The sequence below is a fragment of the Lindgomyces ingoldianus genome, assembly GCF_010093535.1.
Source record: "Lindgomyces ingoldianus strain ATCC 200398 unplaced genomic scaffold BDR25scaffold_4, whole genome shotgun sequence".
NCBI classification, from domain to species: Eukaryota; Fungi; Ascomycota; class Dothideomycetes; order Pleosporales; family Lindgomycetaceae; genus Lindgomyces; species Lindgomyces ingoldianus.
Genome location: NW_022985165.1, coordinates 1,886,151 through 1,953,611, shown reverse-complemented (window position 1 = coordinate 1,953,611; position 67,461 = coordinate 1,886,151). Strand labels below are relative to the sequence as shown.

Below are 67,461 nucleotides of genomic sequence, written 5' to 3'. Positions count from 1 at the left end.
TTAAATATATAAAAAAGTTTTTTTTATAATAGTTAATAGTTTTTAGCACCTGTACATAAAATCTACTAGCTTAGCTAAGTAGATAGCTAATAAAGGCTTAAACATGTAGACATCTAGAGGCTGTAGAGTATAAGTTAAATAAAGTAGATAGATAGCTAGAAAGATTTTATTATTGCTATAGTACTTAATAAAATCTATAGTAACATGCAATCTATAGCTATCTAGAACTAATAGTTAATAAAAGAATTAAGGTTTTTATTTTATCTTTTTATTAAATACTTGTTTAAGCTATATAAAGCCTAGCTTATTACTTATTTACTTGCTAGAAAATAAAGTAAAAAAAGCTTTAACGTACTTCACAGGCAAGTTGCTCACACACCTAAGTTACTTACTTTTGCTAAGACCCTACTAAACTACTCTTCTTACACTAATGCATTCCCTACAACACTACTTAGACGCGCTAAAAGAATGTTAGATACAGCTTATGCTTTAAGCTTTTAAATAAAACATAAAACTCTTAAAAAAATGTGCTATAGCTATGTGTAAAGTCTTATAAAAGATAATAAATAACTATAGCACTAAATAACTTTTATAAGCTAATTTTATAGCTAAATTATAAAGGCTAGGCAATAAAAAAAAGTAGGTGATTATTAAGACTATACTTAAGCTATATGCGCAAGGAATTTCCCCTTAAATAGCATTTATAGCTAATATAGCTAATTCTTTGCGCACTAAGCGTAATCTAGGCTATGTTTACATAAACTAGCCTAGTATGTTTATAAAGCGTTATTTAAGGCTTAAAGTAATGTTTAAGTGTAAGTATAACTATAAAAGAGCTTTTTATAAGAGTCCTAGGGTAATTTAGAGCAAGTTTAGCTTTGTAGAGAATATTAAAGCTAAGTATAGCATCTAGGATAATAACACATATAACTTTAGCAAAATAGGGTTTATAATTAGCTAAATATCTCTTAACTATCCTTACGCTTAAAACTTTACTTTAAGCTTTAAATAACACTTTACAAATGTACTAGGCTAGTTTATGTAAACATAGCCTAGATTACGCTTAGCGTGCAAAGAATTAGCTATATTAGCTATAAATGCTATTTAAGGGGAAATTCCTTGCGCATATAGCTTAAGTATAGTCTTAACAATTACCTACTTCTTTTTATTACCTAGCCTTTATAATTTAGCTGTAGAATTAGCTTGTAAAGGTTATCTAGCGCTGTAGTTATTTATTATTTTTTATAAGACTTTGCACATAGCTATAGCACATTTCTTTAAAAGTTTTATGTTTTATTTAAAAGCTTAGAGCATAAGCTGTATCTAACATTCTTTTAGCGCGTTTAAGTAGTGTTGTGGGGAATGCATTAGTGTAAGAAGAGTAGTTTAGTAGGTGTCGCGTACAGCTATCCGTCTACATATATCCTTCTGCTGTGCTAGCTGGGAGGTTGACCTTTTAGCAAACGCAACAGTTATAAGCCTGGTTCGCGGCGTAGTGTAGATAGTTAGCGCACAAAAATTTTTGCATCCCTGCTCTCCCTACTCTACTAGTAGGATTGCATTATCCCTAAGCACTGCGTGTTTAATTCCCACGCTTAGCAAAGAGCATTTAGGCAGTGCGTCTATTACAGAGGCTACCTTACTAGATCTGTCTCTAAGTTCTGTTAATTAGGCTAGGGAGAGTGTGTTAAGGTTGTTTTACTATGTTTTACCTCTTTTGTTCCACAGTTTGAGCTGGGGGGTGTGTCGCGTACAGCTATCCGTCTACATATATCCTTCTGCTGTGCTAGCTGGGAGGTTGACCTTTTGGCAAACGCAACAGTAGGGTCTTAGCAAAAGTAAGCAACTTAGGTGTGTGAGCAACTTGCCTGTGAAGTACGTTATATTTATTAAAGTTAAAGTCTTATAACTAGATGTTTTATACATTACCTAAAACAGCCTAATAAATTTATCCTAGTGTAAGAGAAGTCTTATTAGCATATATATAAGCTATAGTTATAATCTACTTATAATTACTATCTTAGATTATCTACTTAATACTACCTTTTTTATATTACTATTTAGAGAATATTTTTTTAACTTTTAATAGTACACTAATTAAAAAGCTTTTTTTATTTATATTATAAATATAGTGTAATTTTATACTATAGTTATTAATTTTTTTTATAACAGCTTAAAATACAGCTTATATTTAAAAGCTAAGTTAGCTTTTTTATAACTAGAATCTATGCTAGATGTTTATTAAGATATAAGCTTAATGTCTTATTACTTAATAAAGTAATTAACTTAGTTTTTACTAGCCTATTTCTTAGCGATTTCTAAGGCAAAATTATGCATTATAAGCATTATAAATAGTTGTTTTTTTATGTAAAGCTTATTAAAGTATTTAAAACTTTTTTAAATATTATTAAAAAGTCGTTAGTTTTTGTGCTTCTTTACATAGATGTCCTACACCTCGCGGTAGCGCTTTAATAGTGTAGAGTAACAACAACTAAATTTTCTTGCTATTAACGTACTTTACAGGCAAGTTACTTACACACTTAAGTTACTTACTTTTACTAAGACTTTACTAAACTACTTTTCTTACACTAATGCATTTTTAATAACACTACTTAAATATGCTAAAAAAATGTTAAATATAGCTTTTACTTTAAGCTTTTAAATAAAATATAAAACTTTTAAAAAAATATACTGCAGCTATATATAAAGTGTTTTAAAAAATAATAAATAACTATAGTGCTAGATAACTTTTATAAGCTAATTCTATAGCTAACTTATAAAGGCTAAGTAATAATAAAAAGTAGGTAATTATTAAAACTATACTTAAGCTATATGTGTAAAAATTTATTTTTTAAATAGTATTTATAGCTAATATAGCTAATTCTTTATATACTAAGTATAATTTAGGCTATATTAGCATAAACTAGCTTAGTATGTTTATAAAGCATTATTTAAAGCTTAAAGTAAAGTTTTAAGTGTAAATATAGTTAATAAATATTTAGCCTATAATAAAGCTTATTTTACTAAAGTTATATATATTATTATCTTAAATGCTATACTTAGCTTTAATATTTTTTATAAAGCTAAACCTACTTTAAATTACTTTAAACCTTTTATAAAAAGCTTTTTCTATAGTTATATTATACTTAAATATTACTTTAAGGTTTAAATAACACTTTTTAAATATACTAGGCTAGTTTATGCTAATATAGCCTAGATTATGCTTAGTGTGTAAAGAATTAGCTATATTAGCTATAAATACTATTTAAAAGAAAAATCTTTATGCATATAGCTTAAGTATAGTCTTAATAATTATCTACTTTTTATTATTACCTAGCCTTTATAAGTTAGCTATAAAATTAGCTTATAAAAGTTATTTAGTGCTATAACGTACCTAACAGGTTAGCTGGCCACACAGGTTGGCTAGCCACTTTTGCCAAGCCCCCACCACACTCTACCTATCTATATAATGCCTTAACAACAACACTAGATTAAATCTTTTAAAGAATGTTAGATATAGCTTACTCTTTAAGCTTTTAAATAAAACTTAAAACTTTTTTTATAACATGCTATAGCTATTTATAATGTCTCTTATATAACACTAAGTAATTAACGCGCTAGACAGCTTTTATAAGTAAAATGCTAGCCTAAATTAAGAAATTTAACTAAGCTTAAAAAAAAGTAGTTGTTAAGTATATACTTAAGCTTATTACACATAGATTTCTTTTTAAGCTTATAGCTATAGCTAATATAGCTAATTTCTTATATGTAGAGTGTAATTTAGGCTAGGTTAGCTTAAACTAGCTTAGTATATAAGTTAAGCACTACTTTAAGTTTATAATAAAGTTTAATTATAAGTATAATTATAAAAAAGCGCTTTATAAAGATTTAAAAGTTATTTAAAGCTAGTTTTACCTAGTAGCTAACATAAAAGCTAAGTATAGTATTTAGAATAAAAACATGTATAACTTTAATAAGTTAAGCTTTATAATAGGCTAGATATTAACTAAAGTAGTTATTATAGCTTTAAAAAGATAAAAATAGCTAAAAGTAATATAGTAAAGTAATAAAAAGTAAATAATAATTATTTAAAGTATTAATGTAACAAAGCAAGCTATTTTACTTTTATTATTTTTAAGGGCTGCTATTACTTCTTTGCTTAGTATAAAAAAAGAATCTACTTTAAAACTAAGTTATTATAGTCTCTAAAAACAGCTAGATAATAAATAAGCTTAGGCTGCAGTAGTTAAAGCACTTTAATAAGCATATAAAAAAAAGTTATAAGTGCTTATTAGCTTTTTATTATTAATAGCTATAAAAGCTATAACTTACTTAATTTTTAGTAGTACTATAAAAAAATAAGATTATTATTATTTATATACTTTTACACTTATTACACCTTTTATAGCCTTTTAATGTAGGTTATTTTGCCTCTTTAAAGAAGGTGTATAAGTGCTAAGCTAAAAATCTTATGTGTAAATAAATTACTTATATTATAAAACTTAAGTTCTTACTATGCTTTATACACACTTATAACATAGTAATTACTTCTAGTAATATTTAAGAAGAGTTTTAAGGCGCTAGTTTAGTTTTATTTAACCTAAAATAAGTTAAAATAGCTTTTAACATTTAGTTATGTACTTTATTACTACTACTACTTATTAATAATAAGCTTTAGTAGTTATAAACTCTAAGTAATACTTTTAAATTTAAGTTATAATTAATACTTATAAAAGTAAAGATTTAAAGGCATTTAAATAGCTTACTAACATTTATAGTAAAGGCCTTTAAGAAAGTTTTAAAAAGGGCAGTAATTATTATGTATAAGCTAGTGTTAGTGTAAAAGAAGATTATAAAGCTTTAAGTAGTAAATAAAGCTACTACATAATATAAATTACATAAAAGAAAGTAAATTTAAGTAAAAAAAACTTTAATAGTTAAAAATAAAGCTTATCTAACTACTTTAAAAGAGTTTAAAGCGCGTAGTAATAAAAAAAAGCTAAAGACGCAGGTGTGTGCTAAAAAAGTAAGCTAAGTTAAAAGTAATATAAGTAGTGTAATTAAACTAGGCATAACTTGCGTATATTTAAGAAAGTAGTAAAAGTAGACTTTAAATAATATCTTATGTTATATTACTTTATACAGGGCTAAAGTAGGCTGTTTTGCGCCAGAATAGGGTGGTTTTAGTAGGGGCTTAGCAAAAGTGGCCAACCAACCTGTGTGGCCGGCCAACCTGTTAGGTACGTTAGTTATTTTTTATTTTTTAAAAAACTTTCTACATAGCTATAGCATTTTTTTTAAAAGTTTTATATTTTATTTAAAAGCTTAAAGTATAAGCTATATCTAACATTCTTTTTAGCATATTGTAAGGCCGAGATGGTGCTTACGTGCGACGGGTATATATACTATTCTGTACGCAATAATTAACTGTTGGTTGATTATTCGCACCTTTTTGGTTGTATTGGCGTAGTGGTACAGAGCTCCGTTCTTACACATATCTAAGTAGTGTTGTTAAGAATATATTAGTATAAAAAAGTAGTTTAGTAAGGTCTTAGTAAAAGTAAGTAACTTAGGTGTGTAAGCAACTTGCCTGTAAAGTATGTTACACTATAATTAGGTTTTTCTCTAAGCTTTAGCAATTTAAACAACGCCAGCGCGGCCTTAATTAGGTCTATATTAGTAGAGATAAGCCTAATTGAAAAGTTGATGGATTTTAGTTAAGTGTGCGTTACAAGGGGCCGTGCGTTAAGCGATGAAATACGGTATTGGCATTCTTGAGTTGATACCAATCATGACTATCTCGCCGGCGCACTTATTGCTGGCCATTTAATTAAATGTAGTGGATATGTAACCGGCTCGAATTTCGCGGGTTTCTACGAATACCCGCTTGATGATCTTTACAATATCACCTTTGGCATTGCAGAGGTGGAGAAAGATGGAACGTGCATGATTACAAAACATATTGTCGTGTGCGAAATTTGCTGGATTCTTGGCAATGCCAAGTAACCACTTTTCCCTCACAAATCTCATTAAGATTCAGGTAACTGCACATATCGCTCTATACACTCCACTAAATAGGAGAAGGACGTTGTATAGTAAGTAAGGCTTTTTAATAGACCTTATTAGCCTTATCTTACTAATTTTTAGAGTAGTTACTGCTAATTATACCCTAAATTACTTATCTTTGTTGTTAACACAAACAGATAGCTAGGAATGCTCTTACTACTTATTAATTAACTTATAACAAATAAAAGAGTAACAACTATAGTATTACTGCCTTTAAAGAGCGCGCTGTAAGTACTCTAGCACCAGCTCCACGCAGTAGGAGCGCTGCGCGCGGTGGGAGGGCTGGTAGAGTTGCTTGAGGTAGCGTACGCGCTGCTTTAACTCCAGCTCCTCCCAGAGCACCTGCTAAAGCTCCTAATAAACGCCCTGCGTTGCTAAATCTGTTTATTACAAAGAGAAGAGCTCCTGCAGGTAGTTTAAGGGCTTAATTAGAGAAGGCAGAGGTGTAAACTATGCACTACTAAAAGCTTATTAAATCGCGCAGGTTACTGCATAAGAAGGGCGTTGCTAGTAAAGATTATAATAATAATAAGAAAAAGGAGCTTAAGGAGCTAGCATATAACAAGCAGACGCCTCTAGTTATTTGTTGTCACAACACCTCCACTGTAGAACCTGCTAGAACGCGCGGTTATAATAGTTAGATCCTATTAAAGAAAATGTAGCAAGTTAAAGTTATAAAGAAGGACTTACAATAAGAATTAAAGCGCTATGCAAAAAAGACGCTAGATACCTTTAACACTGCAAAGTTTATAAAAAAAAAGGTAGTTAATGCGTATGTTAATTATAATTTTATGTTTAACTATGTTATCTAGCTCTTTGTATAAGTTTAGGTTAATAAGGCTACTGTTCTTACTTATTTAAAAGGTAATAATTATTAAACAGCCTTTACAGAGGTCTAGGAGCAGATTAAAGAGATAGTAGTTAACACAGTTCTTAAGAAATGCAGCGCTAAGAACGTTAAGTTTATAAGCTATAAAGTTATAGTTAAATCTATTAATAAAAGGGCTAAAAACTACTCCTATATAATTGCTAACTTTAGATCTGCCTGTATAAAAAAGGTAATTAGTATTACTAATAAAAAGTACTTTAACTTTTTAAAAAACACAGTCTAACTAACCTTTAAAGTAAAGACTAGATGTAAGGCCCTTACTAAACTTAGGCAGCTACAACAGACAAAGAAAAAGGGCAAAACTCCTAGTGTAACAGCTAAGGTTATTGCTGCTCTTAATAGTTCCCTAGCACTAGCTGCTCTAGTAGATAACAGCTAAAGGTTGCGCAGTATAGCGCTACACAACATAAATTTAATCTAGTAACTCTAAGGTTACTAAACACACAGCAAGTTTATAAACACTCTTATTTAAACATAGAGGTGCTAAAATTCTAGCTGCCTAAACATTAGTAACTTTTGCTATTATAACACAGCAGAACAGCTAGGCTCTTACTTTAAAATAAAGTAAACTAACCTTAATGTTTAGGCCTCTGCTTTAGAGAGGAGTAACACTAGTGTTTTAGTTATAGCGCTTCTAGAGCAGCAAAAGAACAATCTGTATAGTAAAGGCGCAATTAATTAAGAGGGCTTAACACCTAGTTATTAAACACTAGCCTAGCGTTACAGTGCGCAGGCGAACTCTATAGCTAATTATATAAAGGAAGCGCAGAAGATGTATTAAAATATTATAATAAAAGATAAGCTTAAGTGTATGCAGAAAAGAATTAAGAATAAAGAGCAGCGCTGTAATAAGAAGAAGAAAAGAGAGCAGCGTTGTTGTAAAAAGCTTAAGAAACTAGAGTTTAGTAGGAAACTAGCCGCAGATTAGCGCTAGCCTTACCTATACCTAAATTCTTATTATAACTAGGTATCTAGCTATCTGTCTCCTCTCACTCCTCTCGCTCCACCAGCTCCACCAGCTCCTGCAGCCCCTGCCGCTCCTGCAGCTCCTGCAGCTCTAACTCTAGCTCCAGCTCTCGCCAACCTTCCCCCGCCGTACAATCCTCTGCCCAGCGCCTTTCAAGCGAATGTTGCTGTGAACTAATTGCCTACCTAAGCCTTAAGCTCTATAAATCTGTTGCAGGATAAATATAATTTAGTAAAGGAGTTCTTTAATTAGATAATTAAGTAGTAGAAAACTAAAGCTTAGAGGCTAAAGTTTAAGCGCGTAAAGAAGACTGCAACTGCTAACTTCTAGAGTTTAGATAACTTTAAAGGCATAAAGGATCTAGCGTCTAAACTATACAAACTAGCAACAGCAGACTATTATCTACTAACGTACTTCATGGGCGAGTTGCTCACACACCCGAGTCGCTTACTTTTACCAAGACCCCACTAAACTACCCTTCCTACACTAATGCATTCCCCACAACACTACTTAGACGCGCTAAAAGAACGTTAGATACAGCTTACGCTCTAAGCTTTTAAATAAGACATAAAACTCTTAAAGAAATGTGCTGTAGCTATATGCAGAGTCTTGTAAAAGACAACAAATAACTACAGCACTAGACAACCTTTACAAGCTAATTCTACAGCTAAATTATAAAGGCTAGGCAATAAAAAGAAGCAGGTAATTATTAAGACTATACTTAAGCTATATGCGCAAGGAATTTCCCCTTAGATAGCATTTGTGGCTAATATAGCTAATTCTTTACACGCTAAGCGTAATCTAGGCCATGTTTGCATAAACTAGCCTAGTACGTTTGTGAAGCGTTATTTAGAGCTTAAAGTAACATTTAAGCGTAAGTACAACTATAAGAGAGCCCTCTGCAAGAGTCCTAGGGTAATTTAGGGCAGGTTTAGCCTTATAGAGAATATTAAAGCTAAGTATAGCATCTAGGATAATAACACGTACAACTTTAGCAAGATAGGGTTTATAATTAGCTAGATATCTCTTAACTATACTTGCGCTTAAAACTTTACTTTAAGCTTTAAATAACGCTTTATAAATGTACTAGGCTAGTTTATGTAAACATGGCCTAGATTATGCTTAGCGCGCAAAGAATTAGCTATATTAGCTATAAATGCTATCTAAGGGGAAATTCCTTGCGCATATAGCTTAAGTATAGTCTTAACAATCACCTGCTCCTTTTTATTGCCTAGCCTTTGTAATTTAGCTGTAGAATTAGCTTGTAAAAGTTGTCTAGTGCTATAGTTATTTATTGTCTTTTATAGGACTTTACACATAGCTATAGCATATTTCTTTAAAAGTTTTATGTCTTATTTAAAAGCTTAGAGTGTAAGCTGTATCTAACGTTCTTTTAGCGCGTCTAAGTAGTGTTGTGGGGAATGCATTAGTGTAGGAAGGGTGGTTTGGTGGGGTCTTGGCAAAAGTAAGCGACTCAGGTGTGTGAGCAACTCGCCCATGAAGTACGTTAGATAGAATTGCGCGCAGTTTTAGACACTATTTAGGTAGGTTTAAACTATAGCACTGTTAAAAGAAGGCTGCACTAGCAGCAGAAGCTCTAGTTAACCTACAGATTAGTAGAGGGGGATTTATAAAAGGTAACATTAATTAGTTTAGACACTAGGTCCTAGATTTGCACAGCAGATAGTATAGAATAATAAAGCAGCTTATTGCAGGCCTGCTGTATAATAATACTTTATGTTACTATATAATCTAGATTGCTACTGCGGCTGCTACCTGTTAACCTTACCCCTCTTGTACGCCCTTATCTAGGCATTTGCTCTATTAAATACTTTATCCTTAATGTATAGTCCTCCTCTACTAGCGTGCTAGAAGTGCTTAGTAGTAAATTAATTACAGTAACTCTTACTAATAGCAAATCTTAGGAAGTCTCTAAATATGTTAAACTTATGTTAGTAATAGTAGTAGTAGCGCTAAACTTAGGCCTTTAGCACTAAGAAAGTTAGCTTAATTAGATTATAGTTAGGCAAGTACAACAGCAGAAACTGTACTGTATAGCCTTCTCTTTAAATCGCGTTAGGTATCCTCTTATTGCAGTAAGCAAAGCAGTTATCTAAAATAATACACATTACGCGTCCCTTAAACTAATAATTAATAGCTAGCAGAAGCTAGTTTTTTATCTAATTAAGAAGACTTTCTGTATTAAAATAGCCCTACTAAAACGCTGTATAATTAAGGTATCTATAACAGAGGGAGTAAGCTAGTAGAATTAACTATGCTCGCCCACAATCTCTATCCCTAGCGTATTAATTATTGTCACTAATTAGACTGTACGCGCGGCGCCTTTAGCCTATTGTTTTGTTAAAATTTAACTTATTAATAAAAACTAACTAATCTGCTGTATAGTTTATTATAATACAACAATAGTTATTATAAAGGTCCTTACTCTGCTTAACTAACAGTAGTTTAATAGCCTTTTTATTCTAGCCCTCTTTCTTTAGCATCTTAGAGATATTTAATTAATTAATAAGCACCCTGCGCTCTGCGTACAACCACTACTTCATCTTATCCTAGTACATCTAGCCATGCGCGACAAGCTTATTAAATAAAGCCTCCTAGTCTGCTAGGGTAAGCCTAGGAGGACGCCCTAATTAACGCGTTCTTAGGTGCGTAATTGTACCATATTTCATAAGGCATTAATAGATGTTGTACACAGTAGAGCGGCTCACGCGCGAACAGATAATGACCTCTAGAATAGAGACGCTAAGCATAAGAAGATAATACACAATAGAACAACAATTAGCAGTCTTCTAGCTATGTTTTAAGTAGGACAAGGCTGGTAGCAAGGCCTCTAGATTAAGAATGCGCGCTTCTATAAGACGCGTCCCCTAAGGGGCCCGCAAGAGGACTGCAGCCAGATCTATAATCTATTACTCTGCAAAATTTGTAAGATAGGCCTTATCTATACATTTAAAAAGCTTCACTTACAATAAAACGCGTTGTAGTTGATTATATAGGGCGATATATGCAGTTACCTGAATCTCTATAAGATTTGTGAGGCAAAAGTGGTTACTTGGCATTGCCAAGAATCCAGCAAATTTCGCACACGACAATAGTGCTAAGAAGAGTTTTGTAACTGAGGATACGGTGGAGTGTCAGTTTATATATGAGTTGCAAGGTAATATTTATTTGAATAGCGATGTCAAGGCGATTCTGGATGATGTACAGGTTAAGCAGGAGTGCAAAGATAGGCTCGTTCTCCCAATTCCTCTATGTGCCTCCCCTAGGTGGTAGACTACCGATAATTTGAACAGAGTCCGAGTATGGGGCATCAAAGGTGCACCACCACCTCCAACAACGAAGCTCGCCATTTTCTACGCCGCGGGTTACCAGTCCGAGTTCGTCATTAATGCTACCGGATACGCCACGGCCGAGAAATTCGATCTCTACGAACATATGATGAAATTTGGGCTCAAGCGCAAAGGCATCCTCGACAAGTTCGACGTGCTTGAATTCCAACGGTAAGACTATCCTACCTTCCTCTTCCATCTTACTCAAGTAATTGACGACAGCATCGGCGTTCCTGAATCAACCCCCAAATCCGCAGCACTACCTACTTACGCATCTTCGCCGAAACTTTGGACCCGGCTATTAACCTCGGCCTCGCGTCTCTCCTCGGAGAATTTGCCATGCAGCATTTCTCTGGCTTCCACAGTACCATGGACCATCGTACAGTACTACCCAAACCCTACCTCTCATTCTATCCCGCACTGTGGCCGCAATCGAAACTCAAGACTAGCATCAACCTACTAGACTCGGCGAAGAGCGTGAATGCTGTGCACAGAACGACCATCCCTACAACTCCACCTCCAAAATTCGAAGCTCTGGCGAAGCGAGAGAGCTACGAAACCCGCGATCCCGTCGACTTATACAGGTTCGGCTCGACAGTTCCAGCCCGCCTAGGTGACATCGTGCTCGCGCGCTCGGGCTAAAGGCGGCAACGCCAACATCGGTTTCTTCATCCCCACTGCCCTACCCTCTTCCTATCCTAACCCGCCCTTATCCCCACTCTACGCTCAGTCATACGCCTGGTTATGCTCGCTGCTCACCATCCCAAAGCTCAAAGCTCTTATGGGGGACAGCTGGGATGGAACGTACTATGCCAAAAGTCTGGTTCGCCAAGCCACCAACACGAGCCCCACGCATTCTACCCAGCATTATTGCATTGCAATTGTATGTCAACTACATAGTAATTTAATGCAATTTTAAGACTTCTAGTATTACAATATTCTTAGTATTTAGTCTAGTACAAACACGCACGCTGTATAGCCTGTACGTGTTAAGACATACTATAAATAAGCTTTTTAATATATAAATTGTAACAAGGTAGGCACAGTCAACCACGTGGCCTTCTCTTGCTTATAGAGGTTTAGGCTAGACTAGAGACAACCGCTAGTGCTAGTGCTAGCCCTAGCATTATCTATATATATATTATACTATACGAGAATACTTAGCTTAAGTATTCTTGTACGTACCTTTAGGTACATGTTACGATATCCACTCACTAGTAACGTGCTAACCAGGACGCGAGGTTCGGTGCGCGGGTCCAGGGAGGGGTTATGGCGCGGATAGAAGATAGTTACGCGGCTAGGGTGTATAGTCCTAGGTCGTAACTAGAGGGCGGCGGAGATAGGTGGGCTGATCGTGGTTTGTCTCTTAGCGCCGTATAAGAAGCGTAGGGAAACAATCTCTTTAAGATAATAATTAGAGTGTATATATAGAGTAAGATATATAAGAGTAATAACATCTTTAAAAATAGTTATAGCTAATTAGTCTTATTATAAAGATAAAACTAAACTTTAATTACAACCTTCTAACTATAGTTAATATTAAGACTATATACTTGCTATAGTAACTGTTCTAACTGTAGTGACTGTTGTGTCTGCAGATTCCCTTCTGCGGTTACTGCGGTTGTTGCGGTCAGCTATGCCTAATTAGTATACCATGACCCGACTGTTCCGGCTAGGCTACGCTAAGCCTAGTACTGTGTAGCTAAGAAGGTTGTCTACTAATAGTAATTGTACACTTCTAGAGCTGTCTAGCACTTGCTTACAGCCCTATCCTAGGTTGTAACACATAGCCTTTTCTCTCTAGCAGCGTCCTTGCCGCTTTGTAACGTTTGCTGCAAGTATTAGAGATTTCCTTTATCTAGTAAACATCTTTATATAAACCTATTTATTATGTCTAGTTTTTTTATCTCTAACTATGCTTTTAGTTTCTTAAAAGCTTTATTATAAACACACTAACATGCTTTACAGGCAAGTTGCTTACACACCTAAGTTACTTACTTTTACTAAGACCTTACTAAACTACTTTTTTTACACTAATAGATTCCTAACAATATGTTACAATCCTTGCTCCGACGAGTTGGTATTTTCGGGAGCACGACGGCCTAAGGTAGTGTTAGCGGTAGGGGTAGAACTTAGCTGGATCGGGTGTACAGTCCGTCGAGCGGAGTATAGGGCATGCGGGATAAAGAAGGCAGGTTGTAGTTTAACCTAGTAGCTGTATAGGGAGCTAGTAAACCTAATCTGTAAGGATAGAAAAGGAGGTATATATAGTGCAAGATATACAAGGCAGCTTTGTCCTTTTTATAAAGGTTTTAATGCCTCTTAGTCTATTAGGTAGGTAAAGACTAAATAGTAATTATAACCTTCTAACTATAGTTGTAAACAGAACTATATACATAGGGTTTGCATGCGTTTGCATGTGTTGCAGGCGTTGCATGCGTTACCTGCAACAGCCTGCAATGCCTGCACTGCCTGCAATGCCTAAGTTCCTATTAGACAGTGCACTCTGCTAGGCTTTTGTCTAAAAGCTAAAGCTATTCCTTATCTATCTTATTATATAATTTGCTTAGTGTAGGGCTAAGTGTTTTCTATCTAATGTTGTTTAGGCTGTGTAGGACAGCTAGTTAGGTTATTACAGTCTAACTATTAGCTATAACACGCAGGCTTCCCTTCTAGTTAGCGTCCTTACTGTTACATTCTTTTTATTATAAGTGTTAGGTTTTTTTTTTAGCTAGTGCGTTCTCTTCTTTAAAGGCTAGTCCTATGTTAAACCTTTTTAACTATGCCTTATTAGGTTTCTTGTACTTCTGCTGTTGCCTGTTGCCTTTATACTGTTACTTATCTTAATCCTTTTTATTATATAAAAATGCGTCCCTGTAGTTTATACTAGTCTTATAGTTCCTCCTGCGTAATGTCCTTATTATTAGACAAGTGTGTAGAGTGTGTGTAAAAAAGTAGTTACTGTAACACTTTTATTTCTAATGCAGCCTAGAATTATCTAAAGCGTAAAAAGAAGAAGCTGCTTAGGAAGCTAAAAGTAGCTAAAAAAAAAAAAAAAAAAAAAAATTTAAAAATAAGCTAAGTCTCTAAGGCGTCTTTAGTCTTTTATAGCTTAGTAAAAACAGGCTTAAAAGCAGTTAAAGGTTTTAGTAAATTAAAAAGTAAAGTATTTAAAAGAAAACTTCTTATTACTAAATAAACTTAAAGTGCTTAAAGTAAAAGTAGCTAGTCTTTCTTCTTCTTAACCTATATTAAAAGGTTGCAAACTTTTTACATTATAGCTAGCTAATACTGCTGCAGTTTTAACTAATAATAGTGTTTTTTAGTTTAAAAAACTTTTTTTAAAATAGTTTTATTTAAAAGGGACTTTAAGTATTTATAAAAGGCCTAAGAAGTGTTTAATAGGCTTTTAATAAGTTCTTAAGTGTTTTTACTAGTAGGCTATCTTTTTTATTTTACTAAGTACTTATTTTCTTTATAGTTTAAAATTTTTTCTACTTTATATTTCTTTTCTTCTTCTTTTTATCTAGTAGTTATAAGTAGAATAGTTCTAAGCATAAGTTTAAGCTTAAAAATATAAAACTAAAGATGTATTTATATTTTCTTTAGTAGTTTAAGTTTACAAATGTTAGAGTATGTTTATATAACTTAGTATAGTCTTATGTGTTTCTTAGCTAGTTTTTTAGAAAGTTTTAGTATTTTAAGATTTTTTATATCTAAATATATGTAATTATTAGGGTGTATTTCTAGTGCTAGTTTTTTTTTTTAATTTACTGCCTTTTCTATAGCTTTCTAGGCTAACTGCGCTTTTTTAGTAAGTTTCTAATATAGTTCTAGAAGTCTAGTTGCATAGTTTATAGCTTCTAAAAAGTTAGTTAGTTACAAGCTATGCAGTTTATATTATAAAAGGTATTTAAAATTAGCTTTATATAAAGTTTCTTTAGTTATAGCTAATTTTGTAGTATTAATAGCAAATTACACTATTAGTAGCTATTTTGCCTAGTTAGTTTATTTATATAATACATACTTACATAGATACTTCTCTACTTCTGTGTTTACTCTTTCTATTTATCTATCTATTTATAGATAGTAGGTAGTAAAGAGCTTATAGTTAATTTTAAGATATTTAACTACAGCTATCTAGAATTTGCTAGTAAATAATTTATTATAGTCTAAGATAATAATCTTAGAGTAACTATAAATAGCTAAGATGTTTTTTTTTAATTTAAATATAAATTTTTTAGCTATAATACTTTTTTCTAATAGCTATAGGTAAATAAATTTAGTAGTTTTATTAATAACTTATATAATTATGTTGTATAGTCTTTCTGTGCTAGGTTCTTGTAATAGTAGTAGCCTAGTAATAAAGTCTATAGTTATTATAGTCTATAGTTAACTTAGCACTGTAATTAGTTAAAGTAGTCTATAGAGTTTATAGTGTTAGAGATTATTTTTATTATAAGTGTTACATTCTTATAAGACTTTAGTACATAAGTGTTTTAATTAAGGTACTTCTTAAAGTATAGCATTTTTAATTTTCTTCTGTAGTAATCTAATTTCTAGGTGTCTAAACATAGGGGCTTTATAATATTTTTTTATTAAGTTCTTTTATCTTTGTTTAACTATTATAAAGGAACATAGTAGTTTTTTTTAGTTTAGTCCTTTATAAACTAGTCTTTCTAAAGTTTTTTTAAAAATTATAAATTTCTTAAAAAAAATTTTATTTTCTTTAAAGTAATTAGCACATCTACTTAGGGCGTCTACCTACTAGTTGCTGCTCCTAGCTACATGTTTAATAATAAAATTAAATTAGGCAAGTTTTATAGCTTATTATACATGCATTAGTAAAAGTTTTTTAGTAGTAAAAAAAGTAATAAGGTTTATGTAGTTAGTAAAAATTATAAATTACTAGCTAAAGCTTTAAAGTTTAACTTCTTAGTTTTTATATACATTTACTATAGCTTTTAGTTCCTTGTTAGAGATAGTATATTTTTACTTTAATAGTGCAAATTTTGCTAAGTAGTAGGCTACTAAATGCTATTAATTATTTTTTTATTTTTAGAAGAGTGCTGCTCCTTCTGCTCTTAAAAAAGCATTAGTGTGCACCCTTATTTCTAGCCTAAAGTTATACATTCTAAGAATAGAGTAGCTTATTATTATTTATTTTAGCTTTTAAAAGGCTTTTTTTATTTCTGCTATTTATTAGAATTTCTAAGTTGCTCTTTCTTTTAAGGTGGCGTCTATAAGGGGGAGCGTAATTTTTAAGTAGTCTTTAATTATTCTTTATATGTAGCTAGTAAGGCCTAGAAATCCTTTAATTTTTGTTACTATTATTAGTGTTAGCTAATTAAGTACCTTATTTACTTTAGTAAGGTCTATCTTTATTTCTTCTTTATTAATAATAAATTCTAAGTATTTAGTTTTTTATATATTAAACTTGCATTTTTTTAGTTATAAGTAGAGTTTATACTATTAAAGTTAGTTAAGTATAAGTTTTACTTTAGATACATAGTCTACTTAGTCTTTTTTAGTGTATATTAGAACATTATTTAAATACATAAGTATAAATATATCTAGGTAGGGATTAAGTGTAGTATTAATAACTTATTAGAAGGTTGCTAGGGCGTTAGTTAGGCTAAATAGCATAATAAAAAGTTTATATAGTCCTTTTAAAGTTTAAAAGGCTGTTATTTACTTATGTCCTTTTTTAATCCTAATTTTATTAAATCTGTCTTAGACATTTAACTTAGTAAAGTGTTTAGTTTCTTTAAGTTAATTTATAATATTTTAGATAATTAGTAGAGGGTATTAGTCTTTTATAGTATTATTATTTAAAGTGCAGTAATTTTAGCATACTTTTACTTTACTATTTTTTTTTGTAAAGACTACTGCTAATGCTACTAGGCTATTGCTTTCCTTAATGTGTTCTTAGGCTAGCATTCTGTCTACATACTCCTATAAAGCGTCTTTTTAAGCTTTTATTAAAAGTTATAGTTTATAAGTTTTTAATTATAAGTTTAGCTTAAAGTTAATAGCATAATTTTAGAGCTAGTGTAGTAGCAGTTCTTCTAGATCTTCTAAAGTTTTAAACATATTTTTATAGTCTTAGTACTTTTCTAGCAGTCTAGTTACTTTATAAGCTATTTAGTAAATTCTAACTTAATTAAGGTCTTATTTTTTTTTAAATTCTTTAAAAAAGATTTTCTTTAGCTTTTTTTTTATTAGGCAGACAGCCTAAGCTTTTAGTTTTTAGTAAAGGAACTTTTTTTACCTTTTTTATTAGTAGGTTAGACAGGGGTCCTTTTAACATGCTAACTATGTTATTTCTGTGTAATCCTAGTTAGTTAGAGACATAGTTTGCTAGTTAATTATTAAGTTATACTTATAAAGCTAGTTATAGCTTAGTATTACCTAGTACTTATCTTTTAGTAGTAGTATGTTAAAGAATATCTAGTTATTAGGTCTTTTAGCTTTAGTAATAAGTTCTTTTATTTTACGTTAAATTTATTTTACTCTATATTCTATTAGTAAAGTATTAGCTAAGGATACTTTAAAAGGGTTTTTTTTTTTAGAAGGGTATGTTATTTTAGTTAACTTATCTAGAGTTAATTACTGTAAACATGCATCTGCTATCTATTAAGGCAAGTCCTATCTATTTCTAGCCTAGGTGTTAGAGAGTTAGTTTAGTTATTAAGCTCTAACTTAGTCTTTATCTAACTATAATAAAGATGTAAAGTTTATAAAGTGTTTTTTTATAGTCTATTTTATTATCTTCTTTAACAGCCTTAGCTATGTTTTTATATTTTATAATTCTATCTAATTACATTCTATATTTCTAATGTCCTTATATTATGCATTCTAGTGCAGTACACTAGGCGTCCTCTATCTTATAGTAGTATAGCATTTAATTATTTTATTAGTGTGCTCTTTATTAAAAGTAATAAAACATACATGCTAATTTATTGTTGCATTCTGTCTATAGTTCTTATTTGTAGCCTGTACTGTTTTAGCAGTAGGGGCACTGTAGCATTTCGCAGGTTAATGCTATGCTAGCTATTATGTTATTCTTAGGCGCGTTTTCTTGTGTTCTGTGTGGCCACTAGCTAGCCTTATGCTTAGTTAGCTAGTGTTTAATGCAATATTTATTACTACATAGGTACTAAGTGTAAGGGTATTTCTTAAGGTTATTTTATACTAGTATTAGCTAGACCTATGTCTACTTAGAGTATTCCTTAGTTCTAAGAATTTATAATAGGTAACTTTAGTAAGTACATTAGAACTTATTATGTTGCTTACTTTTATAAAGAATGCAGTATTTTTTATTTTATTAGGTCTCTAGGTCCTTACAAGTAACAGCTAATGCTAGAAGAGGTGTGTTAGTTTATTTCTAGCATAGATTAAGTGTTAGCAATAGTGTGTATTACTAGTTAAAGCCTTTCTCTTTGTTAAAAATTTTTTAAAACATCTTTTATTATTTCTTTATGTTTATAACTGCGTATTGTGTCTTAGCAATTTTTTTTAATATACTATAAGTTTTAATATTGTTGTTAATGTATACTTTATACATTAATTTTTTATAGTTCTATGTGTTATATGTATTACTGCACTTCTAGTAGTTACTATAAGTAAATTAATATTTTAGCTTCTAAGCAGAGATTTTTATTATTAGTTATTTTAAAAAGATTTTTTTTTTCCTTTTTTAACATTTACAACATAGGTTATAGCTTAGGTATAGCTTTACTATTTCTTATAAGTAGCTGCTTATTCTAGTGCTCTAAAAGCTTTATTATTATTTTATACTTTAACTTTTTAGTATTCTATAAGGCATCTTTTAGATTTATAGTTACCTTTGCATCTCTAGTAGAGGTGTTTATCTAGTTTATCTAGAATCTCTTGTCCTGTTAGACTCTGTTCTATATACATTACTTTTATAGTTAGTTTTTTTTTTTATTTTCTTAGTTACTAGAGTCTAAGCACTTTTACTTGTAGTGTTTTACTTTTTTATAGTTAAGGCACACTTTTTTTTAAGCTATTTTTATTATTTTTTAGTTAATAGTAGCTTCTTGCTTTAGCAGTACTTACTCTTTTTTTTAAGTAAGCTCTATGTATGTTTAGTATAACTAAAGTCTATAAGTTTACTATTAAACTTTTAGCTTTTTTTTTTCTAGAACACCTTAAGTTTTTAGAATGTTATGCTAAGGTGTTTTTCTTTAAGGCGTTTTTAATACTTTTTATTATATGTTATTACCTTTTTAATATATTTTTTAAATGCATTTAGCTTTCTGCTATATATAAATTTATCTTTAACTTTATTAGATAGTCTTTTATAAAATATCCTTCTAATAGCTAACTAGTCTGTTTATCTGCTAATAGCTAGCTGTTTGCAGAAATGTGCTGCGTAAAGTTAGACTGTACCTTTTTCTTATTATAAAGTGTTTATTTTATTAACTGCTTTTTCTTTTTAATTTAGTTACCTATAGATAGTAGTAAGAGCTTGCTTAAAAAAGTTAAAGTTTTAAAAAATTACTTATATTTTAACTAAAAGTGTTTCTTTTATAGTTTTATGCTTTATTTAATTATTAGTATGTAGTTAAAACTAAATAGCTAAAGATCTTTTAAAATATAGTTTTATTTAAAAAATTATTTCCTTATTAGTTTAAAAGGCTCTCTTATTATATTACATGTATAAGTAGCATTAAGTAAAGAATAGTTTAAGATCTTTTATAGTCCTATTAAAAAGCTTTAGTAGAGCTAAGCATAAAAACTTTTTTAACTTAATGCTTATTTTCTTTTTTACTATGTTCTAAAGTTTAGCTACCTCTATATAGAGTGCGTGTAGCTGTTATATCTAGAGTAATTAGGCATACTATTAGAGTTAAGCCTTTAGTATTTTAACTTTATATTAAAGATGTTACATCTATTAGTTTTATTCTTTTTTATTCCTAAATAGAGTTTTACTAGTGCTAGCAGCACTAGTTCCTGTTATACTAGTATTAAAAAAAGTAGTGTAAGAAGCTATACTTTATAGAGGGTAGTAATTACTGTTATAATTCTTACTTTAATAAGTTAGTATTTTTAGAAGCATAACAGCCTAAGGTAGTGTTAGCAGTAGGGGTAGAACTTAGCTAGATTAGGTGTACAGTCTGTTAAGCAGAGTATAGGGCAGGCGGGATAAAGAAGGCAGGTTGTGGTTTAACCTAGCAGCTATATAGGGAGCTAGTAAACCTAATCTGTAAGGATAAAAAAGAAGGTATATATAGTGTAAAATATACAAAGCAGCTTTATTCTCTTTATAAAAGTTTTAATGCCTCTTAGTTTATTAGGTAAGTAAAGACTAAATAGTAATTACAACTTTCTAACTATAGTTGTAAACAGAACTATATACATAGGGTTTGCATGCGTTTGCATGCGTTGCAGGCGTTGCATGCGTTACCTGCAACAGCCTGCAATGCCTGCACTGCCTGCAATGCCTAAGTTCCTATTAGACGGTGCACTCTGCTAGGCTTTTGTCCAAAAGCCGAAGCCATTCCTTATCTGTCCTGTCACGTGATTCGCTCAGCGCGGGGCTAAGCGTTTTCCATCCGACGTCGTTCGGGCTGTGTGGGACAGCCAGTTGGGTCATTACGGTCTGACTGTTGGCCGTAACACAATACTACTTAAATATGCTAAAAGAATGTTAGATATAGCTTACACTTTAAGCTTTTAAATAAAACATAAAACTTTTAAAGAAACATGCTGCAGCTATATATAAAGTCTTTTAAAAGATAATAAATAACTATAGCACTAGACAACTTTTACAAGCTAATTCTATAGCTAACTTATAAAGGCTAGGTGTAAAGCTATGTAAGGCACTAGAGACATAAGAAACTGCATTAAATGTATTGCTAGAGGAGTCCTTTGCAGGAGTCTATATATATGCGAAATAAGTAGGTGAGTTGTGGCAACAGACTGTGCTGAGATGCATACAACTATGGTGCCAACGCATGATCATCTTGTGACGACACATCCGACTATCGTGCGACTATGGTGACGACGCATCTAAGTGTCACCACTGCAAACACACCCCCCTAGCTTAAAATAAAGCAAATGTATAGGCAGAATAAAAGCTAAATAAAAGATAGACAGATTTGTAAGCAATTTATATAGTAAATAGTTAAAAGGATGTAAGAAGGTTAGTAGAGATGTTCTTTAAACCTAATTATTATATAAACTCTTTATGTTTTTATCTTAGTAGCAACTTAGTAAGACTGTCTGCAGGCATCTAAGCAGTAGGTTTCTAGTTAACATATAGTCTACTAGCAGAGATCTCTTGTTGTAACTAGCTCTAGTGTATGTTAACATGCTTAAGCTTAGTTTAAAGCTTTAATAAATCTTTTATAATAATTCTAATTATCTGCTAATTATTGCACTAGATAGTAAGAGTATTATTAATTAAAAGCTAAAGTTGTGTAAAAAACAGCTTCTACTACTCTATGTTAGTACTAGCTTGTAAGAGAGCTAGAAGCTTTGCCTCTATAGTTAATTTAGTAATAGTTTATTGCAAGGTAGCTTTCTAGTCTACTGCTAGACTAAAGAGCTTAAATAGATGTCTATAAGAGCTTTAATAAGTTACTAGATTATCTGCAAATGCAGCGTCTAATACACTATAGAACTAGAGTTCTGCATAATAAAGCTTATAAAATGCGCTGTTTTAAGAGTTTCTTAATGTTCCTATTAACGTACTTCACGGGCGAGTTGCTCACACACCCGAGTCGCTTACTTTTGCTAAGACCCCACCCTAACAAACTCTATTATAGCCTATAACAACCTGCTCTAGCACTATATAGTACAGTACAGCCTAGAATATTATTTAGATACTACTTCTACTTCTTACTTACATGTTTATATGTTATGCCTAGTCTAATTGCACTATCTGCAGCGCCTTTAGAATAGCTTACTTACTTTAGCTTACACCTGCTTCTTTGCCTTCTTTCTATTACTGTGCGCTCTAAACTCCTTTAAAGCTATTAAGCATAGGCTTTTTTAAATTATTAAGGTTTTTTCTACCTTAATTTACTTTCTTTTATATAATTTATGTTATGTAGTAGCTTTATTAGCTACTTAAAGCTTAGTAATTTTCTATTACACTAATACTAGCTTATGTATAATTATTACTACTTTTTTTAAGACTTTTTTAAATACTTTAACTATAAAAGTTAGTAAACTATTTATATACTTCTAAATTTTTATTTTTATAAGCATTAATTATAACTTAAGTTTTAAAGTATTACTTAGAGTTTACAACTGCTAGGGCTTATTATATATAAGTAGTAGTAGTAATAAAGTGCACAACTTTACATTAAGGCCTATTATAACTTATTATAGGTTAAAAAGAACTAATCTAGCGCTTTAAAACTCTCTTTAAATATTACTAAAAGTAATTATAGCATTATAAGCTACTTTAAAGCATAGTAAGAACTTTATTTTTATAATATAAGTAATTTAGTTATGTATAAAGTTTTTAGCTTAGCACTTATACGCTTTTTTTAAAAAAGTAAAATAACCTACATTAAGTAGCTATAAAAAGTGTAATAAGTAAAAAAGTATATAAATAGTAATAATTTTATTATCTTTATAGTATTACTAAAAATAAAGTAAGTTATAGCTTTTATAGCTATTAATAACTAGCAAATAGTAGCTGCTAATAGTACACTTTTTTATATACATATTAAAGTGCTTTAACTAGTCTAGACTAAGCTAATTAGTAGTCTAGCTATGCTTAAAAATTATAATAACTTAATTTTAAAGTAGATTTTTTTTATACTAGCTTAAAAAGTAGTTGCTACCTTAAAAAATAATAAAAAGTAAAATAGCTTACTTTTTAGCATTAATACTCTAAATAGCTATTATCTACTTCTAGTTACCTAGCTAGACTACTTTTAGCTATTCTTATTTTTTTAAACTTATAATAACTACTCTAGTAGATATTTAGCCTATTATAAACTTTATTTTATTAAAGTTGTACATGTTATTATTTTAAATGCTATACTTAGCTTTAATATTCTTTATAAAGTTAAACTAGCTTTAAATTACTATAAAACTTTTATAAAAAGCTTTTTTATAGTTATACTTACACTTAAACTTTACTTTAAGCTTTAGGTAACACTTAATAAATATATTAAGCTAGTTTATGCTAATATAGCTTATATTATGCTTAGCGTGTAAAGAATTAGCTATATTAGCTATAGCTGCTAGCTAAGAGGAAAATTCTTATATATCTAGCTTAAGTATGTGCTAAATAATTACCTACTTTTTATTATTATCTAGCTTTTATAAGTTAGCTATATAATTAGCTTAGAAAAGTTATTTAGTATATTAGTTACTTATTATCTTTTAAAAGACTTTATAGATAGCTGCAGCATGTTGCTTAAAAAGTATTACATTTTATTTAAAAGCTTAAAGTGTAAGCTGCATTTAACATTCCTTTAACATATCTAAGTAGTGTTGTTAGGAATGCATTAGTGTAAAAAAGGTAGTGTAGTAAAGTTTTAGCAAAAGTAAGTAACTTAGGTGTGTAAGCAACTTGCCTGTGAAGTACGTTACAAGATGTTTTGTATAGAGTAAGTAGCGCTAGCAATGTAGGGCTGCATCTAGGTGCTTTTAACTAGGATTAGTAAGGTAGCGTGCTAGTATTAAATGCGCATGCGCGATATCTAGTTATGTAAATAACACTATGTAGGCAAGTAAGCCTACTAGCTATTAATAGAGCTTAGTCCTTTAGTTGTTAGTAGTCTTAGTAAAGGGCTCTAGAGTTTTACATAGAAGTATGTTAAGTAGTTATTTCCTGCTCTACTTTAAATTAAATTTAGTAGTAATCTTATTCATAAAAAAGTCTTAGACTAAGTAGATAGGTTTAGTAGTTTTTATAACTTAAATACTTAGAAACTATTTTAGTTTGCTAAGCTTTTTAATGTTATATGTATGCTAAAGATTATATTTAAACTAATTAGTAGCCTTAGCATTGCTAGAGTAGTATAGTAGTATAATGTTATTAATATATACTAGTATAATAAGATTATTATTAATAAATAAGTAAAAAGCTTTAAAGGTGTTATAAAGTTCTAGCTAATTAAGCATTATTTTAAGCTCTAGGTACTAGAGGCAAGATAATTCTTTAAGTCTATACAGAGCTTATAGTATCTTAAGGTACTCTCTATAGTCTGCTTAAAAACTTTTAGGTGTGTAGCAGAACAGTTGTCTAAAAAGTTTAGCCTTAAAAAAAGCGTTAATAACATTATATTATTAAAGGGTTAGCTTAAATACAGCTATAAAAGCTATTAAAGCTCTAAAGATGCAAGTAGCTGCAGTAGTAGCATAAGTATCACTCTATTGTTCTTAAAGATCTTCTTATACACAGATTCTAGCCTTAAATTTAGATAAGTAGCTGTCTTTATTAAATTTATATATATATACTTATTAAAGTAGTAAGATTTTAGTAGAGGCAGCTTTTATTATAGATTTACTAGCGCGCTTAAAGCAGCTTTTAGACTAGTAGCTGTCTATTTCTGTGCGCATAGCTGCTTAAAATTTAGCTATATATAAGTGTTTTCTTAAATTATAATAGTGCTCTAGATGTAAAGGTAGCTAATTATAATAAAAGTGCACCTTAATAATAAAGCTAGCAAAAGTTATAAAGTAGGTACTGTACTGCTTTAAGCACGTAGTGCAGCTTTTACTAATAATGTTTAATTTATTAATGTTAAAAAATTATACCTTTAGTGTATTATTTTAGTTAGGATTTAGTATATATTGCAGATTATGTACAAAGGTAATTAGTAGCTTATGTATAGTAGTAGCAGGGTTATTATCTAACCTAGTATTAAATGCTTCTGTTGTTTTACATACAAGCTGCTAAAAGCTTTTATCCTTATTTAATTACAAAGGTGCTAAAGAAGACTTATAGCTATGTATGTTAAATTATAAAAGTGCTAGTAATTTAGAGCTTTGTATAAAGCTCTATAGTGTTAGAAGCTAAGCAGGTGTAGAGCTTTTATTATTCCTATAAGTCTACTTTTTAAGCTCTGCTAGTGCGTCTAGTAACTAAGAAAAAGTAAGCTAATGCTTAAAAAAAGGTTCTTTATATTATTATTAACTTCTAGTATGTTAAAGATTTATATGTATAAAAAATTAATATAATCTTTTTATTTAGTGCCTATGTAAATCTAATCTATGTTAAAGATAACATTACATGTTTAGATAACTTAATTATTTAGTAGTAGCTAGATTCTATAAATGTTAGTTAAGTTATATCTAACTAGGTAGCCTATTAAAGCTCTAGATTTAAGCTTGTCTGCGTGTTTAAGATGCTTGTTATGTATATATGCGCAGCATCTAATTAGAGCTAGATAAGTAATAAAGAGTTTCTGTTTATATACTAGCTTATATAGTATGCGCTAATAAAGTGCTCTAACTAGTGCTTAATTAAGTAAGTAGGCAGCAGATGTAAAAAGCTTATTAAATAGTAATTTTAGTAGATTACCTTAAAGCCTTAGAGCTTAAGTAATAGTAATAAGTTACTTACTAGTAATTTCTATAAGTCTATTCTGCTCCTTTATATGCTTAGCGCAGAATTCTACTTTAATGCTTAGATCTTTAAGTTTACTAAGGTCTTTATATCTACGCTTATTATTAGCTCTAATAGTAATAACTAGGAAGCTAAATTAACATTGTATAGTTACTATAAATTAAAGTATAGCTAGCACTAGTACAGTAGATAATTTATAGTAGAGTAGCTGCGTCTTATGCTATTTAGTATACTTATCTACTGCATAGAGTCTGTATAGGTCTCCATTGTAGCAGCGCTGGCTAGTAGGGCAGAGCTAGATAAGGTCTATGCCTATGTAATAAAATAAGCAAGTAAATACTAATTATAGTAGTTATTAACTAATCTACTTCTTAATTTTAGTTTTAATGTATACTTAATAGTTTTTAAGTGTTACAGCTTTATTATACTTATGCCTATGCTCTTATATTCTAATTCTCTGTATGCTTTACTTTAGATAGTTAACTGTCTCTATACCTATGTAACTAATAAGCTTATAAGCTTCCTTATAAGTAGTAATAATAAAGTGTTACTTTTTATATAATAAATAATAATAAATTTTTTTTAAGCTTAGTAGCTAAAGAAACTAGTTTAAAGAAGAAGCTTTAAAGCTAAAAGCTAAAAGTAAAAAGCTTTACTTACTTTATCTTTTTTATATTAATAAGCTAATGTCTGTCTTAGTAGGTAAGTTTATAAATAACATTTTCTAAAAATCTTTAGTATAACATGTTTTTACTAGAGTTAAAGTAGATGTTTAGAGATCTGCATTATATAAGACCTAGTACATTAGTAAAAAAGCTTTTAACATATACAATATATGTAAGCTTAATAGTAAAAAGTCCTACAAGTGTATTAACCTTTAGGTAGACGTCTTTCTAGCTAGTTATAAGTAAAGCTTTATAGCTAGCGTATATAATCTCTCTAGGCATTGCGTTGCGTTAATAGGTCTAGCTGTATTAAGTGTTATTATAGATGTGTGTGTTTAAGCTAGAATCTAGTATCTACTAATTAATAAAGCTTAGTACAGTAATAAAAGTGCTAAAGACCTACTATAAAGCATTTAACTATAAAGTTAAGCTAAAAAGCTTACTATTATTAAAATTAATAATTGGTAGAGCGCTCTACTATTTTTATTACTTTTTTTACTACTACTTATCTCTTTTTAAAGCAGCTAGCACTTTTAAGTTAATATTAAAGTCTTTTTAGGCCTAATTAACTTTTTACTAGATAGATTAATCTAGTTTCTATTCTTTTATAACGTACCTAACGGGTTGGCCGGCCACACAGGTTGGCCAGCCACTTTTGCTAAGCCCCTACTAAACTCTACCTATCTACATAATGCCTTAACAACAACACTAGATTAAATCTTCTAAAGAATGTTAAATACAGCTTGCTCTTTAGGCTTTTAAATAAAACTTAAAACTCTTCTTATAACACGCTGTAGCTATTTATAATGTCTCTTACATAACACTAAGTAATTAACGCGCTAGACAGCCTTTATAAGTAGAATACTAGCCTAAATTAAGGAATCTAACTAAGCTTTAAAAAAAAGGTAGTTATTAAGTACATACTTAAGCTTATTACACACAGATTTCTCTTTAGGCTTGCAGCTATAGCTAATATAGCTAATTTCTTACCTGTAGAGTGTAATCTAGGCTAGGTTAGCTTAAACTAGCCTAGTATATAGGTTAAGCACTGCTCTAAGTTTATAATAAAGTTTAATTATAAGTATAATTATAAAAAATGCTTTATAAGGATCTAAAAGTTATCTAAGGCTAGTTTTGCCTAGTAGCTAACATAAAAGCTAAGTATAGTATCTAGGATAAAAACACATATAACTTTAATAAGTTAAGCTTTATAATAGGCTAGATATTAACTAAAGCAGTTATTATAGCTTTAAAAAGATAAAGACAGCTAAAAGTAATATAGTAAAGTAATAAAAAGTAGACAACAGTTATCTAGAGCATTAATATAATAAAGTAGGCTATAAAATTACAGAGCTTTAAGTAGTAAATAAAGCTACTACACAACATAGATTACATAAAAAAAAGTAAATTTAAGTAAAAAAGACCTTAATAGTTAAGAATAAGGCTTGTCTAACTACTCTAAAGAAGTTTAAAGCGTGTAGTAATAGGAAAAAGCTAAAGACGTAGGTGCGCACTAAAAAAAGTAAGCTAAGTTAAAGGTAATGTAAGTAGTGTAATTAAACTAGGCATAACTTGCATATATGTAAGTAAGTAGTAGAAGTAGACTCTAAATAATATCTTATGTTATATTACTTTATACAGGGCTAAAGTAGGCTGTTTTGCGAGAGAATAGGGTGGTTTTAGTAGGGGCTTAGCAAAAGTGGCCGGCCAACCCGTGTGGCCGGCCAACCTGTTAGGTACGTTATAAGTAGTAGAGTTTAAATATTTGCATTTATTAAACTAATAAGTGCTGCTGTAGATGTAGAGAGGTTTTACACTAAGTTTAAACCTAGACTAATTCTAGTTTGTCCCTGCAATGCCTAGGGTAGCAAATAATCCTATAGAAGCTGCCACAGGGTTTATAGTGCGGTGCTAGGTGCAGTATTAAAAGATGTAGTTTTCTAGGCTTAGAATTAATGTAAGATTATTATAGTCTTTTTTCTTTATAATATAAAGCAGTGCATTAGCTGTAAACTCTAGTGCTAAAGGCTTAATAGTATAAAGAAAGTTAGTTTACATATAAGTACTTTAGATATTTAGAAGATTTACTTTTCTACACTACTTAACAGTTTGTAGCTATTTACTTAGCTATATATTAAAGTTTTTATATAGTTTCTTTTAAAAAGCTTAGTATTACTTTATAAGTATTCTTTAGTAATTAGAGCTAGTTAGTGCTAGTTAATATTTAAGCGCTATAAGTTTATTATAGCTATTATTATAATCCTTAATTAAGAAGTAATGCTAGAGTGTAATTATTTAAGAGATCTTTACACTTATCTTAGCTAGAGATTTACACAGGATTTTGTACTCTATAATTTTACGCTCCTATTAATTATAGTTAGTAGTATAGTTAGATAGGTTTTTTCTATTTATTTTAGATAGTTTAGTAGCGCCTAATTAATAATTACTATATGTTAGCTTAACTAGTATGTCTTTTAGTATTATTACCTTATCTGCTAAGAGCTCTAGGTTGCAGTATTCCTAGACAAATAGCTGTTCTGTAACTAACCTTTAGAGGTAGATCTATTAGTCCTAGCTATTAGTTATATTAAAGATAATTATAGTTTTTAAGACTAGCAAATTAGTAAAATCTGTTATATTAATAACATATGTTCTTAATGTAGACAAGTATGTTCTTAAAGTGTTCTTAATATAGACTTAGTTGTTCTTAAGGTAGACTTAGTTGTTCTTAATGTAAATAAGGTTTGTCCTTAATGTAGACAATGTTGTCCTTAATGTAGACAATGTTGTTGTTGCGGTGGACAAATATGTCTTTAAGGTGGACAAGTATGTCCTTACAGTAGACAAATATGTCCTTAAGGTAGACAAATATGTCCTTAAGGTAGATAAGTATGTCCTTACAGTGTTCTTAATGTAGACAAGGTTGTCCTTAAGTTAGATAAGGTTTATCCTTAATGTAGATAAGGTTGTCCTTAATGTAGACTTAAGGTGGACAAGTATGTCCTTGTAGTAGATAAATATGTCCTTAGGGTGGACAAATGTCTCTAATGTGCTTATCTAAGAGCTTTAGTAGCGTGCTTAGAAGATTGTAGAGGTCGCAATTAATACAACTAGTAAAGTAGAGACTTTAAGTTACCTTTTTAGACTAAAAGGTCTTAAAAGATACCTAAAGTGCTACAAAAAAGCAACTTTAAGGTAGTAAAGTGTGTAATAAAAAAGTTACGATTGTGCGCAGGGTGTTAAAGAAGCTCTCCTTAGTAGAGGTTTAAAAACAGCTTAATTAACTACCAAGCAATTGCTAGGCTTATGACTGTAAAGCTATGTGAGGCACTAGAGACATAAGGAACTGCATTAAATGTATTGCTAGAGGAGTCCTTTGCAGGAGTCTATATATATGCGAAATAAGTGGGTGAGACGTGGCAACAGACTGTGCTGAGATGCATACGACTATGGTGCCGACGCATTATCATTGTGTGACGACACATCCGACTATCGTGCGACTATAGTGACGACGCATCTGAGTGTCACCACTGCAAACACTAGGTAATAATAAAAAGTAGGTAATTATTAAAACTATACTTAAGCTATATGCGCAAGAATTTTCTTTTTAAATAGCATTTATAGCTAATATAGCTAATTCTTTACGCGCTCAGCATAATCTAGGCTATATTAGCATAAACTAGCCTAGTATGTTTATAAAGTATTATTTAAAACTTAAAGTAAAGTTTAACTATAAGTATAACTATAAAACAGCCTTTTATAAGAATTTTAAAGTAATTTAGAGCTAGTTTAGCTCTATAAAGAATATTAAAGCTAAGTATAGTATTTAGAATAACAACGTATATAACTTTAATAAAATAGGCTTTATAATAGGCTAGATATTTACTAACTATACTTATACTTAAAACTTTACTTTAAGCTTTAGATAACACTTTATAAATATACTAAGCTAGTTTATGCTAACATAGCCTAGATTATGCTTAGCGTGTAAAGAATTAGCTATATTAGCTATAGCTACTAGCTAAGAGAGAAATCTTTATATATATAGCTTAAGTATATGCTTAATAATTACCTACTCTTTATTATTACCTAGCCTTTATAAGTTAGCTATGTAATTAGCTTATAAAAGTTATCTTATGTGTTAGTTATTTATTATTTTTTAAAAAACTTTATATATAGCTATAGTATATTATTTTAAAAGTGTTATATTTTGTTTAAAAGCTTAAAGTGTAAGCTATATCTAATTTTTTTTAGCACATCTAAGTAGTGTTAATGTACTTTACAGGCAAGTTGCTTACACACTTAAGTTGCTTACTTTTACTAAGACCCTACTAAACTACTTTTCTTATACTAATATATTCTTAATAACACTACTTAGATGTGTTAAAAGAATATTAAATATAGCTTATGCTTTAAGCTTTTAAATAAAACATAAAACTTTTAAAAAAATATGCTATAGCTATGTATAAAGTCTTTTAAAAGATAATAAATAACTACAGCACTAGATAACTTTTATAAGCTAATTCTATAGCTAACTAATAAAGGCTAGGTACTAATAAAAAGTAGGTAATTATTAAGACTATACTTAAGCTATATATATAAGGATTTTTCTCTTAAATAGCATTTATAGCTAATATAGCTAATTTTTTACGCGCTAAGTATAATTTAGGCTATATTAGCATAAACTAGCTTAGTATGTTTAAAAAGTGTTATCTAAAGCTTAAAGTAACATTTAAGCGTAGTACAACTATAAAAAAGCCTTTTATAAAAGTTTTAGAGTAATTTAAAGTAAGTTTAGCTTTATAAAAAATATTAAAGCTAAGTATAGCATTTAGAATAATAACATATATAACTTTAGTAAAATAGGCTTTATTATAAGCTAAATATTTATTAACTATACTTACACTTAAAACTTTACTTTAAGCTTTAAATAACACTTTATAAACATACTAAGCTAGTTTATGCTAATATAGCCTAAATTATGCTTAGTGTGTAAAGAATTAGCTATATTAGCTATAAATGCTATTTAAAAAGAAAAATTTTATGCATATAGCTTAAGTATAGTTTTAATAATTACTTACTTTTTATTATTACTTAGCCTTTATAAGTTAGCTATAAAATTAGCTTATAAAAGTTGTCTAGTACTATAGTTATTTATTATTTTTTAAAAAACTTTATACATAGCTATAGCATATTTCTTTAAAAGTTTTATATTTTATTTAAAAGCTTAGAGTATAAGCTATATTTAGTATTCTTTTAGCACATCTAAGTAGTGTTATTAGAAATGTATTAGTGTAAAAAAAGTAGTTTAGTAGGGTCTTAGTAAAAGTAAGCAACTTAGGTGTGTAAGCAACTTGCCTGTAAAGTACATTATTAAATATTTTTAAGCATAATAATAAAGTTACTAAATATTTTATATGTAGGCTTTAAAAGCTAGCCAGAGGAAAAGCGTAATTAATTAGTGTCTATTCTAAGGTAATAATTAATAGTATTATATACAGCCACGCGTCAAAAGTTTGGTTCGCGAAGCGACGCGTCAGTGCACCAACCACTAACCACTAAACTTCTACCCACCCCCATAATGCCACCACGCTGTCAAATCCTTCATAAAATTACTAGAAATAAAAGAAGACATAAGGAGTTAACCCCTACTTAGCGCTTATAAATTATCGCGCAGTCTTAAGCTAGTTATAGGTTGTTAGAGCTAGCAACTAAGTTTTGCGTCACACCTAAATGTATACGCAACACATTGCGATAATAGAAACTCTACTAAACTGTAGACAACTTACCTTACTTAGGGCAGCCTAGTAAGCTGTTAGCTTAGGACTGTTATTAGCTATTTTACTAAGCTTATAAATGTCTAAAGATTAAGTACAAGAACCTTATCTATAAATTAGGTCTTTTTAACATCTTTAAGAGCACTACCTACTGCGCTCTAAAGCATAAAGGCATTAGATTATTTAGGTGTAAGCAATAACCCCTAATAAATAAAAAAACAGCTTAATTAAGACTGCAGTTTAAGCGCTAGTACTAAAACTTTAACTAGGGGCGCACTACTATGCAGTTTTTAGATAAATGCTCTGTTTAAAAGAGATAGGGAGGCAGCTACAAGTAGTGCTTTAGGTATCCTAATAAGAAATAGAGACATAAGATAATTAAGAAGGTGGTTACAAGCAGATCTTATGCTTAGATAGTATAGGGGTCTATATAGATTAACAATAAAGGCAGGGTACGCAGGAGCCCCCTAGTAGTGATGAAAAGAGACCCTAATTAAGCTAGGAGAGGCTACACAGCATGGAGCTACCAGGAGGCGCTGCGCGAGGGCCTCCTACGTAACTACCACTAAGGGGAGCTATTCATGCAGGATAACGCGCCCATCCATACAGCACATAGTACTGCTAAGTTCCTCGCCAGCCACCAGGTTAGGACTATAGTGTGGCCACGCTATTCACCTAATCTTAATCCTATTAAGCACCTCTAGTAGATGCTTAAACAGACAGTCCATAGGCTATACCCTTATCTCCGCCAGCTAGGGGATAGTAAAGACAAGTAGGATGAGTTCTGTAAGGCTCTAAAGGTAGCATAGCAGAGGATACTAGATGCATACATTAAGAAGCTTATTCTTTTAATGCTAAGGCGCCTTAAAGCTCTGCAACACACATAAGGATATTAAACAAAATATTAAGCTAATTGCAATTATTTTAAGCAACTTTTTAAGTCTGTGCGACCACCTAGTAAGGTGGTAGACTATTTTAAAGTTGGTGGGTGAAATGGTGGGTGCTTGTATTCGGCTGTCGGCGAACCAAACTTTTGACTTAGTACTGTAACTTACACACTTTATTGTACAGCTAAATTTATTAGCTAACTTTACTACATGTATGCTAGCCTGTTACTTGAAAATAATTAAATTCTAAGCTCTTATAGATAATTTAGTGTTATGCTAACAATTTGCGCTTATCTCCTAGCTAAAAGAACAGCGCTGCATAGCTGTGTAGGTAGTAGTTAATTGACGCGTTCATCGCGCGTTTTGGTGTTGGTGGCTTGGCGAACCAGACTTTTGGCGGCTGGCTGAACGTCGATCGTGTGGAATTTCTGGGAATATTGGCGGTGCATTTTGTGGTGTATGGGGTTTTGGGACGGGGCGTTAGTGGGAGTGCTAGGTTGGGTGCTTTTGCTAAGAGTATGGCGGATTAGTTAAGGGATTGCGTCGTTACTAAATTTAATCAGCTGACGCACGGTCTCGCCTAACGCACGCACACACCAGATTTTGCTAATTTTCAACATTATTACAACTCTACTAATATAGACTGTATTAAGGACGCGCTAGCATATTTAAAATCACTAGAACTAGAAGAATTAATTAATATCACTATAATAGCTAAAAAGTATAGTGTTAAAAGGACTAGGCTATTAAAGTGTTAGCAAGGCGTCTAGGGCTTCTATGTAGAGTAGTATAAAAACTAACAACTACTTAATAAGCAATAAAAGAAAAAGCTTACAAAGTATATTAAGCAGCTTTATAAGCGTAGCCTACTACTTATAAGGTAATAGCTACGTAATTTTGCTTTAGAACTCTGCAGTAAAGAAGTAAAAAAAGTCTAGCTTAATTACTTCTTTTAATAGCATTAAATCTCCCTAGTTACCTACTAGACCTTTAGCCTAGATTAAGATAAAAAGTAAGCTAATTTAGCCTTTAAATATAAGCTCTATTTTAAGCTACTATAGTAGAAGATTTAAAAGTACAAGATAAAGCTATAGCATATGTATAATATAAATAAGAAAGGCTTTTTTATTAGTGTACTATTAAAAATAAAGCAGATCTTCTTTAGGCAGAGATATAAAAAAAGTGGCCTTAAGCAAGCTATATAAAACAGTAATTATAAGTAGATAACCTATATAGCTTATATCTGCGCTAACAGCTCTGCACTCTTTTTAGGCCTTATCTACTAAGCTAGCACTAGTAACATTTAAGATAGCTAGTTATAAAATTTTAACTTAGTAGTACATAAGTGCTTTTTTGCCTTATCTTCTAGTAGCTAGATAAATAATAATTTAGGCCTACACTAGCTTAAACAGCTGTTTAATAAACAGATAAAAAAAAGCTTATTAAGTGTATAAGCTATTAATTCTAAATAGCTATAAATTTTACATTTTTATAAAGTTTATTAACTACTATAACTAGAACAGGATTTTGCTAGCTATCTATTTACCTTATTTAACCTATACACTATAGCCTCTTAATGTTAGCCTATTTAAGCTACTAGTAACAGCTTATTTAAATAAACTAGCTAGTTTTATGTATAAATTAATAAAGTTTATAGCTATTATAAAGTAAAACTTTTTTTACTTATTTAATAAAGCTTAGTAGACTTTATTTACTAAGAAGAATATACTCTCTAGCTTTAAAGCCTATAGCCTAGCGCTGTTTAACTCTAAGAGAGTCCTTACTTAATTTAGTACTACTAGTACTAGTAGACCTTCTTCTAGTAAGAGCTCTTAGTTAGCTCTTACTGCTTAAGATTAAAGACACATAGACAAGCTTCTACATAAAGTAGTTAGTAATATCTCTAACTAGTAGGCTAAGTAGCTTAGTAATACTATACATAGTTTCTTAATATAAGTTATAACTCTCTAGATAAAGAATTAGGGCCTTATAAAAGCTCTAGTTAATAAAAAGAAAAAGTAAAAGCATAGTAAACCTTTTTTACTTATAGCTCCTAAGTAGTACTATAGTAGGGCTGTATTATATAGTCTTAGAAAGGTTTAATAAGCATGTAATTAATAAGTTAAGAAGGAAGCTACTATAAAGCTTTTACATTAATAAAAAAATAAAAAAACTAGGTGTAAAAAGGCTAAGAAGTGTAAAAAAGCTTATATAGCTAAAGAGAAAAAGTATATAAAAGTAGCTACTAAGGACGCTTAACTATAAAAGGCTAAAAAAAAAGAGGCTTTAAAAAAAAAAAAAGCAACTAGCTAAAAAGGCTAACTACTAACTCTAAAGTAACATTAAAACTTCTAGGAAGGCTAAGAAGACTACACAGCCTATAGCTAGTAGGCTAGAGTAAGTAGTTAAGGATTAATTAATTGTTAAAGTAGTAGGGCTGCTATGTGAGCAAAATCGCAGAGGCAGAGCTATTAAGCTTCCTGCACGCTTCTGTGACTAGCTAGTAGCCTTAAATTAATCACTGTAATTAGCTTCCTAATCCACTAAAAAACTAGGCCTATATTCTATTTATATGTTGCCCTAGAGCTTTAAGTCGCGGTGCCGCTGTACGGCAAATTCCGTGCGTCAGGCGAGACCGTGCGTCGGCTGATAAAATTTAGTAATGTTCCGGTGAAGTTCCTTGAGGGGAGGGAGAAGGCTAATAGGAGGGGATATTTGGAGGTCAATGGGAATGGGAATGCAAATGAGCTAAGGGTGTAGACCGGCATAACATAGACGAGGAGAGATGGTTAGAGTGTATTGGATTAGTACTGAACAGTGACTGAACACAATTCAATGCAACGAGGCGCCCTTCCCATTCTATTCTACCTCTGGGGCTGGTCAAAATGATATGAACGTTCTACGATCTATCTTAGTCAAGTTTGAAGGTAAGTTTTCATGATTACACAATGACTCATCAGATGCGAAAGTAGAACATCTTTCTTCATTAAAATCAGATCTAATGTATATCCTCCATCGCTATCTGAAGATGATCTGCACTCGGAACGAGGGGTGGTGTCGTATCAGGGGGATATCGCGCCGAAAAAAACCCCAACATAAACTCGATCTCACAAGATCATCTCCCATTATCATGTCCATGACTTGTTGAGCCGAGGAGAAGAATTACTCTTTAACATGAACCTTCTCAGTGACCTTCTCAGAGGGAGTATCCGTACCCTCAGTCGCCTCAGTAACCAGACCCTTGGATGGCTTCTTCTGGCCTGTAATGTCAAGGAAGATAGCCTTGAGAGTGTGGATGCTTGTCTTGCGGCCTTCCCAGAGCGGATACAAGCCGACGCAGAAAGCGGAGCAGAACATCCAGAGGATGCCGACGACGACCCAGCCGGTGAAGAACTTCTTGCTGAAGACGTAGCCGGAGCCGTACATTGGCATAGGCCAGAGGACGAGAAGAGCGAGTGTCATGCCGACTGTCATCCAGCGCGCGATCTTGGAGGCTTTCAGGAGTTTAGCTTGTTCTTCTTCCTCTTCGACGATGCTGTGGCGGCGTTCGCCGGGGATTTGTTCCGGGTCAAGATGCGCGGCGGCGACGAGGTCGTGATCGTCTCCCTTGCGGATGGCTTTCATGGAGACCCAGTCGTAGTTTTGGGGGCCTAGGGCGTAGGTTAGGATGGGGATGAAGATGAGAGGAGAAAGGAGTGCAACGACGTTGCCCGCAAGCATAGGGTTGTTTGCACCGGTAGTGGCGACGGTGAGCGCACCACCCTGCTTCTTGGCAGTGACGAGCCATGCAATGAGGGAGCATGCGAAGCCGAGAGGAGGGGTGAGGGTAGCAGCCCACCAATTCTGCTTGCTCCACATGAGGGTGAGGGTAGCTGGGAGCACGGCAGAGGAGATGATGACACCCATGAGGAGGTAGAGGTAGCCCATGGAGATACCAATGTAGTAAAGACCAGTAGACCAGGCTGCCATAGCAACAGCAAAGCCCACAACCATGACGTGGGACATGTTGATGAGCTGCTTTCCGGAAGCGGAGGGGTTGATGTAGGTCTTGTAGAAGTCGTAGGTGAAGATAGAGGACACAGCGATCAGCTCAGCAGACATGGCGGAGGTGACAGCCATGAAGACCAAGAGAAGAGTAGCAACAGCACCTCCTTTACCCATCATAGCAACAGCAGCGGTCGGGAGAACCAGACCGGCAGAGACATCAGCTGGGGCCATGCGGTTGGGGTAGCTAGGGAAGACTGGGTTACCCTCAAGAGCAAGAGCCGCAAGACCCATGGTGGTAGCGGCAAGCCAAGGAATCGCAAACCAGGAGAGACCGCCCATGATATAGCCAGGAAGAGCATCAACAGGGCTTGCAGCTGTTCAAAGTCAGTGAGATTCTCGAATTACATACGCTAGGGGATGGAATGCATTAACTACATCCTACACTAATCCAGACATTGTGGAGAGCTGAGTGAGGGCAGATAAAGCGCTAAGACATACCAATAGCCTTGTTGTAGTAACCATTGTCGCAGAAGACCGTTCCGAAGTTACCAACAATGTTGATTACGAAGAAGATGGCACCCTCCTTGGAGCGCATGGTGAGGTAAGAACCTCCAGCATTGCCCTCAACTGGATGGGCCTTAGCAGCCTTGACTAAGAGGTCAAAGACCTTAGACGGGCTTCCTAGGGTTTCGTTGGTGGCATAGGTGACGAAAGCGAACATGAGGAGAATGGCAAGAATGACCACGGTATGAGCATAGTCAGTCAAGAAAGTAGCCTTGATCCCACCAAACATGGTGTAGAGAACGACACCGATGGGGAGAAGGAAACAAGCGGCAGCAGTTGGAACGCCGGTGAGCTGGTCAAATTAGCATTGCGTTTTACTCTTCTGGTGTTTGAGATCTTACCGATGTAACAACAGCAGAGCCACCAGTCAACAACATGGATGTGACAAGAATGTTGGTGAAAAGGCCAAACACCATGAACACACAATGCGTGACAGCGCCATAACGAGCCCTGATAACCTCAAGGAAGGTATGGGCATTTGGGGCTCTTCGCTTCAGCTCAATAGCGATCGTCGCGAAGAGGATAATCTGAACGGTGGCACCAGAAGCATACCAGAAGGGCCCAGAGACACCATACGAGTACGCAACACCAGATGATTGCAGGAGAGTAGCGGCCCAAGTCCAGGATGACACGACAGCGGAGGCAACGAGACCAGATTTGACGGTACGTCCGGCAGTGCTGAACATCTCAGACGTTTGTAGTTCATAATTGTACCTGTTGTCATGTCAGTATTTCGCGGCTCCAATTCGAAAGGCTTGTTCTGCGCGTCTTGGGGTCTTGACATTCATGTTGGGATTCAGAATGGGTAGTCAAGGTAGCAAACGTGTCTAGGAGCGTTGCTCCACTGCGTTTGTGTCCGCCTGCGTAACCAAACTCTCGAAATATCCCAGCCTCCAAGCTTGTAGCCCTCGCTCAGAGGTATAAGAATAGTATTTCGAGGACGACAAAGAGCAATATATCAGAGTGATGAATACTGCCAACATACCTCTTCAAGACAAAGGTGGTCAAAATCATAGCAAAGCTATATCATATCAGCACGACATGTCCACTTATCCATTCAGACAGAACTTACGCAAATGCGAAACCTAGACCAATAACAATGCCATAGCCGACACCCTGACTAAGGGGTGGGTTTGCCATCACTGTAGGTGTCCAATCAAGCAAAACCCAGTTCGGATAATCGGTGCTATTGTCGAAAGGCGTGCTCCTCTTTACCTCACCAGGGGAAGCTTCTGTGAATTGGGGATTTGACTGTCACCAGGTGGAGACGGCTAACTATATAAATCCACTGCCTAGAATTCTTGTGCAAGAGAAGAGATTGCCTCAAGCGCTAGCGGTCGCGAGAACGAACGAAACACTAGAGGGGATGAACAAAGGAAAAAAAAGTCGAGGCCTGGAGCTCACCTGGCCATTGAGGGGAAACATTGGCAACTGAGTGGGTGAGCCCGCCTTGCTGTGAACCATGGTAAGTGGCGAAAACGGTGGAGGACCAGGGTTCGAAGAGCCGACCGTGGGGCGGTTTCTCACAGAGCCACATGGAGACATGACGTTTGTGATGTGTAGCACCCTGGCCGCAGAACTGATAAGCAGCCGAAATGCGTTGTTCGATAAGATGGGGAAATGTTGAGCGGTGGAATTTAGTCACCTTGAAACGCGCTGTTTCTGTCTATCCAATCACCGGGAGCTGTTTGATGCGACCCGCAGTCACGAGACAGATTACGCTGTTCAGGGTAGCTGGAAGGAGAGAGCAATGGGCACTGAGCGGGATCTGTTCGCAGCTCTCCGAACGCCGCACCGCTGGGTATCTCATTTCCAAGTACCAGCCCATCAATGGCACGCATTATAAGCCACCAAGCGGTGGCCGAGGGGCACTAAAACGCTTCTCTGGGTGTGGGAAACCTCTGGTTCGAGAAAAGAAAAGATTCGCGTCAGGAGTTGATGGTTTTTGGTCAAGCTGTTGTCTCATCCAGCTCCGATTAGTGGCTGCCGGGCCGCCGCCTGGCCACTGCGCAGATATCCTTTGGCGTTGATTGGACGTTAAATGTGCCTTATCTTGACACCTCAACTCCAGATTTGCAGAGTGGGATTTACACTTCGCGGTACTCGATTGAGTTGGTAAAGGCCTCAGTGCGGTTCGATAACATCCTCCTGCAAGCTGCCGACATCGCAAGGATACCTGCACTGTGTGGCTGCAGATCAATCAAGATCGGAAGGGAACAGGCCTTGTCGATAGCAGAGAACTTTCTAATCACTCGTCAGACTCATGGCTAAAGCAAAGTCTTCCATATCAGCCTTAACTTCTGTATTAGTTTGTGGGGGTCTGGGGCGACCCCATAACTCGCGAAGGGCTAAAGCAAGCGATCTATGGATCCGTAAGATCTTTGACTTCGCGAACTGATTGGGTCATGCGTCTGTCCCAGAAAGGTCCGATATCGTTCGCAACCCCCAAAATCCCACTCTTTTCTCGCTTGATAGAGCTTGAAGGCAGAACACGTGTTAAGTCCTCAAATCTTTAAGAATATCCAGTACTAGATTGGTCTGTACGTTTATCGTGCTAGCGCTTGAGTATTCCGAAGAGGGCTGTTGTTGAGTGGGGGTAGGATTATGAAACTCTTCGAAAGCAGAATATTATCGCGAAGTTACTCTATATTGGCCATTCTCTTTAGGCTTCGACTCTGCGATTGCGGGAAAGCAACACATTCTTCAAGGCTAGGCGTGCCTGTTGGGCCCTTTGTGCTAGTGCTGCCTCTTGCTTGATTGCTGCATGCGATGAGCAGTCCGTCCAGAGATATAAACATACGAAAGTCAACAAGTGTGGACTCGCCATCGTACGACTGTTTGTTAGAGCCTTGCTACTGTCGTTTGTTAAGCTTCAGCGGCCCGTCGGCATGCCCCACAAAGGCACACTGATAATGTGAAGCGTAAAGAGGTTCCGCGGAGATTCTCCACTTAGGCGTTTCGAGTGTTCCGAACTGTTCCAGCTTCATGCCAACTCCAACACCATTGAACTTCAAGTCGAACTCAAATCCATCTCAGGCCAGGCTAACCCAGATGCAACCCCCAGTGCATCTAATAACAAGGAATTCCCAGAGGATAAGGTGAATGTGTGTCACATGCTGGTTCCAGAGTCACGTCCATTTCTTGAGCAAAAGGAAACAAGGATACACAGGTTGCTTGCGGACCATTCGGAGAATATGTCTTACCTGTACAAGCTATACATGAGCAGAAATGATCGGCATATTGGCTTCCACCGAACGTGGCTAGGGAAATTCGGTCCAGAAGGAGGGTGTCGCTTCGAACTTCGCCTGGGTCTTTTGCAGGTAATGGGCCCAACTCCATGGTAGATAGGACACGATACACTGCTGCCAAGGTATTCCCCTAACGAGCGGGCCGAACAAAAATTGGTGAGGGATTTGGACCGGATTGGTGACGAATGTCCACAAGAAGCGCCGCCATACCCTAACGCGAGACACGAAACGAGCAGGAAGCTTGGCCAGGCGAGTTTTCGAATCGAAAGAACCACTGAGCCTGAATGCTCGTCGCTGGTCATTTGATTGCCGCAGTGGGAGCCCATGTTCACCAAGTGAGTTTCTAGACAATATCAGACCTGAAAATTTTTGTTCGAAAATCGGGATTACCTTCGCAGGCAAGCGACGATCGGCTGATCCATCTCGGATGTCCTAGACGAAGGATATCGCACAGCCTGTGAAGTGGGTAGATGGCGCGGATGAAATCGCGTTCGTTGACCGAGTGCTTTGTGGAAGGAAATTTGGGTGTCTGTGGTATGATCCGGTTTGTAAGGGGCGAACTATCTTAGGGAATAAGGGTCTCTATCGTTCCTGCTTCCTTTATTGTTTGCCGTTATTAACCTTGCTCTATTAAGTTTTGAGGAATTTAGGACCATCGAGCAGAAATCTTCTCTCCCCGCCACCAGACCTGCATTGTCTCAGGCCGTTGCACGACAACATGTGCCTTTCGCACCATGGCATGGGAATCACGGGAGAACTGATTTAGGACAGGGTGGGATAAAGGTGAAAGATCCTCCTTTGAGATCCATTACTGGGTATATTTGCACGCTCGTCGTCTAGCTAGGTGTACATTTTGTTCCCACACCGCTAAATAGATCAATAGGAAACTCCCTCTTGGATCATGGTTATTCAATTAAGAGAATTGTTTCTACACAACATCAGCTTCGCGTTCGTGCAGAAAGAACCGATTCGGGACAGCACGTACCTGATCCTGGATAATCAGACCAGCAATACTGGCCGAAGTCAATGTGGAAATGACACCGGAGATTAACGCGCTCAGCGCAAGACGAGAAATATCACCGCTTCGGCCCGGAGATATCTGACTGAGCACACCAATCTGTGTGCCGAGAGAACCAATATTTCCGAATCCACAGACAGCGTAGGTAGCGATCAATCGTGATCGAGGAGAGAGGCTGTGATAAGGCGAGGTGGGATTATTCTTGGCCTGGAGAGTGGAGAAAGCGACAAACTCATTGGCGATAACCTTGATACCGATCAAGCGACCCACAAGGAGCAGATCATGACCTTCGCGAGATACTCCGAGCAAGAAGGCAATCGGGTAACAGATGTATCCGAGCATCAGCTCCAGCGTGAGGTCGTACTCGCCCTCTAGGTTGATGTAGTGCCCCCACCAGGTCAGAAGACCATCAACGAGGTTCAAAAGGGCGATAATGCAGAGGAGTGTAGCGACAATCATACCAGCGATCTTCAAACCCAGCCACGCACCATTGGCGAAAGCGTGCAGCGCGTTGGCGGCCTTGTGCTCCTCATCATCAGGGATGACGACACGTCCAGCGGTAAGGGTTTCCTCTTCCTCTGGATATCGGAGCTTACTGATTGCAAGAGATGCAGGGATACTCATGACACAGGATGAAATCAACGCCTCAGGGTTGATGCCCATGCCACTGAACATGTCAGTCACGTGGTATATTGGGATCTTTTAACAGGCTTAACTCACATATATGCGACCAACACGCTGCCAGCAATAGTAGCGAAGCCAGAGCACATGACTTGGTGTAATTCGGCCTGAGTAAGGTGGGCAACAAACGGACGAATCAGCATCGCAGATTCACCCTGGCCAATGAATGGAGATGCAGAAGCGACGACGGCCTCAGCACCAGAGACCCGCATGGACCAGAAGAAGAAGACGGCGAACTTGCCAATGAACCACTGAAGTATACCCCAGTAGTACAAGAGCTGGACGAAAGAGACGAAGAATATAATTGGGGGAACCACCCCAGTAAGGAACCAGAGAAGCTTTGGGACAGAGTCATCAGTCAAGAATATGACACCCTTGTTTGCGAAACCTAGAAGCAAACGGGCGAGCTCCGAGACGAAGGTGAAGATGTCGTATCCTGCCTTCGTCCTCAAGACAAAGATGGCAATGATGAATTGGCACAGCATCCCAACGATGACGGTGTGCCACACGATCTTCTTCCGGTTACGGGAAGTAGCCCAAAAAGTGAAGAAGAAGACAACCAGACCAAACAAGCTAACTGCACGATTCGCACGCGTATTGTCCTGGCTTTCCTCGCTCACGAAAGCCCCGACAATAATGACAGCGATAGTCAAGGCCGCACCAGCAGGAACGCGCAATTTTTCTGGGATATAGCTACTCGCTCGGACTCCGGTATTGTTCCATACGAAATGCATGGGCTTCGTAACAATCGTAATTGGAACATGGAAGAAGATTAACCGGAGCATGATACACAACCAGAAGAGGAACGGAATGACCCAGTTCATATCATGGCGATGAACGACGACGCTGGCAATCCACCACCTACGAGAGTATTAGTCTAAGTTGAAGCCAATTGGTCACGTAGCGCCACATAACGCAACATACCCGGTGAACAGAGCGCCCAAGAAAATGTGGAAAAAAATTCTGTATTTTCTGTAGAAGTTCGAAATGACATGACGCTTGGGATCCGCCTCGTCTTCCGGGCCAGACGAAACTCGACGGTCGCTCAAGCTAGTCTTTTCGCCGTATTCGAGTCCTGCGCCTTTCTCGACATCATGCTCGAGGTTCTTCTCTGGGTGTCGACATCGATGCAGGACATCGTCATTTGGATCAACCTTCGGGATAACACTCGGCTCATCTGTGGTGCCTGTGGTGTAGGCGATTTCGTGGGTGTGACCTTTCTCGGCGAGGGCATCGTGATGAAGGTGTTCATGGGGATGCTCCTTCAAAATATCCAGGGCGGGGTCTGCGTTCCGAAGAACGCCTAGCACGGGGGAGTTCTTGTGCTCACCACGCGAGATATCGGCCATGATGAAGAGTTGGGAGGGGGAGAATTCCTAGGCTGTGGTTGAAGAGGGCAGGAATTGAGATCAGGGAATCGGAAGACATGACGGGATTATATTCTCGTTGTAACAGTGAATGGGTGCGGCGGCGAATTGGGACGACGTGCCACCATCGCGGGCCCAGGAGCGTCACTCTTCACGCTTGGCAACTGCCTTTTTGGGCTGGCAGTTTCGCGCCGCAACACGACTGATTGGCGGATCTCGGTCATCTCCGCCAGTTCTCGTCCTCTCACGAGCCTTGCTGGGCTGCATACTTGCTGTGAAAAGCCGGCCGGTTCATGTCAGGCCGTCCACTCGTTTTTGTGCCTCAGTGGTTCTGCAACCCTGACATGGCCCTTATCAAAAACCTCCAATCGTGCATCAAACGGACGCCCAATCACAATGCCAGACACCCGCCAAGCCCGAGGCTTGGCCTGATAACCGGCGGCGAAATCTGAGCGGGCAATGCAACTCTCACGACCCATTTTGGCTCTCAACCGTCGTCAACGCCGAACGAGGGTCAGAGTCAGCCTTTTCGTGCCAGAATTCCCCGTCTCTGCATAGGAAAAACCACGGTGGTCCAACGAGACCCCGTTCACTGACACCGGAAGTCTTCTGCGTCTGTTCCAGCAACCAAGTTTTCAATCATTCCTCACCCTTGCCGAGGGCATCTCGGCTGCGATGTGATCTCCAGATCGTCAGCGTCCCAGCCCATCCTCGTGTCTACCTTCTTTGCATGGAGCCCCAGACAGCCCCTCTCTGAGAGGTCTTCTGCACCATCGAAAAACCCTTCGAACCTAATTCTTTAGGGCATCAACAGCTTCAATTCCACACCCACTGGCAACTAGGCAGAAGAACCGCTGGCGATCTAGCATCCAATAACAGGTCGATGGTGCTGCCAGTCTAGTGCACGACAGGTTGTCCTGCAGGAAGGTGCCCAAGCCTTGGAGTCCCCAGAAACATTTCCCTATCGTTTGCCGTAGTCTGGTATTCTTATCACGGTTATTCACTCTCGGTCAAATGACAGTGTGTCCAACCGTTAGTTACGGAGCCTTTTGGAGGCTGTATAGTACAGTTACGGAAGAGGAGGCTGTTACTAACTAACTGTACGGAGGAGATGACGTCAGTGTACAGTTAGGATACAGTAACTAAAGTATATTAAAATATTATAAAGTAATTACGCTAAAGCTAAAGACTATACTTAATTAAAAAGTTATAATACCTTTTATAAGATCTACTATTATTAATCTTACTATTTTAATATACTTTATAAGCTTAGTTATGTAACGGCGCAGGCAAGACAATGGGTCCGAATGCGGTGGGAATCCACTCAGAGGCATATGGGAGTGCGTGGGGACTCTGAACCTGGGAATGCTATTGACACCTATAGGCCTTGTACAAAAGGATATTAGGAAACTACTAAGCTAGCTACAGGGGCAAGGTGCAACTAAATACATAAAGGAATAGGGGTAACAGCAGAGGTTAGAGCCAGGTTAAGGTTAGGGCTAATATAGAGGCCTTTTAGAGGTTCTAAGTAACCTAATAATTTATAAGAATTAAGTTAAAGTTAAAGCTAATATAAAAACTTTTTAAATAAGTTCTAGGCAACTTAAAATAAAATAAAAATTATTACACTACTCCCCTTTTTATAGACTAATAGTCCTTATTAGTAGTAATTATAGTATAAAGTATTGCTATTATGTTCTTTACCTTTTTAAAACAAAACTAGTCTAATTTAGCTACGTGTTCTTACTAAGTATTTCTTTACACTACTAGCAGTGTCCTTTAAACTTAAACACTACACATATAGTTATTAATTATTAGAGTAGTAAGTGTAGTTTATTAATTAAAGCTAATTTAAATAAGATAATAAAGTTTTTCTTATAAGTCCTTCTTTTTAAATTATACACTATAAAGTAGGCTACTATAGCTTTAAAAAAGTTTACCTTAGTATGTTTAAAACTATAATTTAGTATTTATAAGCTAGAAAGCTTTTTTTATAAGTAAAAAAACTAATTTAACTAAAATACTTTTCTTTTAATAGCTGCACTAATAAAGTGCGCTTTAAATATAAAAAAAACTTTTTTTTTATTTATTTTAAAAGTTTAGAATGCTTACTATACTTTAGTTTTTTTTTAACTAGTAATAAAATAAGCTTATAAAAGCTTTATTATATTCTTTACACTTTTAAACTAAAACTAGTCTAATTTAGCTAGGTATCCTAGCTCTAAATAATCCTTTATAATACTAGCTATGTGTCCTTATATTAATGCTATATATGCACACTTACTTTAATAGTAATCTAAATTAATATTAAGTCTATCTATAATAAAAGCTTACTATTATTTAAATATAAGTTCTTTACTGTCTATAAGAATTCTAATTTTAAGCATACATTTAGTAAAGTAGATTTGCTAGATCTAAAAAGTGCCTAAAAAGTCTCTTACACTTAAAGTAGTAAAAGTAGTATAAAGCATTATTAAAAGTAATTTAGTAGTTAGTAAAAGTTAACTAGTAGTTTTTAGCTAAATTAGCTACTTAAGCTATGCTTATAATTAAGTAATTTAATTATTAATAAATATACTACTAAAGGTTAACTCTAAATTAGGTAAAAGTATAGCTTTAAGTGCTATAAAAGTAAGTTTAGCTATTAACATAAATTATTAATTAACTTTAAAAGGCTTACTTTAGCTAGAGCGTATTTTAATTCTAGAATTAAAGGGTAGTAGTTAGTTAGACATTAGTAGTTACTTTTAATTTTAATAAGTTATTAGTAGTTTTTAAGTTTTACTTTAGCACTTTTTTATAACTTTTCTAAAAGTAATCTTAATTATAGAGGAAAAAAAGTTTTAAACTTAAAAGCTTTAGTTAACTTAAAGTTAATAAAATCTAGTCTATAAACTAAATAGTTTAATATAATAGTATATAAGTATTATAACTTAAACTAAATTAAATATGTTTTAGAGCTTAAATATAGTTAAATAAATAATTAGTGTAATATTATATAAAGCTATTACTAGTAAAAGTAAGTTTTCTAATATAATGTAATAGCACAGGCAAGACAATAGGTCTAAATGTAGTAGGAATCTACTTAGAGGCATATAAGAGTGCGTAGGGACTCTAAACCTAAGAATGCTATTAACACCTATAGGCCTTGTATAAAAGAATATTAGAAAACTACTAAGCTAGCTATAGAGGCAAGGTGCAACTAAATACATAAAGGAATAGGGGTAACAGCAGGGGTCAGGGCTAGGTTAAGGTTAGGGCTGATACAGGGGCCTTCCGGAGGTTCTGGGCGACCTGACGATTCATGAGAATTAAGTTAGGGTCAGAGCTGATACGGGGACCCTTCGGATAGGTTCCGGGCGACCTAAGATAGAACGAGAATCGTTACAAGTTAGCTTACTAGTAATAGTGTTATTACATAACTAATTCTTTTATAGTTAAAAAGCCTTTATTATTAATACTAATAGTTAATTCTTTTTTATTATAATAGTCTTTTTAGCCTATAAGAAGCACTACTTGCACTTACATAAAGTTACTAGAATTAATAAGAATTTAAGAGTAATTTTATAAAAAATAAAGTAGTAAAGTTAACTTTACTACTACTACTACTACTTAAGTAGCTAAGTAAGTAGCTAATTTTTAGTGTACTTATTTTCTACTAAAGAATTAAAGTAAAAGTTTAACTTATTAACTTTTTACTTTCTTTTTAAGCTATAACTTTTGTTGTTATAAAGAATATTAAGGTTAACTAAAAGGGCCTTTTTAAGGCGCTTATTATGTAGGTTACTATAAGCTACTAAAAGCTTTCTTTATAATATCTTTAGTAACACTACCTTCTTTTTTTTCTTCTCCTTTTTAAAGGTCTTTAAGTAGTGTGTATAAATCTTTTAGATAAACAACTTTATATACTTATACTAAAATAAGTAGTGTTTTTAGTAGTTTTTAAACTAGAAAAGGCGGAAAGACGGGTTAAAAATAGTTGCTATGTAGTAGTAGAAGATTTCTAGCTCTAAAACAAAAGTTTTCTAGTACATAGTAAGCTTTTTAATGATAAAGGCAACACTATTTTTAAAGTAGTTACTATAGTGCTTATAAGATAGGCGCTTTTTTTATACTCTAAGCTTATTATTAATTACTTATAAGTATATAATTATTTACTATAAGCTACTATAGCTTAATTTACTAGTGCTGCTTTTAAAGCATTTAGTTATTTTATAAAAAATTTTTAAAAAATTTTTTATATACTTTACTTTTACTTATTTATTATTAGTAAAGCTATTAAGTAGAGAATTATAACTATTATTTTTAATATTCTTATTAACCTTATTAGTAAGGCCTATGTTATAGCGCTTAGATTAGATAAAGTGCTAAATAAGCTTTTTAAGTTTAAAATAATATAGAATTATAAAATAAATAAAATACTACTATACACTACTATCTTATAGTAGATTTAGTGTACTAAAGCTTTAAAAAACATTCTTCTTACTTAGTGTAGTTATAATAGCTATAAAGCTATTATAACACTTATTTAAATAAAAAACTAAGTTATAAAAGTTATAAAGCTTTCTAATAACTTTATACTATTAATAAAGCTTAAATTAATTTTAAAAAGCTATATTAGCTAGCTTTTATTTTTATAAGCTTATATGTGAAGCTATGTGGAGCACCAAAGACATGAGGAACTGGATTGTATTGTATTCCTGGAGGAGTCCTTTGCGGGAGTCTATATATATGCGAAATAAGTGGGTGGGTCTTGGCAACAGACTATGGTGCTGATGCATCTGCCGATGCATCCGACCATCGTGTGACGACACATCCGACACATCCGACTATCGTGTGACCATGCTGACGATGCATCCGAGTCATCAATGCAAACATTATATTATTACTATAAATAACTGCCTTAATAATAATTTAAATAGTATAGCTAGCGCAGCGTATTTAGTTATTGCTGCTAAAGTTAAGGTTTATATGCAAGTTAAGATAATTAATAAGCTAGATATTATTATTTAATATATTATTTACTATAAAGTAGTAGAATTTTAACTTAATATTATACTTTTAAAGAACTTTAATAATAGTATATGCTTAATTTACACTAGTTCTATTACTATATAGGTTTTTAAAGCTAATAAGTAAGTCTTATAGCTAGGTGTTAGCATTTATATACACATTTATAAGCTATATAAGCTAAGTTTAATAAGGCTTACTTACTAATAAAATACATAATAACTCTTAGTATTAAAAAGTAGTTAAGACTACTCTACTTATTTAAGCTTAACATAATTTTACTATAAGCTTTATATAATACAGTTTAATTTTTTTTCTTTTACTTTATAAAACTATTATAAAGATATTATAATAGCATAGTTAAAAAAGTAAAAAAAGTATTAAAAAATTAAGTTAATTTTAAGTAATAAAACTTTAATATTTAGCTAAAGTTAATTACTATAGTAACTAATTAGATATAACTACCTAGTTAATAAACACCTACACTAGAGCACCTTTCTGCTACAGTGTATAAGCTACCTACTGCCTTACTTTTACTACTTTTACTACTACTATAAAGGGATTTAAAGGCCTCTAAGGGCTATTTAGCAGTACGCTAATGTTAGTATTAATTTTATAAACTACTTTAAGATGCTTTACTATATAAACATTACTATTAATAAGTTTAGCTACTTTTTAAACACTAGCTTTATAGTAAGCTTAATAAAGCTATAGCTACTTTTTTTTACTTACCGTAGTAACATGCTATAGATCTACACTATATCTCTACATAAATAACACCTTCTAGCGCCTAAAAAGTTATAACTTATACTTTATATAATATCTTAGCTAATTTACGCTTAATTTAATGCTAGAACACTATATATTATTTTAGTTAATTTTAAAAGTAATTCTAACATTATAGTAAGCATTATTTAGGTGCTTCTTAGCCTAAGTATTTTACATATGCTTTAAAAGAGTTACTTTACATAGAAATAGCGTAAATAAGCTAGGTAAAGCTATATAGGCCTTCTCTAAGTGTTAAAATAAAGCAGTATAATATATCTAAGTAGTAAAACAGCTAGATAAGGCATATAAAAATAACGCTTATTAGCAGAGCTTGCTCTGCTTATTATATTCGGGTTTGCAGAACGAAAAGTTTAGCAGAATCTCCTCTTTTAGACGCGCTAGTTAGTCATAATTTCTTTAGATAAACTCTAGTAACACTATTTCTCTGTCACCTTATATATTTCTTACATTCTTTTTTAAAAAAAAATGTATACCTAATATAAGTGCACTTTTATGTTAATTTGTACACAGTTTGCTCTAGCATGTGTTGTGTAAAACATGTTTAAATTATAGTTAGTTGCGTCTGTTCCACCTCTCTAGCCACATTAGTGTGTTAGGGATTTGCATCAGCCACGCTTAGTTGCAGGCTGTGGTAGGTCGCGTGCTGCACGTGTTTATCCTGCTGCAGTTAAATGTTGTTGTTATGTGTCTATTACCTATCTAATACTACTTTGCTAAGCATTATGCTGCAACTATTCTTTAACCTAAATAACCTACTTTAATGCGCTAACTGTTACTGTCTACTTAATTCTATAACTAATTAGTGGTTTTTTTAATAAAAGGCGTGTTGTGCTTCTTATACTACTAAACCCTAGCCTACTAAAAAACGCCTAGCAACCCCTACTGCTCTAGATCTTTTAGCTAATGTAAAGAAAAAACATTACTTACTTACTAATATTATAAACGCGGCAAATATCCCTATAGTTACAGTTTAAAATAATTTTTATTAAAATAGTGTTACTTACTTTTGTTAAACACACGCTGCTTATTTTTGCTAAACATGCTTTACTTAATCTTGTTAACTAAATAGTGCTTTTTTTTATTAACTACTTAACACCTAGTCTTGTACTTTTACACCTCTATATAAATGCAGCAAATGTAACACTGCTCTTATTAAAGGCATTAATTAATTTAAGGATAGCGTTAAGTAGAAAGCAAACTGTGCAAGTTGTTAAGGCAATATATAGGCGCGTACTATACAGCACAAGGCCCTTAAGCTTATACTACTATTAAACCTAGGTCTAACTCCTGCGCTCCTTTAAAATGCGTACTAGTTACATATATTAGAACAGACTTATTAATCTTGTAGACTACACTTATTTAGCAATGTCTCTAGCATTCTAAGCGTTTCTTTTACTCCTTAGTTCTTTTTATTATTATAGGGAGATCTTTCTAGATAATTTTTAGTTGCTTTATTACAAAAATTAGTAAACAGCAATACTGTGCGTTTGTTAGAGGATAAGGCTAGAATAGATGCTCTATTTAAAGCAGAATAAAGAGCATATAGCATGCTAAAAACACTTTATATTATGTAATTTACTATAGATAAATCTCTAAATAATCTAGTGCTATTAGATAAAAATAAAAGTCTAATAGTAAAATTTTACTTAAAGCTTAAAAAGATAAATTTAGAGGAATGTAAAGTGTACAACTAGAGGTAGTTTAATTTAGATATTGCTCTATATAAATGCACTACATGTTAAAAAGACAGGCGCAACTACTTAAACAATCCTAATTAGGTGCCCTTATAGAGTGCTGTAAATAGGCTAGATCTTAGTCCTGTGCTATCTTATCTTTTAACACTAACTACAACTAAGGAACAACTTCTAGCTAGAGTGCAGATTACAATAGAGCTAAGGCAGCACTAGGGTTAACAGTATAAGTATTAAGAGTATGTTTACTATTTTACTATAAATACTGCAAAGGTCTTTTTTTACTTACTACTATTTTTATATAATCTTAATATTATTATCTTAAAGCTTCTAGCATTTAAAGGTAAAAATGTTAGTGCTATTAATTACTAATTTAGAAAGAACTATAAAGTGCAGTAAACTATTATATTATAGTAGCTTCTATTTCTTAAATCTAACTATTCTAGCTATTATAACATTAAAATTAACTAAGAAGCACTTAATTCTTTACTTTTTAATAACTATATTAATAATTAGCTCTCTACTATTTATATAACTAAAAAAGAGTTGTTAGCTACTCTAGATAATGTTAATGCAAACCTAGTGTCTAATACCTGCGCTAATACTGTTTATAAGCATAATGTTAATCTGCTGTCTAATTCTAGTACTACTGCTAGTGTAACTAACAACTATTAATAAAGCGTTGTAAGTGCACTTAAAATACTTAATTAAGGTGTAAGTAAATCTTACACTCCTTTTAGTGTATAACACCTACAGCTGCCTAGTACTAAGCGCTTAACAGTTAGCTCTAGCATAGGTTGTAGTATTCTGTTACGTTCTATAGCTAGTATCTATCTTAACACCTTAGAATAAAGTAATGTAACTAGCTATTATAAAAGCTTAGTAATAAAAGACCTAGAAATTAAAGAGTTAAAAGATTTTAATTATAGAATTGTCTTTAACTTTACTTTAAACATTATAGAATTTAAGACCTTATAATAGCATATCTAGAAGACAACTAATTAGACGTACCTTTTTATAGCTTTTATAAAACAGACTTCTTTGTCTAAATTTAGAAACTATAAGCTGCTACTAAGCCTAGCGTTTTTATTTTTATTTTTATATAAAGCAGTAGAGTTTGTTTAGCTGCGCTTATAAAAAATTAATTATCTATTCTATATCTAGCATCTTATTTACTATAAGGATAGACAGTTTGCACGCTACCTACAGTTCTGTTTTGCTGCATTTAACACCCTCCTCTGCTAAGAGTTTACTACTAAGGTAGGTTTTTATGTTAAAAAATCTTTTAGTAACAAGGACATTATAGTTAAGTTAATATAAGAGGAGTTTAATTAGCTAGATAGTAGCTAGTGTTTAATTAATTTTATTATAAAGCTTATAGCTAACATTTATAAGACTTAATCTTATTAGGTATAAAAAGGGAAAGTGTTAAAAGTAATAGTTTATTTATTACCTATTTATTACCTTTACATTACATGTTTGCTAAAATTAACAAGGTGCGCTAACTACACTATCTAACTTTATTTATTACATTCTTTACTATAGATTAACATTAGCATAATCTGTTACGCTTTATGCTAAAGTTTTTAGAGTAGGAGGCTGTAAACTTAAAGTAACATGTTTACTTTACTTCTAATTTTGTCTAGAATAATCCTTATATTATAGCATATTATTTTAATAAGTAATTTTAGCTTTTTAAAACCTATGTTCTAACTCTTAAGTTTAACATAACTAACTTTTAAGATTAGTATAAGTAGTAAGGCTAAGGTAGTACACATAATTATAGCTTATACTACTATAAAGGAGTACTAAACCTAGATTTAGAGTTAGGCAATAATGCAACTAATTTTAATATTGCCTGCATAGCAGCATACTAGGGGTGTTATATATTAGCAATGCACCCAGAGCCGAATCTACAGCAGCTAGTAGACAAGGGTTCTGTGCTGTTACTACTAGCACTAGCTATGTTATTTAACCTTAAAGAGCTCTTAAGTGTTCTTACTTAGTGCTATATCTATTGCTGTTTAGCTAGTTATTATCTTAAAAAAAATAAAAAAACTAATATAAAAGTTTACTAATTTAATGCACTTTAGCCTTTATAAATAAGTCTAGGTTTTAAGAAGCTAGTAGATAAGCAGTATAAAAAATTTGCTACTAAGAGAAACTATATGCGCCTTAACGCCTATTTACCTATACTTGCGCTTAGATGGCGCGCAAATACTAACATATAAGTGTGCACTAGCACTACTAGCGTTGTTAACTATATAGGCGTGTACGCTTTAAAGGGCGAGACACAGACGCAGACTTTTAAGAATATAGTAGGGCAGATATTACTGTATATTAAACCTAGCAACCTAATGCTCTTCTTTGTAGTAAGGCTTTTTAATAAGAGTATTAGCTCTTATAATTACAGTGCACAGAAGGTTCTGCATACTCTATTTAGTATTGCGTTAGTACACTGTAGCTGCACAGTTATTAATGTTAATTATTATTCTTTTAAATTACAGCTAGTCTTCTTCTTTTTCTAGAGTAGGCAGCCTAAAGATAATTAAGTAGCTAATAAAGGCAATAAAGCTAAAACTTATACCCTTTAAAAAGGCAAGAGCATACTGTAGAAGTATATTAAACGCCTAGTAGCCCTTTTTAATATCTGCTATTTAGATTACCTACTTTATTTTAATTATAATAAGCGCCTAAAGTGTAGCCTTTAAGTAAAACTATAAATTCTTAACTTTATTCTTTAATATAAACTATCTATTAACATTAAAAACTTTTTTTATATTAAATTAACATTACACTATCTATTTTAAACAACTTTAGAGTTATACTATGTTAATAGGCAAGTATTTACTACTTTTACTAAGGCTTATGCAAGATGCTAAATGTTATGCTATTATACACTATTAGATTCTTATAGTGACTTAGAAGTGTAAGAAAAAAAAAGAATCCTAAGTAAGAGAATATAGTACTTAAAAAGAGTCTCTTTTTTAATAAGCTTCCTTGTCTCTAACTTAGAGATGTAGGTATTCTTGTTAATAATAAGTTCTTAGGAGATTAGCTAATTAACTATGCTAAGAATTAAAAGCATAAGGCTTACTTTAACACATTTTATTTAGATCCTGTGTTATATTAGTAAAATATTAAGTAAAACTATCTAGTTAAGAATGCACCTGTAGTGTCTATTACTGTGTCTAATAACTTGTAAGCTAAGCAGCAGTTGCTATACAACCTAATTATTAATTATTACACTACTTTTCTTGCTAAATAGTCTTTATAACAATTACTTGTTAATTTTAATAGTGTTAGAGGGACTAGAAAGATGTATGTAATTAAAATAATATTATCTAAGCTAGAAACATTAGTAGCTAAGCATAATGTTGCTTTACCTATCTTGTAATGCGCACCTACTAGCGTTGCTGCTTATCTTATATCTAGGACAACTCTAAATTCTGTTTTCTGTATTCTAATTACTGTTAAACTAGGACTTTTGCTACTACTTATTAGTACTAGCTTATAAGCTTTATAAGCCTAACTATGTTTTATAAAGTATATTATTATTAATAAGAAGTTAATAGTTAGACTTAAAATATTATCCTAAATTTATAAAAGATGTCTATAAGTGTTTCCTTAGAGTATAGCTCTGTTTAGCAGTATTAATATTATCTTATTAGAAGACTTTAGCTAGCTTCTTTTAGTAAGCAGGCGCTTACTATTTAATAGCTTTAGTAATAGTTCTGTCTTTAACTACTATAGTTAACTACTATATTAGTAATTTATAAAGACAGTTATTCTTAATGTAGTTATAAGACAGTAAGAAGATAGCTAGTTATAATTTTACAAAGCTTTTAGCTATTTTTGTAAAAGTATAAGCACATAAAATAACTAGAACTTGTTTATAAGCTATTATAGTGCTTTTTTTACTAAAAGTAAGTGCTCTTCCTTCTCTACCTTTATTTATTTATGTAGAAAAAGGGTAGAGGTATCTGTAATTAATTATTAAAGTATAAAAGATTTATGTGCACCTATAATTATAGCTTACGCTTAGCATAATTGTAGTAAGCTAGCTAAGGTGTCTGCTATAAATAGTAGCAATCTTTATAGTTTACTTCTTCTATGCATTAGTAGGCGTGTTATGCTATTGCATAACATCTAGACTAAGGCAGGTCTTGTAAATAGATCTACTAGGGAAGTTAATAACATTATATAGTTATTAAGTGTAACTAATTATTATAAGGAGGCGCTAAAGGCAGTCCTTGTAGCCTTTCCTAATTATATAGGTCTAGGTTTGTATGTGTAAGCTAATAGTTAGGTAGTTGTTCTAATTTTCTTTATTTACTAAGAGTTTTATTAGAACTAGGTAGTAGTTTTATAAACATAGTTTTTTTTTTTTTTAGCCTAGGCTATTACTATTTACAAGTCTTAGAGACTTAGTTTAGACAAAGCAGTTCTTTATATAAGTAGAAGCTGTAATTATGCACTAGAGCTTATATATGTAGTAGTGTTGTAGGTTAAATTTTTTAAAAAGCTTATATTTAACAAACTTTTTTCTTTTAGTTACTTAAAAAATTCTTACTCTACTATAATTAGCAAGTAAAATGCTAATATAAGTTAGAGGTTGTAGTAATTAGTTAGGAGTATAAACTATTTATTTAAGTAGCTATAAGTTATTTAATATGTCTAAGCTACTTTCTTTTCTACTTCTAGTGCTTGTTTAGCTTAAGCATGTTAATAAACTAGGTTAAATCTACTAGCACTATGTTATCTTTAGCTTAAATAGTATCTAGCAGGTACTTTATGTCCTTTATGTTAAACTAATTTATCTAGAATGTAGCTTAATGTCTGTGTAATATTATTAGCTAGTGTCTAATACTTTACCTAATACTAAACTTACTTAGAATTATTAAGGAACTTATAATTAAATAGTTTTAAGAAACTAATACTCTTGTTTAAGGTTACTAGTTAAATATTAAAAGCTAGGAAGTAACTGCCTAGCTGTGCAGCATATAATACTGTTATAATTACCTGTTTAGCCCTTAAGAATAGTATCTTAAAAGGTAGAATTAGTAGCTAGAAGGGACTGTTAATAGCAACAACTTTATAAAAAGCTTAATTAGTAAAGTTAAATACTAATTTAACTATAGTAGACTATATCTTACTATTAGCCTACTTAAGGAATATTGTAGCTGTTAATAGGAAACTTACTTAACATTAACAGTCTTAAATATTATTGCTAATAGGTAGTAGGTACCTAGAAAAGCCTGCACATATCTAGTCTACATAGCGCTGTAAAGTATTAGACAGGTATTAGATAAGTATTAGACTAGTATTAGACAGGTATTAGATGTATTAGGTAGCATATGCTTACCTAGAATATAGTATTACTTATATGCTAGACATAGGCGCAGAAGTTGTGCATCTTTAGAAATTTAATCTTCTTATTAGTACTAGTAACTGCATCTACTAATATTAATTTAATATATCTCTATTAGCGCAGCTTGTTAGCTTTCTCTATGTCTGTTATTAGTACTGCAAAGAGTGGACTGCTATTATTTAAAGTGTTATTATATTAGAAATTAACAGCGTTTATAGGCTCTAGACTGTTAATATCTATAGGCTCTATGTCTAGGTAGTAGTGTTAGGGAGGCATATATGCGTCTAGGAGTTTAAAGAGCGTGGTTTACTTAATAAAGAATACATGTTAATTACTAAATTTACTAAAGTCTGCACTACACTTAATAGCCTTTTAGCTATAATGTTTACTCTTACTAAATCTGTAATAGATTAGCTACTGTCTATTACCTGTCTAATACTATATGCACTTACTATATTGCTGTTGTAACATTCTTAGATTGTACACATAGGTGTGCTTCTAGTTTAGACTTTTTATTATTGTTATGTTTAGCATCTAATAGATGCTGTACTGCTAGGTAGAATTTGTTAGTCTAGAATTTAGAGTAGGCTGTATTAGTCGCAATATAGTCTAAATTGCGCTAGGCGCCCTCTCTAGTTAGTAGGGTCTGCTGCTTTAGATTTTGCACTGTCCTTAGGTTAGTAAAGTATTTTAATAAGCTTTTCTTACACTTTACTATAGTGCATGTAGTAGTAATAAATAGGTAATAGATAATTTATGTAAAGATTTATATAATATTACGCTATACTAAAAATTAACTAGTAGCGTTGTAGAAGTAAGAAGGTATGTGTAAGTCTAAGTAATTAAAGTCCTTAAACATATGCGTAGGCTATTGCGTTATTTAGGCAGCAGCCTACTACATAGTGTAGTGTGTTGCTACAGTAAATAGCAGTAAGCTAGTTAAATTTTTTTTATTTATTAAAAATTTTACTTTTGCTTACTTTTACTATAGTTTTATGTGTTTAATATAACATCTAATACTGTGTTTAATACTGCTAAATATAATAGTTTATTATAAACTTAGAGTTTTTAACACAATTTATAAGAGCTAGTTGTGTAACAGTACGTGTTCTTAGTTGCTAGTATAATATTAGTAACGTAGTTAGGGTCCTAGTAAAGTTACTAGGTAAGTAGTAAAAGTAAAAGTTAGCTTTAACTAAGTTGCTACCTAACTTTTTAAACCTTTACACCTATACTTTTACTGCTACTTACTTTAAAACTAACCTACTGCTAAGTAGTAGCTTTTTTGCACTATTTTTACTAACCTTTACTCTATGTATGTACCTATTTACTTATAATGCTGTTTTACACTAATATTAGTTTAGACCTGTGTCTAGTTTATTACTTACTTTATAGCATTTACTTAGTTAAAATGTCTCACTCTTGTCTTCCTCTAGTAAATAGTGCTAGGAAGAGTATAGTAATAGTAATAAACATAGTAATAGACACTGCTAATGCATTTTAGCTCTTTTTAGAAAAACTCTACGCAAAGCTCTTTATAAAGCGCCTTAAAAAGCTCCCTGCCTTACTCCTAGGCTAGATAAAGGACAGAAGAGTTAGAAAACTTTTTACTAAAAGTGTAGTAATCTGCTACCCTTACAGCAAATTACTTACAAGAAGGGAGGCGCCTGTGTTCTATTATAAAAGGGGACTAGTAAGGGTTAAAAGCTTTAGAAGGATAAGTGTATATTAAATCTTATTCCTATATACTTTATTTTATACTAATTATAGGTAGTAGCAACGCTGTAATAGATTAAGTATTACTAGTTAGCTAAGTAAGATACTTACTTTTTCTTTACTATTAATCCTTTTTGTTGTCTAGTTTGCAAAATTACCTAGAATATTAGTTATAATAACTCTGTTACTTTTTAGTAGAGCGCTTAGGCACTCTGTGCATTGCAGATAACTACTAAGTTCTTTATTATAACTCTAATAAAGTGTAGGTGTTAATAGGTTAGTATTAGACAAAGTATTAGACTAATAAGGTTATAGGTACACAACAGGCTGCTATCTATAGCAAACGTATTACTATTTAGGCTTAAGATGTTAAATTTGTTATCTGTATTGCTTAAGACTTTAGACAGTACTACAATTTTGTAAATAATTATTTAGATAGGAAGAAGTAGGGTCTCTTCTAGTCTATAGTGTTTATTAGTGGTATAGGCATCTACTTAGTTAGGCTAGTGCTTAGAATAATTTACTTTTTAAGGGTTTTTAGGCTGCAGATAGCTCTAGTCTGTCTGCTACACTTACAGCCTTCTTACTAAGGCTACTTATAATACAAAATAATTTCCTGCGAAAGGTTTTTAAGTGTGAAATAACAGCGTACTTAAAGCAAGCTCTGCTTTTACAGATTATTTATGAACTGTCGTAGTATTTTAAAAATAAAGCTAATATAGAAATAAAGCTTATAAAAATAAGGCCTATAAAGTAGTAACACACTATGATAACTATGTTATTAATTAAAATAAAAATTAAAACATTATAATAAGTAAAAGAATAACATAAATAGCATAGTTACTAAATTTATTAAAAGATTACTAATAAAATAAGTAATAATAACATTCTTTATATTAATTTTTAAATATAAGCTTTTTAGCTTTTAGTAACTTACCTTTAACTGCCTAAAACTACTAAAAAATTTATATAACTATAGTAAACAGTTAGTACAGCAGCCTTATGTATAGTACAGTATACTAAGTAGATGCCCTGTACATACGTACGTAACTAAAATTAGTGTACTGCAGTACTGTACTATTAGGTGTACTAACGGTTGGACACACTGGTCAAATGGCCGAATGAAAAATCGGAAGTCCCCTCTGGAGACTTCTTAAAATTGGCACTTCGACAGTCTGACCTACGCCTTCGGCTTCTTCAAGAACTTCGCTTGGCTTTGAGCGTTATCAATACGGAACTATGAGCCTTTAGTTCTTGAGGGCAGAGCGCCTCTCTGATATTTTCTACTGCTGATTTGGCTGGTCCTTAAACGGACCAGAGGGCTTGGTTCAGCTTCCTATTAGGGTTTTAGTGCACGTGATTCACACTTCAGGCTTAAAAGTCTAATGCTCGAAACCTCGAAGCTAAGGATGAAACTAATACGTGGGAATATGAGCTATTACCATTCCGTCCTCCTCTCTACTCTCTCCTCATACTTTTAGCAGTTTAGTATCTTGCTAGAAGACATTAGCAACGGATAGCCTTACCCAGTGAACATATTAATGGAATTGACTATCGACTTAGACTAATGAGCATAGCCATTATTATGAGCTGCGAGCTAGGAACAGATCACTTATGCGAGGCATCCACATTGTTAGAAGGGGATTTTTTCTTTCTAAAATTCGTTGAAACATGTTTAAGCTCACCCTCCTTCGGCATGAAGGACATAATGTACAGTCCCAGCCTTGTCTACGGCCGAAAAGAGAACTCCACGATTGCAGCTGTGTCTAATTGGCTTCCTCAGTAGGGCAAGGTCCGAGCTCTGCCTCACGGGGCTTCTTCCCCTCTCGCCACCACAGTTTCTACGTTAAACGCACCTCCTCCTACTCCTAAGGCATATCTAGCCACCACAGCTCTGCTAGCTTCAATGGCTCAAAATGATCATTCCGCGACAATTTGTGGCAGGATATTTAATCGAAATTCATCATCACAACTTAGACTGCGAATGCCTTTGAGAAACCTTCAAAGCATATTCCTAATGCCCGATCCTACTGCGCATTAGCTGTCATAACAGAGAACGTTTTAGGCGATTATTACCTGCACGGCCGGCGTCAAAAAAATAATCATAAACCTTTGCAGTCTCCCTTTCGCCGATAGAGTCTCAGTACGGTCTTTACCATTCTTCTGTGCCACAGACATCGTTTGCATATTTGTTAAATTCATTAAGATATTGGCAATGAGATGTGATGTTAGAGCTGCGGCAAGGTATGTCTGGTATGACCAATTTATCAATGAGATGGAACAAGGCGGTCAAGTTAATCTAGAAGTTCGACGGAAGTTGGGAGGAGAGGGCATGCTGCTTTGCAGCAACTGGCCTGCAGCCCGCGAGGTTTCGCATTAAGGGAATTTTTTGGCGCCCAGTAAAGCTCCACAGCAGATGGGCTTCCCAAAACAGATGTGGGATCCGGAGCAAAAAGAGGTGATGAAAATAACAGACATTCCCAGCTTTTAAAAATCTTGAAATTCTTATATGGCCCTTCTCATCTTTTCTTAGCCCAGGCAAATTCCGAAGCCACGCTTCGCTCAAGCATTGATGCCAGCGGGTCTTCAGGACAGTTGCCTTCATCTTTGGTGCCCTCATACAAATGATCAAACTATCCAGCACCCGAAGAATCATAGGGATTCAGACAATTGCCACAGCACTTCATGGTGCCTCTGTTACCCCAGAAATCCTGCTTGTCTTAGCCAAAATAGCCGTCGCTGTCGAACTTTGCCCGATGCCAATAGCTTTAAGAGCAAAGGGCTGCGTCCCTTTACTCCCAAGGGTCGTGGCATTCCTAGCCAGTTTTGTGCATTTCTAGTGTGGACTGCCTCCCTCTTAGATTCCTGCTACTAGCTGTACTTGATTAAGCCTTAGATCCTAGATCCTACCCTAAACATACCAATCTTGCAGGAACCGGCCGGCCGAAATTATCCAACCAACATTCTGTTGACCACAATATGTATTGTGAACTAACCGTTCACAATTCTTGGACTTACCCTGCCTCATGTTGATAAGCATGTCTCTAAGTTTGTCTACAAAACGTCTTTGACTAACAAGAAGTGGCAAGATCTCTTTTGGAGACCTTACCCAACTTCTGAGCTGTGGGTTAGCATCCTGGGCCTAGTGATCATTACGATTAGCTTTGCTTTATTCTTAGTATATTCAGCGTGTTTAACAGGGCATGCTACTGTTAGAACAGTTGACTACTGTTACAGGCACGTGACTGTATAACAGTAGGCGCTTTATAAATGTTATGATATCTTACCTGAATGTTCCTGTTGCCAGATGTCTTCTGACAGTAACAGAGGGTCTTAGGGAAGGGAGAGGGATAAGAGATAGGGACAGAGTAAAGAGAGTCACATAATACTTCTCTAACATATAACAGTGTAAGAAGGGTGTACAGTCCTCTGTACAATCTAGCTAGAAGTATAGCAAAAAAAAGGTTAGTAAGAAGTAAAAAAAAGTAAAAATAGTAAAATAACTAAGTAGCTTTAGTTTTTTATAAATAAATAAAAATTCCTCTACACACTTTATATTTAAAAATATATACCATGTTTTAGCGCGTAATGCACAGCCTCGCGCAATGCATAATTTTAGCAATCTGCGCCTTTTACTTTTAAAGCTCTAGAGACTTACATAAATTATAAATTATATAAATTATTAATTATAATACTAATTAAATGCTATAAATTCTATTTCTAGTAATAATTTATATATAATACTTTATAAGAAGGTTAATTTTCTGTTGTGTTAAGTTCTGCCTAATGCTAGCTCCCTTTTTTTTATTTAATGCTATATTATTATTAAAATCTGCTAGTGTACTAGTAATAGGCGTAGGAGCTTTTGTTACAATCCTTACTCCGGCGAAATGGTGTTTTCGGGAGTACGACGGCCTATGATGATTAGCGGGGAGGGGAAGGACTTAGCTGGATTGGGTGTACAGTCCGTCGAGCAGAGTGTAGGTATAGCGGGGGGAAGAAGGCAGGTTGTGGTTTGGCCCAGCGGCTGTATAGGGAGCTGGCAAACCTGATCTGTAAGGATAGGAAAGGAGGTATATATAGTGCAAGATATATAAGGCGGCAATGTCCTTTTTATAAAGGTTTTAATGCCTCTTAGTCTATTAGGTAGGTAAAGACTAAATAGTAATCACAACCTTCTAGCTATAGTTATGATTAAGACTATATACATGGGGTTTGCATGCTCTGCATGTTTGCATGTTTGCAGGCTTGCTTGACCTGCGTAGCCTGCAAGCCTGCAAGCCTGCAAACCTGCGATTCTTACTGGATGACGCACTCCGCTAGGCTTTTGTCTAAAAGCCGGAGCTATTCCTTATCTGTCTTGTCACGTGATTTATTTAACGCGGGGTTAAGCGTTTTCCATCTGATGTTGCTGGGGCTGTGAGGGACAGCTAATTAGGTTATTACGGTCTGCCTGTTGGCTGTAACAGCTTTCTGCTTGCTCTTTATTACTTACTAAAAGTTCTTTTTAAGCTGTTAATTAATCTGCTAGGTAAGCTTTACCTTTTTTTATTAAGCTACCTTTATTTTAAGCTTTTATAAGTAAGCCTTCTTTACTATTACTACTTTATGCTTTTTTTACTTTTTTACACTTTACTTTTTCTTATTTTTAAAGCTATAAAGCCTTTTTTAGCTTTTTTTATACTTAATAATTACATGCTTTTTAGACCTTAACGTACTTCACAGGCGAGTTGCTTACACACCTAAGTTGCTTACTTTTGCTAAGACTCTACTACACTACTTTTTTTACACTAATGCATTTCTAATAACACTACATAGATATGTTAAAAAAATGTTAAATATAGCTTATACTTTAGGCTTTTAAATAAAACATAACACTTTTTAAGTAATATACTACAGCTATCTATAAAGTCTTTTAAAAGATAATAAGTAACTAACACACTAGGCAACTTTTCTAAGCTAATTATATAGCTAACTTATAAAAGCTAAATAATAATAAAAAGTAAGTAATTATTTAGCACATATTTAAGCTAAATGCGTAAGGATTTCTTCTTTAGCTAGTAGCTATAGCTAATATAGCTAATTCTTTACACGCTAAGTATAATATAGGCTATGTTAGCATAAACTAGCTTAATATATTTATTAAGTGTTACTTAAAGCTTAAAGTAAAGTTTAAGTGTAAGTATAACTATAAAAAAGCTTTTTATAAAAATCTTATAGTAATTTAAAGCTAGTTTAACTTTATAAAAAATATAAAAGCTAAGTATAGTATCTAAAATAATAATATATATAACTTTAATAAAATAAAGTTTATAATAAGCTAGATATCTACTAAAGTAGTTATTATAAGTTTAGAGAGACAAAGACAGCTAAAATTAGTCTAGCTAGGTAACTAGAAGTAGACAACAGCTATTTTACTTTTTATTTTTTTTTAAAGTAGTAACTACTTTTTAAACTAGTATAAAAAAAATTTTACTTTAAAATTAAGTTATTATAATCTCTAAGTATAGCTAGACTACTAATTAGCTTAGTTTAGACTAGTTAAAGCACTTTAACATGCATATAAAAAAGTGTACTGTTAGCAGCTACTATCTGCTAGTTATTAACAGCTATAAAAGCTATACCTTACTTTATTTTTCGTAATACTATAAAAATAATAAAATTATTACTATTTATATACTTTTTTACTTATTACACTTTTTATAGCTACTTAATGTAGGTTGTTTTACTTCTTTAAAAAAAGTATAACGTACTTTACAGGCAAGTTGCTTACACACCTAAGTTGCTTCCTTTTGCTAAGACTCTACTAAACTACTTTTCCTACACTAATGCATTCCCTACAACACTACTTAGACGCGCTAAAAGAACATTAGATATAGCTTACACTCTAGGCTTTTAAATAAGACATAAAACTCTTAAAGAAATGTACTATAGCTATATGTAAAGTTTTATAAAAGATAATAAATAACTACAGCGCTAGACAACTTTTATAAGCTAATTCTATAGCTAAATTATAAAGGCTAGGTAATAAAAAAAAGTAGGTAATTATTAAAACTATACTTAAGCTATATACGCAAGGAATTTCCTCTTAGATAGCATTTATAGCTAATATAGCTAATTCTTTACACGCTAAGTGTAATCTAGGCTATGTTTACATAAACTAGCCTAGTATGTTTGTAAAGTGTTATTTAGAGCTTAAAGTAAAGTTTTAAGCGTAAGTATAGTTAAAAGATATTTAGCTAATTATAAACCTTATCTTACTAAAGTTGTATATGTTATTATTCTAAATGCTATACTTAGCTTTAATATTCTTTATAAGGCTAAACCTGCTTTAAATTACCTTAGGACTTTTATAAAAAGCTTTTTTATAGTTATACTTACACTTAAACATTACTTTAAGCTCTAAATAATGCTTTACAAACATACTAGGCTAGTTTATGTAAACATAGCCTAGATTATGCTTAGTGCGCAAAGAATTAGCTATATTAGCTATAAATGCTATCTAAGGGGAAATTTCTTACGCATATAGCTTAAGTATAGTCTTAATAATTACCTACTTCTTTTTATTACCTAGCCTTTTTAATTTAGCTGTAGAATTAGCTTATAAAGGTTGTCTAGCGCTATAGTTATTTATTATTTTTTATAGGACTTTACACATAGCTATAGCACATTTTTTTAAAAGTTTTATGTCTTGTTTAAAAGCTTAAAGTGTAAGCTATATCTAACATTTTTTTAGCACATCTAAATAGTGTTGTAGGGAATGCATTAGTGCAGAAAGAGTAGTTTAGTAGGGTCTTAGTAAAAGTAAGCAACTTAGGTGTGTAAGCAACTTGCCTGTAAAGTACATTATATGCACTAAGCTAAAAACCTTATACATAACTAAATTACTTATATTATAAAAATAAAGTTTTTACTATACTTTAAAGTAGCTTATAATGCTATAATTACTTTTAGTAATATCTAAGAAAAGTTTTAAAGTGCTAGATTAGTTTTTTTTAACTTATAATAAGTTATAATAGGCCTTAATGTAAAGTTATGCACTTTATTACTACTACTACTTATATATAATAAGCCTTAGTAGTTATAAACTTTAAGTAATACTTTAAAACTTAAGTTATAATTAATGCTTATAAAAATAAAAATTTAAAAGCATATAAATAGTTTACTAACTTTTATTGTTAAAGTGTTTAAAAAGGTTTTAAAAAAGGCAGTAATAATTACACATAAGCTAGTATTAGTGTAATAGAAAATTACTAAGCTTTAAGTAGCTAATAAGGCTACTATGTAACATAAATTATATAAAAAAAGTAAATTAAAGTAAAAAAACCCCTAATAATTTAAAAAAGCTTATACTTAATAGCTTTAAAGAAGTTTAAGGTGCGTAGTAATAGAAAAAAGGTAAAGAAGTAGGTGTAAGCTAAAGTAAGTAAGCTATTCTAAAGGCGCTGCAAATAGTGCAATTAGACTAGGCATAACGCGCAAACATGTAAGTAAGAAGTAGAAGTAGTATTTAAATAATATTCTAGGCTGTACTGTACTATATAGTGCTAGAGCAGGTTGTTATAGGCTATAATAGAGTTTGTTAGGGTGGGGTCTTAGCAAAAGTAAGCGACTCAGGTGTGTGAGCAACTCGCCCGTGAAGTACGTTATTTAAAGACTAAAAAGTTACACTACTATAATATTTTAGAAGTGCTTCTAGTAGAAGAGGCTTACTACGCTAGTAGCGCTTCTTTTTATTAATTAGCGCATCTTTAACCTACTTAAGCTTATGCTAAAGAAGGATGTAATATACTAAGAATAACTAGATAGTTTTCTTAAGCTTTTATATATTTTTTTTATAAAAATTACTAATAACTTTATTTAAAAAGCTTTTAACTTTTTTTAATTTTTTACACTAAGTGCTAAGCTAGTGCTTTTACTAAAAAATAGTTACTTTTTCTACTTATAGTAAAATTAATCTAAGACTACTTATAGCTTAAATAGTAATAAACTAGTTACTTTAAAAGCACTAAAAATAGTTTTATACTTAAAAAATATGTTTTAAGCCTTATTAAATATGCTATAAAAGTTATTAAATATGCTATAAAAGTTATTAAATATGCTATAAAAGTTATTAAATATGCTATAAAAGTTATTTTTTTAATTAATAATAGTTCTTAGCATTTATTTATAAAGCTAGCTAGCTTAGCTAAGTAGGCTAATAAGAGAGGTTTAAACATGTAGACATTAAGAGGCTGCAGTGTATAAGTTACATATAGTAAGTATATAGCTAAAAAGATTTTATTATTATTATAGTACTTAATAAACTTTATTAAAATATGTAATTTATAGCTAACTTACTTCACAGGCGAGTTGCTTACACACCTAAGTTGCTTACTTTTGCCAAGACCCTACTAAACCACCCTTTCTACACTAATGCATTCCCTATAACACTACTTAGACGCGCTAAAAGAACGTTAGATACAGCTTACGCTCTAAGCTTTTAAATAAGACATAAAACTCTTAAAAAAATGTGCTATAGCTATATATAAAGTTCTATAAAAAATAATAAATAACTATAGCGCTAGATAACCTTTATAAGCTAATTCTACAGCTAAATTATAAAGGCTAGGTAATAAAAAAAAGCAGGTAATTATTAAGACTATACTTAAGCTATATGCGTAAGGAATTTCCCCTTAGATAGCATTTATAGCTAATATAGCTAATTCTTTACGCGCTAAGCGTAATCTAGGCTATGTTTGCATAAACTAGCCTAGTATGTTTATAAAGTGTTATTTAGAGCTTAAAGTAAAGTTTTAAGTGTAAGTATAGTTAAAAGATATTTAGCTAATTATAAACCTTATCTTACTAAAGTT

The 67,461-nt window shown here is 33.0% G+C and overlaps 6 protein-coding genes across 6 annotated transcripts; 4 read left to right on the top strand and 2 right to left on the bottom strand.

Moving 5' to 3' along the window:
- Positions 1–10,947: 10,947 nt before the first annotated feature.
- Positions 10,948–12,624, top strand: BDR25DRAFT_350345 (uncharacterized protein; the record flags this gene model as incomplete). The annotated part of the gene is made up of 7 exons (XM_033694689.1): positions 10,948–10,952; positions 10,982–11,144; positions 11,217–11,443; positions 11,530–11,885; positions 11,917–12,155; positions 12,533–12,574; positions 12,616–12,624. 7 exons carry the CDS (start codon positions 10,948–10,950, stop codon positions 12,622–12,624), a joined length of 1,041 nt encoding a protein of 346 aa, XP_033552912.1.
- A 20,646-nt stretch (positions 12,625–33,270) lies between these two features.
- Positions 33,271–33,748, top strand: BDR25DRAFT_350341 (uncharacterized protein; the record flags this gene model as incomplete). Its single annotated transcript, XM_033694688.1, has 3 exons — positions 33,271–33,318; positions 33,503–33,660; positions 33,700–33,748. 3 exons carry the CDS (start codon positions 33,271–33,273, stop codon positions 33,746–33,748), a joined length of 255 nt encoding a protein of 84 aa, XP_033552911.1.
- A 2,578-nt stretch (positions 33,749–36,326) lies between these two features.
- BDR25DRAFT_331652 (urea active transporter) lies at positions 36,327–39,125 on the bottom strand (the record flags this gene model as incomplete). The annotated part of the gene is made up of 5 exons (XM_033692659.1): positions 38,788–39,125; positions 38,701–38,736; positions 38,057–38,429; positions 37,650–38,007; positions 36,327–37,525 (listed from the first exon to the last, which is right to left on the bottom strand). Exons 1-5 carry the CDS (start codon positions 38,853–38,855, stop codon positions 36,327–36,329), a joined length of 2,034 nt encoding a protein of 677 aa, XP_033552910.1. The 5' UTR covers positions 38,856–39,125.
- Positions 39,126–39,310: 185 nt separating this feature from the next.
- On the top strand, positions 39,311–41,729 carry BDR25DRAFT_350338 (uncharacterized protein; the record flags this gene model as incomplete). Its single annotated transcript, XM_033694687.1, has 11 exons — positions 39,311–39,694; positions 39,729–39,940; positions 39,975–40,027; positions 40,062–40,215; positions 40,307–40,454; positions 40,490–40,629; positions 40,669–41,055; positions 41,086–41,260; positions 41,311–41,334; positions 41,400–41,568; positions 41,650–41,729. 11 exons carry the CDS (start codon positions 39,311–39,313, stop codon positions 41,727–41,729), a joined length of 1,926 nt encoding a protein of 641 aa, XP_033552909.1.
- On the bottom strand, positions 41,711–44,070 carry BDR25DRAFT_278838 (uncharacterized protein). The gene is made up of 4 exons (XM_033687712.1): positions 43,587–44,070; positions 42,702–43,523; positions 41,949–42,648; positions 41,711–41,891 (listed from the first exon to the last, which is right to left on the bottom strand). The coding sequence occupies exons 1-4, from the start codon at positions 44,009–44,011 to the stop codon at positions 41,877–41,879; spliced, it is 1,962 nt and encodes a 653-aa protein (XP_033552908.1). The 5' UTR covers positions 44,012–44,070; the 3' UTR covers positions 41,711–41,876.
- A 9,683-nt stretch (positions 44,071–53,753) lies between these two features.
- Positions 53,754–54,047, top strand: BDR25DRAFT_212044 (uncharacterized protein; the record flags this gene model as incomplete). The annotated part of the gene is made up of 1 exon (XM_033684705.1): positions 53,754–54,047. A coding segment is annotated over one exon (294 nt), but the record flags the coding sequence as incomplete, so codon positions are not given.
- Between the last annotated feature and the right edge of the window lie 13,414 nt (positions 54,048–67,461).

Bases quoted from the DNA above. Each gene is read 5' to 3' on its own strand.
- BDR25DRAFT_278838 (XM_033687712.1), bottom strand. From the start codon at position 44,011: ATGGCCGATATCTCGCGTGGTGAGCACAAGAACTCCCCCGTGCTAGGC. The intron at 43,524-43,586 runs GTATGTTGCGTT...ATACTCTCGTAG, and splicing joins TTGGGCGCTCTGTTCACCGG to GTGGTGGATTGCCAGCGTCG. The intron at 42,649-42,701 runs GTGAGTTAAGCC...TGACATGTTCAG, and splicing joins AGCGTGTTGGTCGCATATAT to TGGCATGGGCATCAACCCTG.